At 43.3% G+C, this 72,089-nt stretch overlaps 1 protein-coding gene across 1 annotated transcript; it reads left to right on the forward strand.

Moving 5' to 3' along the window:
- The first annotated feature begins 7,851 nt into the window (after positions 1-7,851).
- Positions 7,852-55,737, forward strand: YY1 (YY1 transcription factor). The gene is made up of 5 exons (XM_032763486.2): positions 7,852-11,291; positions 29,535-29,697; positions 41,933-41,993; positions 51,162-51,320; positions 53,899-55,737. The coding sequence occupies exons 1-5, from the start codon at positions 10,598-10,600 to the stop codon at positions 54,079-54,081; spliced, it is 1,260 nt and encodes a 419-aa protein (XP_032619377.1). The 5' UTR covers positions 7,852-10,597; the 3' UTR covers positions 54,082-55,737.
- Positions 55,738-72,089: the final 16,352 nt, after the last annotated feature.

The following is a 72,089-nucleotide window of genomic DNA, read 5'->3' on the forward strand; positions in this document are numbered from 1 at the left end:
TTCAAATGCTGCCAACTAATAGACCACCAGAGGAAAACTAGGAACAGAGAAATGTGGTGTTAAGAGGCCAAAACTGCAAGGTGCGCTGAGCACCAGCTGCAAGCTACTTGGTGCCTGATCCAGCCAAGTACTGTATCTCTTTTCTAGGCCCATATCCTGGGCAGACTTATGCATGTGTCTAATTCTGTGTACTGTGAATGGTCACATGGATTTCAATGGGATGACTCAGTATGTAAAATTAAATACTGGTAAGTCTTTACAGATCTGTGATTTTTACATACTTAATTTTACATAGTGAGTCGTCCCATTGAAATCCATGTGACCACTCACAGTACACAAAGTTAAACATGTGCATAAGTCTGCACAGGATATGGGCCTAGAAGAGCACTTAGGATCCATTGCTGAGAGAGAACTCAGCCAGTTACATGCAAGAGAAATGGTAGGGAGAAGAGACTTGTCAAGAGGGAATTTAGTGTTGCTCTTGCCTGTAAAATGTGCACATGCATATCTGAAACTGATGCCCTGAAAGAATTTAGCAGTACCAGGGAAGAGGAGTGAAGAAAAAGGAAATAATGAGCAGTGTTTAGAAATGGCTCTGACAAACTAGGACTAAGAATAGGATTTAGTTTAGCAGATTTGAAGGAAGGAGGTGAATTATTTTAGAAAAATTGCCATTTCTGTAAATTTGACATGTTTATTAGAGCTGATCAAAAATTATAAAAAAAATTCATGAAAATTTTTGAAATAGCTTTCTGCAGGCTTCACAAAAATGATTTTTCATAAAAACATGGATAGAAAATGTTCTTTTTTTGTTTCCCTCTCTTCCTTCCTCACCCTTTTTCCTTTTCCTTCCATTTCCCCCTTGTATTTGATAGTTTGAGAAGACAGCCCCAGAATCACTGGTGAGAGAACATAGGGACAAAAAGTATCAGAGGGGTAGCCGTGTTAGTCTATAAGGTGCCACAGGACTCTTTGCTGCTTTTATAGGACAAAAAGTCACTTACGTTTGAACAAGTTGATTCCTCCATTCTGCCCATCACCCTGTGCACTTCCAACTAGCAAGTCAACTCCATATTATTTGTCTTGATTTGTGTTGAGGGTGTTATGGAGGAAACTATAAACTCAATCACCCTTTCATTTGAGAAGACCACAGGAACTGGGGGGAGGCATAGCAAAAATGTTTCCCTCTGTGAATTTTCCTCCTGAACTGTTCTGTTGGGGTCTCCTCTTAAACAAGGGATGTGCAGGAAGCCACGGGCATCCACTCACTGTACTGGCTCTGGAGGCCCTCTACCCTGATTATCATCTATTGGTGTTCCTCAGAACACCCTTAAAGGAGTGGGGGGTGGGGAAGTTCACTGAAGATAGGGTTGCAAAAAGGTAACCCTTCTGTGGGGGGCAGAGGCTCCCTTGATCCCTTCCAGCCCTGTTCTGTCCAATCTTCCCCAGTTCATAGCACACAAGGTGTTCTTTGAGTCAAACAAACATTCAGAAGAAAGCCATGTCCCTTCACATACCCCACCCCTGAAGATGGAAAGGCCATTCTGAGGCAGCTTGTCTTCATCCCTGGTCTCCTGTGAAAAGAAATCGGTGTTTCTCGCCTGATGACGTACTCTGAAACTATAGAGTAGCACAAGACACCAACACATAATACATGGGTTTGTGTCTTTCATGGTGTAGATCCATCATAAGGGTGTGTGATCTGTGACCCGGGAGAAGGGGCTACCCAATAGGTAATGTCTGAGACATCCACAGCCTGTCCACAGCTAATTCCTCCTCCTCAATAATTGAATACACCTTTTCTCTAGGTAATAGCTTCCTTCACAGGTATAGGATGGGATGCTCTGCTCCCCCAAAAGCTTGTGAGAGGATGGCGCTAAGTCTGACATCTGAGGCATCTGTGTGCAGTATGAACTCCCAGGAAAAATGGGGGCTGAACAGCACGGGTGCCTGGCATAGTCGTGTTTTCAGTTCGCTAAAACTTCCTCGCATTTCTCATCCCATTGGATCCTCTTACTGTTGCTCCCTTTCATTGGTCCAGAGGGGGGAGGGTGCTGCAATTGAGGTGAAACCAAGGATAAACCTCCAGTAATATTCTGCCATTTGCCTCTTCATCTGGGGAATGGGATATGCTGTGAGGATCTGTACCTTGCTGACCACTGGTTTCATAAGGCCACCTCCTCTACAGTATCCCAAATAGGTTATTTCCTCTACAGCTAATCTACGTTTTTCAGGGTTGGCCATAAATCCAACATCCTACGGGCTTTTAACACTGCCTTTAAGTGCTGCAGGTGGTCTTACCAGGTAGGACTGTAGATGATTATGTTGTAGATGGAGCATATTGATGGTGGGGGCTGAGGATCCTGTTCATAAGCCATTGGAAGGTTGTGGCAGTTCTGTGGAGGCTGAAAGGCATAGTCTTAAATTAGAAGTGCCCAAAAGGGGGACGAGAAAGTTTGCTTTTGGGAGGATGCGGAGAAGGAAATCTGCCAATAACCTTTTGTTAGTTCAGTAGTACTCAGATGTTCTGCTGGTCCTAGCCACTCATCTACCCTTGGCACTGGGTACGTATTGCATTTGGAGATGGCATTAACCTTTCTGAAGTCAATGCAGAACCAAACCATCTGGTTTGGGAACAAGAACTATGGGGCTCCTCTATTCACTTTTGGATTTCACATTTCCTGCCCCCATCTCCAGCATCCTCGCACTTCCTCTCAGACTGTATCCTTTGTGGCAACAATTTAAGGATATCCCTGAGAACATTCTCCCTGGGCAGGTGGAGAATACAGTCGTAAAATCCTCGATCAATGGGACGATCTGCCTCCTTCGTACAGGAGAGCCCCTCACTCCCTGGAACTGTTGCCAGTTCTTGGCTGCTGGGTCCTTAGGGTCCTAATTTAGGTCCTTTTGGAGAGAGAGTTACCAGCAGGGCCTCCCATGTCTTCCAAAGTTTGAGAAGATTCACATGATAGACCTTGTTTTTTCTCCTCTTATATCATAGTCCATAGGCCCTGCCCGTCTGACCACTTCAAAAGGACCCTACCATCGGGTCATTAACGTAGACTTGGCTGAGGGTAGTAATAGAAGGAGATGGTCACCTGGTTGAAAAGTCCATAGTCAAGCCCCTCAATTATAATTTTTTTCCTGTGTGTGTTGGGCCTTTCCTCAAATTCTCCCTGGTGAACACCCCTGAGTTGTTCCCTTAACTGTAAGCCATATTGGGTTGCACGGAAGGCCTCCCATGTCTTGTTCCTCTCAACCTTCTCGTAGCAAGTCCAGGATCCCCCATGGTTGGCAATCATAAAGCAACTCAAATGAAAAGAGCCCGGTAGAAGCTTGCAGGATCTCACTTTTGGCAAACGGGAGTGGTGGAAGTAGCTGGTTTCACTGCGTTGTACTGTAAATGACAAAACATCTCAACATTTCCTTCAGCATCTTATTAAAGTGTTCTAGTAGGCCATCAGTATGCTGGTGGTACACTGAGATTTTCAGGGACTTGACCTTAAGAAGGGAGCATAATTCACACATTAAATGAGAAGTGAAGTTAGTCCCTTGATCTGTTAATATTTTACTGGGAAATCCCACGTGTGAGAAAAGTGTCAAGAGTCATTTCTGTGGCTTTTACAGAGCAAAGAGGAACAGCTTCCAGGTACCTGGTTGTGTAGTCGACAATCACTAATATGTACTGATGCCATGATGCAGTTTTTTCTAGGGGTCCAACCATGTTCACTCCAAGCCTCTCGAAGTGTCTCAATCAAGGGCAGAAGGAACAAGGGTGCCTAGCTGAACCTTTGGGTAGGAACAACAGTATTCTCTCACCTCATGATGCATGCCTGGGCCAACAGAAGCGGCTAATACCCAAGACAATGTCGGGTTTCTTCCCAGGTGCTAGCGCATAGTATATCATGCACAAACTGAAACACAGTCTGGCAGTACCTGTGCAGCACTAGCAGCTAGGCACTCAAACCCTGGTTTGTTGATTCCTTTCAATTTGGTAGAAGCACTCTTTCTTGAGTGTGAAGTGTGGGTACTGCCCACTATTCTGAGCTCTGTTACTTCTTCATTTATGGAGGCCAGTTGTTCATATGCATGGCTCAGTGTAGAGTCATTCCTCTGTTCTTGCACAAAATTCCCAGCTATAGGAGGACTTCCAGGTCTCAACTGCTCGCCTCTTCTTTCCCTGTGGGGGTCAGTGGCCATGTTGCTCGGGATGTTCCTTCCTCGAGATTGTCAACATCCTCAAGACTTAACAAGCTCCAGAAAACTGGTTGTAACAATTGGCCCAGGTTCTCCTTGCTACCCAGGCTCCTGTATTAATGACTTGCCAGAAAAAAAGGCCATTTCTGATCTATGATTATGGGGTAGGCCAATTTTCCTGCTAGGACTACCATTATCACTGTGGTATGGGCTCTCATGCTCAGTTGTAAACGTTAGCTACAGTATATATTGACAACGCAATGGATACACTGCTGGTGGATCAGATTCTTAGGAATGATGTCACCTCCCTCCATGGCCCTCCCACTTTTTGAAGGTGGACAGGCCTGGCTCATTCACTTTTTGCCATGGGCCTCCCCACCCCACCCCTGGCCAGGCTGGCAGCTGGAGCCCAGCCAAGGAGCCTGGGCAGCATGGGGTCCCATGCTGTGGATCTCCACCTGCCTGAGGTGGGGAAGGCCAAGCGCAGCCCCCAGCCTGTGTCCCCACCCCCCAGGCTCCCTGCCCAGGGCAGGAGGAGGGTCCTTACTAGTCCTTGATAGATGGACTAGTAAGTGGTCAGATAGCAGGTGTTGTCAGAGATGCATGAAAAATGGAATTTAATTACATGACACCACTACAACATGAAATATTGAAAACCAAAACATTATTTGTGGATCAAGAAACTTGGAGATTTCTAGGTAGAGAAGGAGTGAGGCTGTCAAAAGAAGAAAAGAGGGAAGAAATTAGGTAGAGAAGTAAAGATGATAGCATGACAGTAAGGTACGGCTTAAACTGTGTTAAATTATTTTAAAATCAGGCTAGCTTTCAGCAGCAGTCTAACAACACTTTTGCCCATTTGTTGTTTTCTTGTTTCCTTTAACATGTCAATATTATGTTTTTGTTATAAATGGAATGCTTGTTTATTTATTAAACATTTCCAGGGCTAATAATACCTCCGAGCTGAGTTTATTTAACAATACCTACCTACCATTTATTTACAGCACTTTCCATCAATATAACTCAAAGCACTTTTCAAAGAAGGTAAGTATTGTATCCCCATTTTATAGATACGAAATCTGAGGCACAGAGAGGAACAGCTAGGCTGATCTCAGTGGTGGCGGATGACAGAACAAGGAGAAGTGGTCTCAAGTTGCAGTGGGAGAGGTCTAGGTTGGATATTAGTAAAATCTATTTCACTAGGAGGGTGATGAAGCACTGGAATGGGTTACCTAGGGAGGTGGTGGAATCTCCATCCTTAGAGGTTTTTAAGGCCCGGCTTGACAAAGCCCTGGCTGGGATGATTCAGTTGGGGTTGGTCCTGCTTTGAGCAGGGGATTGGACTAGATGATTTCCTAAGGTCTCTTTCAACCCTAATCTTCTATGATTTGCCCAAAGTCACCCAGCAGGCCAGTGGCAGAGCTGGGAATAGAATCCAGATCTTCTGAGTCCCATCCAGCCCAGTGCTCTGTCTACTAGGCCACGCCTAATTGTAAACACTTTGACCTCTCTATTTATTCAGCCCAGGGGATAGCTATTGCTTTGCAGATAGGAAGTATTTCAAGTTATTACAACAGGGAAAACAACAAATGTCTATTGTTTAATTTTATATTTAAATGCACACATGCTTACATGTTTGCAAAGATAAAGAAAACACCCCCATAAATGCAGAGTATTTGGAGTGACATTTTTTTCATCAGCAGCTATTCACACAATAAACTGTGTTTGGGCTGAAGTCCCTGGAACAGGAAAAGGGCTGGAATGCTGGGAGTAGAAGGTTCTAGAGTAATTTGGGGGGAAGGAGGAAGAATCAAAGAAAGTGAAATGACTACAGCAGGAAGCCTATGATTTTCAGCAATGTGTCCCTTTTTGAGGGCTGTTAAATTCAGTGACTAAAAAGGTTGTGTTTTCAGAAGAAAGCAAGCTAAAACAAACAAGTACTTAAAATATCCATGTCATAAACAGATAGCTAAGGGTTAATGTTTCTTTTACCTGTAAAGGGTTAACAAAGGGAACCAAACACCTGACCAGAGGACCAATCAGGAAACAAGATTTTTCAAATCTCAAGGGAGGGAAGTTTTGGGTGTGTGTTCTTTGTCTCGTCTCTGTTGCTCTCTAGTCTCTGAGGGGATCACTCTATCTCCAGGCTTTCTAATCTTCTGTTTCCAAGTTGTAAGTACAAAGGTAGAAAGACAATAGACTTATATTGTTTTTTTGTATTTACATGTGTGTAGTTGCTGGAATGTTTTAAATTGTATTTCTTTTTGGATAAGGCTGTTTGTTCAGTTTTTTTTGTTTTAAGCCAATAACCCTGTATATTGTCACCTTGATACAGAGACCATTTTTATGTCTTTTTCTTTCTTTTTATATAAAGCTTTCTTTTTAAAACTTGTTGGATTTTTTTTCTAGTTGGGGCTCAAGGAGATTGAGTCTGCAGCTCACCAGGGAGTTGGTGGGAGGAATTGAAACAGGGTGATCTTCCAGGGAGGAAGTAACGAGGAGACAAGGGGAGGGGGTTGTTTCCCTTTGTTGTGAGACTCAGGGCATCTGAGTCTTGGGGTCCCCCAGGGAAGGTTTTGGGGAGACCAGAGTGAGCCAGCCACTGGAATTCCTGGCTGGTGGCAGCGCTATCAGATCTAAGCTGGTAATTAAGCTTGGAGGTTTCATGCAGGCACCCACATTTTGGACGCTAAGGTTCAGAATTGGGACTTATGCTTTAGGACAATCCATTCATTCCTGGAGTCACTATCTGGGGACAAAATCCATCTGGCATAAGCCTTGCTAGGGGATGGGAAAATGCCCCATTTAACATGTCCATCCTCCCTCCCCAACCTGATTCTACTAATTATGGACCTTTAGTAGCAGGTAATTATACTGTACACGTAGTATTCACTCTACATAGCAATTGTACAGAACTAACAAACTGCAATATACTATTCATATTAAATGCTACATTTCAGCGAACCAAGTTATTGTGCGTTTTGCTTGATTACACAGGTTGCATTGCTTTAACTCTACAAATTCAGGAGATTGTCTTCAATATTGTTCAACTGTACAGGAGCAAGAATGGAGCAGTCTCATTGGCAAACAGTATTTTAACTGCATAATTTTAGTTTATGGTTGAATGAGATAGCTTATTGAAAAACACTGTGCTGTATACACATCTTCCTAGAAACAACTTTCCCCCCGCCCTCTTGAGCATGCAGACAGCCACACAGTTGTAACATTCAAGTAGACCTTCATTATCCAAACTGCCCCATATGGATTTGTGGTGCTTTTCAGATACAACTTAGATAATGTTTTCACCCCTCAGACAGTCCCTACTCCAAAGACTGTACCATCTAAGCAGGGCCAGCTTTAGGCCAATTCCACCAATTCCCCTGAATCGGGCCCTGCGCCTAAGAGGGCCCCGCGCCCAGTGAGAATCTCTTCCCTGGCTAGAGGCGCCTTTTTAATTTTTTACTCACCTGGAGGCGCTCTGGGTCTTCGGCAGCACTTCGGTGGTGGGTCCTTCACTTGTTCTGGATCTTCGGCGGCACTTCGGCGGCGGGTTCTTCAGTGCTGCTGAAGAGCTGGAGCGAGTGAAGGACCCACCGCTGAAGTGCCACCAAAGACTCGGAGCACTGCCCAGTGAGTACAAGCCCCACGTGGTTTTTTTTTTTCTTTTTGTCTTCCTTGTCGGGGCCCCGTTGAAACTGTTCGAATTGGGCTCCGCGCTTCCTAAAGCCGGCCCTGCATCTAAGGGCATGTCTACACTTACCTCTGGAGCAATCGATCCAGCAGGGGTCAATTTATCGCGCGATAAATCTACTGCCAAGTGCTCTCCTGTCGACTCCTGTACTCCACCGGAGTGAGAGGCAGAGTTGATGGGGGAGCGTCAACAGTCAACTTACTGCAGTGAAGACACCGTGGTAAGTAGTTCTAAGTACATTGACTTCAGCTACGTTATTCATGTAGCTGAAGTTGTGTAACTTAAAGCGATCCCCCACTAGTGTAGACCAGGCCTTAGGCCCTGATCCTGCATAGGGATCTTCTTCAGGAAGTGCTTCATTAGGACTTCATGTATGTACAAGACTCTGCACTGGCAGATCCCAATGCAGGATTGGGGCCTAAAGACCCAATTCCACAAGTCTTCTTTGTGTAGTAGTCCTACCAAAATCAAGGGGTTGCAGACCAGGTCAAACAGAGGAGGAAGGATCAGAGGGGAAAGTTAGAAAGATATTAGGAAATAAGGATATTTGTTGGTTGGAGTCTACATTTACTACATATTTTAATATCACATTGAAAAGCTGCAGCTGATTTTTCATAGTACTTGTTTTGATATGATTTCATCTTGTTTCGTTAAGGCTCTTTGATCACTTGAACTTCATGTCTGAAGTTTTTCATATCTGCTGAACTTGGCACAAGTATACTAGGCAGCCTACACAGGTTGATGGGGTGGTTATTATTTGTACTTAGGTGGAGCAGAATGGAGGGGGTATCACTATTTTTAAATTTGGCCTAGGGCAACAGAAAGGATTAAAAGGAAACAACCATCAGAATCATGCAGTAATCCTTACCTGTTACAAACAACAGAATATTAAACGAAATGTTTTGAAATCCATTTGCTGGTGGACAATGAAAATCAAATCAGTTTCACTTTTGATTAGTCAGTTTCATTTTAATGTTTTCAGTACTGGAAACTTAGTTTTAAAACAATTTTAGGGTGGAATTTCCAAATAAGTTGTTGAGTCATTTTTATAAGCTTTTATGTTTAAAAGGAACTCATGCTTACAAACTGGAAACTATGAACCAAATTTAAATTGACATTGTTTAATCTGTTTAATAGACTACAGGGTTTTCCCAACTATCCTCCTTGAGAGGATGACTTTAAATGCATCTCTCAGTTATTACTGTTCTACCAGCCGAAAGTTAAAAAACAAAACACTTCAGTTTCTATCACTGTACATTTACCTAAATAATAGCAAAGATAGGAGAGTAGTCAGGTCACTGTCTACTGGTGTTACTGACTGCTGTCGCCTGGACCTGCTCTGAGCAGAATGGCTAGACAGCAGTCGGTCTACACTAGTGCTCCCAGTCCACTCATTGATGAGCGAGACACTTCATGAGGTAGAGGGGGAACAGTCTAGCAGACAAAGCCTATCTGTTTTCCTTTAAATGGACAACAGCTAGTAAGTAGCAGTTTATTTTGCAGTTTGCGAGGGGTTCTTCACTTTTGATCCAAAACTGATTTTACACAAGTATAGGATTTCTCCTTCAGCAGCCAGCTGAATGAGAGCGACAGGGTAAAAGCAACTGACGGAGCTTGTACAGTACTGTAGATTTACAATAGTTTCCTTCTCTTGTCTTACTTGTTGCACAGATCCCAAAGCAACCACCTCCTGCTAAGGTGCATGTCTTCCGGTTAACACTTGTATGTTGTTTTGGCCAGGGCGAGTCATCCTGTTTAAAACAGCCATTCCCTGTAACATACTAAAACGGTATCGCCGCAAGTGCTTTTTCTTCACTATAAATCAGATGCAACTTCGTTAGAAGGTGTTAGAAACTCAGCATGAGGCTCGCTTTGGAGAGCGCTACTTGACCCCAGCATTAGCGATAATAAAGGGAAACATCCACAGCCGCCGGCCAGCTATGCCGAGCCAGAATTTCGGAGGGCAGGAGCGCGCGGACGGGAGGTGCGAACTCTCGGGTTCTTCAGAACAGGCTGGAACCACAGTGCGGCCGGGTTTCCAGGGACGCGGTGGCAGCGCCCCGCAGCAGCCCCACGGGGGCGACTCACCCCGGCTCAGCACTGAGGCGTGTTCCCCGGGGCGCTCGCAGCTCCGGCATGGCCCGTGACAGAGACCCGGGGGAGAAGCGGGGTCACGAGCCCAGCAACGGTCCTCCTAGACCGTTTCCCCTCCGCAGGGGCAAAAGAAAGGACTTTGAGCGAGCGATAGCTTCCTCCCCACTCACTGTGGGCGCGGGTCTTCCGCAAGAAGCCGGGATAGGCTGAAAGGCGCTACGGGGCGTGCCCTGCGGCCCAGCGATATGCTGCTTATGGTAATGGGCGGGGCCTCGGGCCCAGACGCTCTCCAGTAGGCTGTAAGGTTGAAGGGGCGTATCCCCGGTGCTAGACGCGGTATGATAGGCTGCTTAGCGTGAAGGGGTGACTCCTGGCGGCAGCAGCCTCTAGGGGCTGAGGTCCGTCTCGGCGGTAGCGGCGGAAGTCTCGCGAGGGAACGTAGCCGGGATTTGGCGGCTGGCTGCCTCCCTCTCGCTGGCTGCGAGGAGCTGCCTGGTGTTTGTGTGGAAGGGGGAGGAGGAGAAGGAAGGGAAGCGAGAGGAGCCCGAGCCCCGTCTCCTGCCCGCCGAGGGGAGCGGACCGGACCCCCCGGTCGCTCGTCCCCTTCCTCGCCCCGCCATGGCCTCGGGAGACACCCTGTACATCGCCACGGACGGCTCGGAGATGCCGGCCGAGATCGTGGAGCTACACGAGATCGAGGTGGAGACCATCCCGGTGGAGACCATCGAGACGACCGTGGTGGGCGGCGACGAGGACGAGGACGAGGAGGATGAGGATGAATGCTGCGAGGAGTGCGGCCCGCACCACCCGCCCCATCACTATCACCACCACCACCAGCCCATGATCGCGCTGCAGCCGCTCGTGTCGGACGGAGACCCTAGCGGAGCAGGCGGCGGCGCGGGTGGCGGCGGCGGGGGGCAGCTCCACCTGCACCATCACCAGGAGGTGATCCTGGTGCAGACCCGTGAGGAGGTGGTGGGGGGAGACGACTCGGACGGGCTGCGGGCCGACGACGGTTTCGAGGACCAGATCCTCATCCCGGTGCCGGCCCCCGCCGGGGAGGACGAGTATATCGAGCAGACCCTGGTCACCGTGGCCGCCGCCGGTAGCAAGAGTGGTGGGGGTGGCGGCTCGTCCTCGGCCGGAGGCCGCGTCAAGAAGGGCGGCAGCGGAAAGAAGAGCAGCAAGAAGAGTTACCTGAGCGGGGGAGGCGGCGGTGGGGCCGAAGGCGGCGGAGGCAGGAAATGGGAGCAGAAGCAGGTGCAGATCAAGACCCTGGAGGGAGAGTTCTCGGTCACCATGTGGGCCTCGGGTAAGTACGCACCGGGCCCCTCCCTCCCCGGGCCCTAGGCCCCGCCGGGCGCCCACCAGCTCTGCCGGGCCGGTTTTGTTTTGAAGGGAGGCCATGTTTTGATGTGTGTGATGGGCGCCGCCATGTTCATCGCCAGGGCAAGTATGGCGGCTCCCCCGAAAAGATGGCGGGGTCTGCGCTGCTGCTGCTCCTGCTCCTGCTCCTGCCCGGCTCCGGCGGGGGGAAGGAAAGATGGCGGCGGCCGCCAAGATGGCGGCGGGGGGGAGGGGGAGCGAGAGGGAGGCAGCGCGCTGCTGGCTCCTGGACTAGGCCGCAATGGCGTAGTTTCTGCAGCAGGGGGAGGCGGGGTGTGCGGGCGGACACGGTGCGGGGTGAACCCAGCCTCCTTTCCTCGCCCCCCATTGGCTCCATCTCCACCCCCCCGCTTCTCTTTCTCCCCGGCTCTGTCTCCTGCCATCGGCTCTCTCTCTTCCTACTCCCACTCCTCCGCGTCGGCTCGCCGCCTCTTCTCCCGTTGCCGCGCCGGCTCCCTCGCAGCCGCCTCCACCAGCGCCCCGTCCCGCTCTGCCTGCCGGTTCCCTCCCCTCCCCTCCCCTCTGGCCGCCGCACACCCGGGGCCCCATTGGGCTGCATTTTAATGCTGAACATGGGCCGCAGCCCCGGATGACGCGTGTACTTCAGCCCGTGACCGTTACATGAGGGGGGCGGAGGAGGATAAATGGCTACCGCCTGCCTCAGCTCTCATGCTGCAAGTTGGTCGGCAGGGCAGTGGTAGCGTTACGGCGCTGCCTGGCGAGGGGTGGATGCCTGTACCCCATTGAGGCACTTAAAACTTCTCTCGTTCTAAGTGAGCCCTGTGGGCGAGCCAGCCCTGCTGTGCCTCTGCACTGAGTCAAGCTCTTTGCAAGAGGGGCTGAGTGTGGGTGGATCCTCTGCCTGACATGAGGGTGGAGGCTAAGAGAGGAAAACACCTTTCTTAGATTTTTTGGGGGGCGGGGGAGGGTCGTCTTCTGTCTATATCTAGTGGGTGCTCAGCTACCGAAGTGTTAGTGGCCTTAGAAATACCCAGGATAGGAGCCTGGATCTCTGTCAGTGGCACTGCAGGAAGGGGGTGGATCTTATGTCAGAAAAGCCTTGGTCCCTGGCAGCATCTTGCATGGGGGAGGGTTTGGCTGTAGATCCTGTCTTACGCTTGGAGATGTTTCAGCTCTGCCTTTTCCCATTTGATAATAACTGTGTCAGAAGCTTTTTCAGTTCATCTCTGTATTAGGGGAAAATACAAAAAAAATTCACCTGTCAAAGATTCTTAGAAAATAAATGTAAAATCCAGCATGATACAAGATTTTAACCTTTTATGATAGGGAGAGTGGAAGGTTGTGTCTGCAGGGTTAGGAATCAACCTGATTTTGTTTCTGGCTTTGCTAATGTCTTCTTTTATTTCAAATATTGTTTTCTCCCCCTTACTTTTGAAGTGTTTTGTAGATTTCTGGAAGAGGGAGGCAACCTAATTTATTGTCCATCAATGCAGAATTCTTACTGTCTTCTCTGTAAGAATCACATTAACACCTGCCCTCCAGCAAAATATATTAGTAAATCAGTTATTTGCTAAAACTGTGTATATGTATATATGTGTACACTGTTCATGAAGAGCTGGCTGTTGTAATGTGATTGTTGTATGAGTCTCAAGGAAGAGATTGGAATTCCATCTTCCACTGATAACTTCTTCTAACCTTGAGTGTTGTAATAACTTGAACAAAATTTTATACTCTGAATTTTAACTCATAGAATGCAACGGTGGTCAAGCAGGTAGAAGAGACAGTGTGAACAAAACATACATCTTAACACACCTGCCACTGTAAGCTGTGTAGTGTAGCCAGAGCCTATTTCTAGTTGTGGTCAATTGAAGGTACTGTTAAGATAGCTGAAAACAAATGACTGGGGGACAACTGAGTAAACAGGCTGCAGGAGATTGTTAAAATCTGTTAGCAAGTGCTAGTGTGCATTTGAATTCTGCACTTCAGAGTGCCCAGTAGGTTGCTTGCTTAAAGCTTGTTATACATACAGATTAGTATTTGGTTTAAATGAAGTACAATAGATATAATGAATGAGTCTGATACCCTGATGTAAAACTGGTTTAAATGAGAGAAACTCCATTAATTTCAGTGGACTCTGTTCCTTATGCCAATAAGGAGAATCTGTCTCTGTTTGTAACAGTTTATCAGAGATTTTAAATTATACTGGCATAACTAACCGCTTCATGTATTTAGACTGTAATCTAATGGTGTTCGGTGCTTATTTTTTAATTATAGTAATAGTCTTCTTGCTAGAAATGAGGGCTACTTTCTTTATTACGGCTGATCTACACTAGGAATTTACTGGCATAGGTGCATCTCTCAGTTGTAGTATGAGTATTGGATATGAAAAATTCACACCCCTGGGAGACATAGCTGTGCTGGACAATGGAAGAATTCTTCCGTACACCTAGCTTCTGCCTCTTAGGGAGGTGTATTACACAGATGAGAGAGCCCCTCCTGTCAATGTAGACATTACCTATGCTGAAGTACTACAATAGTGCATTTGTGTACAGTGTAGTTGGCTGCAGCAACATGTCGTTACTGTTGTGAGGGCCATCGAGACTATTCAGTAGGCTAGTCCATCCCTTGTGTGACTTATAGTCCTGAGACTTAATTAAGTCTGTTTTCGGAAGTTCCAGATTATAAACAGAATGGATACCAGAATAACTCCACAAGAAGCGTACCCAAAAACTCCATCTCCCTTAACAGGGTAGAAGTGTGTTAGTAGTATACTGTTATCACAAAAGATAATGAAATAGGACATTTGACACTGCATATTTCAACTAAACAAGATTTAAATTAGTGGCTTTTAAGTGTTTTGCACCATTGCACAGTTTTAACTTAAATTGGGTCAGACTGTGGAACAGGTCCGTAATTACCTGGTAAGCTTCATCTCAGACATAGAAATTTAGTAAAAAGTTCATCAGAGAGAAAAATAAACAAGTGGTTTGTCAAGATATGGATTCTGTGTGGCTTGCATCTGGGGGTTTCAGAGAGGAACAAGGACACTTTGCCTTCAAACACTGTCAAGCAGTGGTCTCCAGCCTTTTTACGTACAAGATCACTTTTTGAATTAAAGTGCAACCCAAGATCTACCCTGCCCCTTCCCCGAGGTCCCGCCATACTCAAACACCCCTCCCCACATCAATTGCTCTCCCCCACCCACCACTCACTTTCACTGGGTTGGGGTTCGGGAGGGGGCGTGGACTCTGGCCAAGGGGTTCAGAGTGTGGGAGGAGGATCTGGGCTGAGCCTGGGAAAGGGGTGCAAGCTCCATGAGGGAGTTTTGGTGCAGGAGGGGGCTCTGGGCTGGGGCAGAGTGGTGGGGTGTGGGATCCAGGAGGGGGGTCAGGGCTGGGTTTGGGATATATGCTCTGGGAGGGAATTTGGGTTCAGGAGGGGGCTCTGGGCTGGGGCAGTGTGTTGGTGTGCAGGTGGGGGTATAAGGTGCTAGCTCCAGGAGGAGGGTCAGGGATTCAGGGTGCAGGAGGGGGTATGGGGTGCTGGCTTTGGGAGGGGGCCCAGCTGGGGCAAAGGTTTGAGGTGCAGGAGATGGTATGGGGGGTTGGGGTGCGAGCTCCTGCCAGGGGAAACTTACCTCAGGTGGCTCCCAGTCGCAGCACAGTGGGGCTAAGGCAAGCTCTTGACCCCATGATGCTCCCAGAAGCGGTCCATGTGCCCCAGGGGCAGTGCATATGGCTCCTTGTGCTGCCTCTCTCTTCAGGCACTGCCCCCTCAGCTCCCATTGGCTGCAGTTCCCTGTTCCCAGCCAATGGGAGCTGCGGGGGCAGTGCTTGCAGGCAGGAGCAGTGTGCAGAGAGCCCAGCCTATCATAGTTTCCCCCACCACCACCCTCGGGCTGCAGAGGCATGTTGACTGCCTCTGGAAGTAGCGTGGGGGCAGGGCGGGCAGGGCAGGCAGGGAGCCTGCCTTAGTGACAGCCCCACTATACTACTGGACTTATAGCAGCTAGAGACTGTGATCAACTGGGAGAGATTCCAGGATCGACCAGTCGGTCACAATTGACCGGTTGGTGACCACTGCTGTTGAGCAATATAAATGAACAGCACGTGCCATTTTCCAGTGCTGTTAAAGTGATTGATAAACCAGTGTTGTTAAATTTAGGGCTCAAATCTTTCCTGCAAATGAGCATTGCCTTACATCTTCTAAAATTATGCACGTATAGTAATCTATTAGATGTTATCCTTTGTACCTAGGAAGTTGAATGTTTAGTTTTGTTGTATAGTTAAGTCAGTTGCAGCAGCACTGTTGGTAACCATTTAGGCTCTTCATAAAAGTGCTCTGATGTCTCCTTTTGTATTCTGCTGTGTCAGAACTTGGCAAACACAAGGTTGGTTTTAAATAAAATGTTAGTTTGAAAACAGTAATGCTTTATGGCAGTTCTTGAAGCTAACTTCAGCTTTGCATCTGGGACTTGCTTCCTTTCATACGTGTGGAAGGACAATGGACAATGAGCTCTGATCTTTTAAATATTTCTTCAAATATTTGAAAATTACTATAAACTCTTCAAGCATATTCCTACACTGAGTAGCCTCTCTGCACTGTCCATAGTTTCTCCAACGTATCCGTTGGGTGCCATTCATGATCAGAGAAAATCGTTTGTGTGGTGAATGGTACTGTTTGTTTTAGTGAGGAAAAGGCCCTGATTCTCTTCTAAACCGGGAAAATTCTGCAATTTTTTGTGGCACGAGAATGCACACTTGTTTTTTATAACTAGATCTGTTGCTTTTTGTTATACCTGTTTTCTGTTGCTGGCTTCAGACCCCACTGTATTATTTCAAATATATACTGTAGTAGCACCCAGAGGCTGCAGTCTGGATTGGAGCCTCGTTATGGTAGGAGCTATGCAAACAGTTTGTTTTTTTCCTTTCTATAATGAGTCAAGTTGCCTCTCTCTCTTTCCCCCTCTGTGTTTCTTTGTTTCCCTGACACCTTACAACTTTTGTTTTCTGGCAATGTGTATTCTGCTTTCTCTCCACTCTAGTCCTATTCCTGTCTCATTCCAAAACTTAATCACTACCATACTGTTTATCTGATCACTCTCCTTCCATCAACCACCCATTCACACAGTCAACTAGAGGGCTTGGGAATTTTATCTGATGCCTTATAGCCAGAGGTTTAAACCTATGAGCCAAAGACTGATAAAGATAACCAGAGGCCCTGTCTCACCAAGCTATTGCATCTGGAGTCCTCCCTCCACTGGGTGGAAAGGAGAGGATGTCAGGATTTCTACTGTTGGGTGCTGTTTCTGGGCTGTGGTTGATTGCAGTCTTTCATACTAGCATCTTGCTAAAAGGTGCCTGATAAATTTGAAGTGGTAGCAAGGAGAAGGAATAACTAGATGCTTCCTGGTTGTAGGGAGAATGGGTTGGGGAAATGAGATTCTACGCCTACCTCCTCCCCAGCATCATAGCTACCTCTGCCTCCACTCTCCCAGCTTCGATTTGAGTCCTTGTCTTCAATGAATAGGGCCAGTGCTGGGTTCTGGATAGTAGCAGTAAAAACTTAACGAAACCCCAGTCAGATTGCACTCTTACTGAAGCTTGTCAAAGCTCTGAGCAGCACTGGAGTTGTTTACAGACTGGGGAAGACAGTACTGAAACTGTGGCTCCAGAAAGAGTTGTTGTTTTAAACACTAAGCTTAGAACACTAGGGCCTGGTATACACACACTGCATGGATTCAACTAAATTAGCCTCTAAATTGTAACTTACTTCTGTGAGGCCTCTTAAAACAGGATTGAGCAGCTAAAATTGATTTGGCTTAATTTGGTAATACCACCAAAGAGTTGCATTGATTCAGTTACATTTTGCAATTTCCGTGAGTAGACCAGTCCTAAGCCATCCCATTCAGCTGTTGAGCATTGTGTTCAAAAACACACTTTCAAGTGTCATATGCTCAGACAGGAGTTGACATAAAGATTACTCCTGGGGGAATTCTGTGCCTGTGCAGAATTCATGTGCCCCGCTCAGATTTTTTTTTTTTTTTCCCCACCTTCTGCAGCATATGGATTCTGCTGGAGAGGTGCTGCGGTTACATTTTTTGCCCACCAGGGGCTGCTGTGGTGCCAGAAGAGATGACAGCCAATGGGTGGAGCGGAACAGGGAAAAACAGAATTCCTCACAGCGGGGACAGAGCAGGGCACGTGAGGCTGCTGGGGACGGAGTGTCACAGACTGGGATTCAGAAGGTCTAGTGGGGGGGACAGACTGGAGTGTGGGCTCAGGAGCTAGGGGGGGGGACAGCATTGAGCCAGGAGTTGAATGGGAGGGGGCTGCAGAGACACATGGGGATGGGAGAGGGGAGGTTGCAGGGACACATGGGGATGAGGCAAATTATCTGCCTGACTGAATGAGAGAGGCTAGGGATTAGCCAGGGTCTGCATGGGTTAGGCTCCCCAACTCCCTACCAATCCACCACCACCACAACAAAAAAAAAAAAAACACCAAAACCCTGTTCCATACTTCTCCGACCCACACGCAACAGCCCTCCAGGTTCATTCCCAGGCTCCTTCCCTCTCCCTCAGCCTCTCCCTCTGCCCCTGACTCCCCGAAGCCTTTGCTTCTGAGGGAAGTAGGAAATATGTTCCTGTTCTGTAGTTTAATATAGAACTTTGAGTAATTTATTTAATGTGCCTCGTTAGGAATCTATTTGTCAAAAAAAACATTTCCTGATTGTTTTTTGGTGGGGAGGTGATCTGTATTGTTACATATCGAGTATCAGAGAGGTAGCCATGTTAGTCTTGATCTGGAAAAGCAGCAAAGAGTCCTGTGGCTCTTTATAGACTAACAGACGGACAAACTGGGTATTCACCCACGAAAGCTCATGTTCCAATATGTCTGTTAGTCTATAAGGTGCCACAGGACTCGTTCCTGCTTGTATTGTTACAGACATACTTGCTGACAGGTGTTTTGAAATAAATTATCAAACTAATTGAAACTGGCGTGGTTATACACCTCAACCTTGATATAACGCTGTCTTCAGGAGCCAAAAAGCCTAACTGCGTTATAGGGGAAACTGCGTTATATTGAACTTGCTTTGATCCACTGGAGTGCGCGGCCCATCCCCTGCGCACCCCCCCCCTACCACGTTATAGCCGAATTCATGTTATATTGGGTCACATTATATCAAGATAGAGGTGTATTGTGTGATTTTTTGACAAATAGAAATACCCTGGGAGTACCAGATGTAGTTAGTTCATAGCTCATAGGATGAAGGGACATATTATGATATCTAGTCTGACCGTCTGCGCAAGCAGGCCCGATCCCATACCATCCACTTCTTAACGAACCTAACTATGTCGAGTTATTTAGTCTTCAAATTGCGGTTTGAGACTCAAGCTGCAGAAGATTCCACCAGTGCAGAGGAAGACGAAAAACCTCCAGGGCCTCTGCCAATCTGCCCTGGAGGAAAATTCCTTCCCGACCCCAAATATGGCGATCAGCTAAACCCTGAGCATGTGAGGAAGACTCACCAGCCAGCACTAAGCAAAGAATTCTCTGCAGTAACTCAGATCCCATCCCATTAGTAGTCTGAGAGGGCCAAAATACATGAACTATAAAAATTGTAGTATTCTTGGTAATTTTATGGTTCCATTTCAGTGGGCTTCCTGAGTTTTATTATGAGACTTTATGCTGAAGTTAAAGGCTGGGTCATTTAAAGTTCAGTTTAAGATTATGCTCAGCCTCACATCACAGCATCTAGGAGGTTTTGACTCCTGACTTTTCTGGGTTGTTTTTCCCTCTCCAGCATCTAGTGCTGCCTGTCATTAGGAGTACAGGAATTGCCATACTCACCAGACCAGACATCTAATTCAGGAAGGTGCCTGATTCATAGTTTAGGAAGGTGCAAAAATCTCCAGGTAATGGACAACTATGGAATAAGATGCTTATTGGAGAACTTATTCCCAACTGAGGCAAGTAGTGATTGGCCTGTATCCTAAAGCAGAGGACAATAACCTTTTTTTAATCCTAATTCATAAAACAGTGGATGTTTTGGGGATCCTTAAGTATTAATCTGCTGTTGGATTTGTGACCCTTTCACAGACTAACTGTACACTATAAATATTTTCTTTCCTCTGTTTTAAATGTAATGTCTTTCAATTGTGAGGGTAAATCTCACACTTGTAACATTAATTATTTTAAATACCTATCAATTTGCTTCTCACTTGATTGTTTCTAAACTAGAGTCCTAGTCTTCCAGTTTGTAGTCAACTTGTTTTAGTTATTTTAATCATCTATTTAAAACTAAATATAATGCATAATTAACATATAGGAGAAAGGGTGTTTTTTGTTAAAGGTTCAGTTAAAGACTTGCGCCTTGCAATTAAAATGAGAGCACACACCTCATAAGTCCTCCAGCAAAACAAAAGATCAGACTTTTCTCTCCCCTTAGAAAGATTAGGAACGTGAACTTTTCAGAACTCCTGCATACATCATTAAGAATCAGATACAAACCCATCTTAAAAAATCCTTTGTAGATGGTTCCTTTTCATATTTATACCTTTAAGATTGCAGCATCCTGCACAGCACTGAAAGGTTAGGGTCCCATGGGCTGTATATGTTATGAGGAGTTGCTGTTTCTATGCTCAGGAAGAGGTTAAGCAACCCCATGAAAAACAGAAAAAATGTTTTGTTTTGTTTTTTGCCATTTTCCATTGAAAATTGGAATTTTTACTTGAGCCTCAAGTAGCTTTAAAAAGCTTGTGCCATCTCCATATGTGAGGTAGCAGTTACTAAAATTGGGTTGTAGTGGAGATGGGGAGCTAAGGCATGAATTGATTAGAATGACTTAAGTTAAAGTTGGTATTTTTTCAACTGCCATAGTTGGAAATGAGTCCACCACTGTATAGGTGGGCACCCATCTTTCCAGTGGTGGCTAGCATTCATTTCTAGCTCTGGCAGACAGAGAAAAAGTGCCTTCAGTCTGGTGTGGATTGTTTAGACAAAAGCAGTACTCTTTTGGTACCAATCCAGGACTTAGACCAGTGTGAGATTTCCTGTACTAAAGTCTAATTTTCAAACACTCATTAATAGATGGTGCATATGTGAATGGGGGGGAAGAACACATCTTGAGCATTTGCTTAGTAGCTGAAGTTGTGTTCTGCTTTGCTTAATGCTACTTTATTGGCTTAGTTTTTTAAAATAAAATCTTGGTGCTTTTGCTCTGTTACAAGGGGGGTGTGAGAGCATAGACATGCATGAAAACACTACTTTTGGTGCCTTACGCACGTGTTCTACTCTTTATTGCCACTCTTCCTCCATTTTTTGACCTCCCGTTTTTACTTTTTTGGACCAGGTGGCCTTCAAGATTAGCCCCAGGTGGAGTGTAACAAAATGCTGTCTGAAGGTGACAAATGTTTAAACTGTTGTTGCTTGGCTAGGGAGGAGCAGACTGGTCGCCTCAAACCATTGAGGTTTCTGGCTACTGCTGCAACGTGTGTATCTTGGAATAATTATAAGTGGTGGAAGAACTTCTGTGCAAGGTGGACTGCATACTACCTTGATCACTAATTGGTAGTCCACCTTAAGGGAGGATGAAGTCGCAGTACCAACCAGTTCCCAGATCCTTACACTGCATCTTTCTTCTCCCTTGCACTGGATGTTTGTTGACATGGAGAGGTAATCTAAGTGGCATTGTCATGTTTCATGGTGGCCTCACATAAATGTTGAAGTCAAACCATGACAAGATAAATATGTGCAGCACTTGATCAATTCATGCATCTCTAGTGATCTGATACATCAGGTTGGGTGACCTGGGCAGAGAAGTACCCTGTTCACAATATGTGCAATGCACGTTAAAACAACCAAACAGTCAATTAGGTAAACAGTAGATGAGGCAGAATGGAACTTGTAACAAGAAGTTTGGCACAAAAGTAGAGAATTTAATAAGCTAGCAACAATTCTTTTTTTCCAAACATAATAACTAAGAAGCCTTTTGCCAGAAGAGATCAGTGAACAGAGGCCACAGATGTGCTGTACCAGTCCTGCCACAGAAATCTGTTTCTATGCCTTTTAACCATTCTTGCCATTGTCCAGGACAGTGCAGAAAGTCAGCATGTTGCAGGAGATTGTGATTCTGATGGCAAGGCTTGAAGAGAACATTACTATTAGCAGAGGGTCCTATGTATTCCCCAGCCACTGAAATCATTCTTTATCACAGAATTTTATTCCAGAATTTTAACTTTTTAAAAACAAATATTCTAACCTTGTGATTATGTAGATAATATTGAAAAGGTAAATTGAGCGTAAGGGGATGGAATGTTGTCTTCCTGAGTTTACAGAAGGCCTGAAACAATAACTCTCAGTCAGGAGATTCAAAGACTGCAAAATTTGTGGCATCTTGGGGATTGGTAGGGGAGGGAGGGATGCAAAAATTTGGCTTTTTTGCTGCAGAATCTGGCATTTAATGAACCAAGCAACCAGTGACTTTCTGTCTTGTCCTCTTGGGAGTTTCCTGCAGCTCCCTTACGTTCTCCAGTTTTCCTAGAAGTGGAATTTATTTGAATTACAGTATTTTCTCCCTGCTCTGTAATTGATGGAGCCAGATAACAAGGCTCTGGAAAAAAACAGGTCATGGAAATGAAGGGTATCTAATGGAGAGCTAAACAAAAATACTGTCTGCGGAAGTTAAGGGTTCTTTTCATAGCACTTGGGAGTGTTTGCTGTAGAATTTTGTCCTGTTGCGCCACAGAGTACAGAGGACTCTAATTATCGAACCTAATAAACGTGACCATTTCTACTATTCCTTCCGAACTGGCTGGCTGCCACTTGAGAAGATATTTGGACAAGGTAATCTCTACCCTTTCACTTTCCAGATAAAATGCAACAACAGAATCCTTGTAATGTCACTATAATTTAAAGTCTGGCATACAGAGTGGAGTTGCACCAAAATCAGTGAAATACATTGCATGATAGGGGGTGTCTTCACAACACAGTTAGAATCATAGACTATCCGGGTCGGAAGGGACCTCAGGAGGTCATCTAGTCCAACCCCCTGCTCAAAGCAGGACTAGTTCCCCGCTAAATCATCCCAGCCAGGGTTTTGTCAAGTCTGCCCTTAAAAACCTCTTAAGGAAGAAGATACCACTACCTCCTTAGGTAACCCATTCCAGTGCTTCACCACCCTCCTAGAGAAGAAGTTTTTCCTAATGTCCAACCTAAACCTCCCCCACTGTAACTTGAGACCATTACTCCTTGTTCTGTCATCTGGTACTACTGAGAACAGTCTAGATCCATCCTCTTTGGAACCTCCTTTCTGGTAGCTGAAAGCAGCTATCGAATCCCCCCTGATTCTTCTCTTCTGCAGACTAAACAATCCCAGTTCCCTCGGCCTCTCCTCATAAGTCATGTGCTCTAGCCTCCTAATCATTTTTGTTGTCCTCCACTGGACTCTTTCCAATTTTTCCACATTCTTCTTGTAGTGTGGGGCCCAAAACTGGACACAGTACTCCAGATGAGGCCTCACCAGTGTCGATTAGAGGGGAATGATCAAGTCCCTTGTTCTGCTGGCAGTGCCCCTACTTATACAGCCCAAAATGCCATTAGCCTTCTTGGCAACAAGGGCACACTGTTGACTCATATCCAGCCTCTTGTCCACTGTAACCCCTAAGTCCTTTTCTGCAGAACTGCTTCCTAGCCCTTTGGTCCCTAGTTTGTAACAGTGAATGGGATTCTTCCGTCCTAAGTGCAGGACTCTGCACTTGTGCTTGTTGAACCTTGTCAGGTTTCTTTTGGCCCAATCCTCTAATTTGTCTAGGTCCCTCTGTACCCTCTCCCTACCCTCCAGCGTATCTACCACTCCTCTCGGTTTAGTGTCATCTGCAAACTTGCTGAGAATGCAGTCCTCGCCACCCTGCAGATCATTAATGAAGATATTGGACAAAACCAGCCCCAGGACTGACCCTTGGCGTACTCTGCTTGAAACTGGCTGCCAATTAGACATGGAGCCATTGATCACTATCTGTTGAGCCTGATGATCTAGCCGACGATCTAGCCAACTTTCTATCCACCTTATAGTCCATTCATCCAGCCCATACTTCTTTAACTTGCTGGCAAGGATACTGTGGGAGACCGTATCAAAAGCTTTGCTAAAGTCAAGGAATAACAGATCCACTGCTTTCCCCTCATCCACAGAGCCAGTTATGTCCTCATAGAAGGCAATTAGGTTAGTGAGGCATGACTTGCCCTTGGTGAATCCATGCTGACTGTTCCTGATCACTTTCTCTCCAGATGCTTCAGAATTGATTCCTTGAGGACCTGTTCCATGATTTTTTTCCAGGGACTGAGTTGAGGCTGACTGGCCTGTAGTTCCCCAGATCCTTCTCTTTCCCTTTTTTAAAGATGGGAACTACATTAGCCTTTTTTCCAGTCATCTGGGACCTCCGCCAATTGCCATGAGTTTTCAAAGATAATGGCCAATGGCTCTGCGCAAACATCCATCAATTCCTTTAATGCCCTCGAATGCAGCACATCCAGCCCCATGGACTTGTGCTCATCCAGTTTTTCTAAATAGTCCTGAACCACTTCTTTCTCCACAGAGGGCTGGTCACCTTCCCACACTGTGCTGCCCAGTGCAGCAATCTGGGAGCTGACCTTATTCGTGAAGACTGAGGCAAAAAAAGCATTGAGTACATTAGCTTTTTCCATATCCTCTGTCACTGGGTTGCCTCCCTCATTCAGTGACTTTCTTCTTGTTGCTAACACAGCTGAAGAAACCCTTCTTGTTACTCTTAATATCTCTTGCTAGCTGCAACTCCGAGTGTGATTTGGCCTTCCTGATTTCCTTCCTGCATGCCTGAGCAATATTTTTATACTCCTCCCTGGTCATTTTCCATCTTCCACTTCTTGTAAGCTTCTTTTTTGCGTTTAAGATCAGCAAAGGATTTCACTGTTAAGCGACTATCATTCTCTTGTTTTCATTTACTATTCTTTCTACACATCAGGGTGTCTTTTTTTCCTGCAACCTCAATAAGGATTCTTTAAAATACAGTTAGCTCTCCTGGACTTCTTTCCCCCTCATGTTGTTCTCCCAGGGGATCCTGCCCATCAGTTCCCTGAGAGATTCAAAGTCTGTTTTTCTGAAGTCCAGGATCTGTATTCTGTCTGTATTCAAGTTAGCTCGAGCGTAATTTGAGTTACTGTTGTGAACACTTTTCCTTCATGCTAGTGTCACTAGGAGTTTGTCGGTGCCCAGCTTAAGATGTGTATCACACATATCCGTTGTACTGGAAATGTCCAGAAGGAAGAACTTCAACTTCAGGTATGGAGCTTTATCCAAACATCCTCTCTAATGTGTCCTCCGCAGAGACTCAGAATTCCATTTTGGATTGTCTGCATTATGCTAAATGTCCTCTTGCAATGTCTCTTTTGAGTCTCTTAAAGGCAGTATCTCTGTATGCCCTCTGTCATTTTTTGTTTGTTTGTTTTTTTGTGTTTTAGCAGTCATGTCAGCTAGATGAGTATTGGAACTACACTCTCTCCTTAAAGAGCTGGTAGTGCATTTTTCATGCTGATAAAGTGGTTCTTGGGGGGGCAAACCTGGCATTCATCCATGAAGTCAATTCTAGAGTCCATAAATCACAGGAGACAGTACACTCTAGTTCTATCCCATGTTATCGTTGAAAAGGTGTGGCACACCTGGCTTATGGACACTGTGCTAAAGATATGTTTAGTCAAATCCAAAATCTTGAGAAAATCAAGATAATCAAGGCTCTCACATGGCTGTAAGGGACAAAAGTCTTGAAGCCTGAAATATCTAGGTGCATCAGCTAGTGTATGAGATACAAGGCATAGATTGTCTTCACCCATGCCAATTACTGTAGAGTTAGTTGCTAATCAGCATATGGATTAGCCTAGTCTGGGTATGAGGCTCATTAGTCTTTACTCACCTTTGTGGTACTAGGATTTCTGGGGGCATATCCCATAGTTCTTTAAGAAGCTCAATTTACTGCAGCAGTATGCATCTTTCCCAGTGAATTGTGGGAGATGTTGTATGTCTTTCTGGACATGGTCAGCGGGGTGGGTAGTGGGAAGGTCCCTTCTGGCCCTGTATATATCTGATTCTGTGAAGACAGTGGGGGACTATCAGCACTAAGGTAGTTCAGTCTGCATTCCTACTACAAATGTTGGGTTACCAGTCAGACTGAAAGCCTGACTTGGGCTTTTGCCTGCAGCCCTACATGAACCAGCTAGCAAAGGTTGAAAGAGGTGTGTGTGCGTGTGAGGAAAGGAGTGTGGTTAGAGGCAATCCCTGAGTAAGAACCATGGCTTACAGAGAGATACCCTAACATCAGTAACTGGCTCTTTGGAAATGTATGCTTCCTAAGAAGATATCTCCCAAACAGCTACCTGGTGGTCTTGTTCATTCACTTATAAAGTACTTTGTAATAGAGATGCAAGCCTGATCTGTTGCTGTCTTGGGGAGGATATTAAATACTGTAGTGTCACAGGAACTGCTTTATGCATAGTTGTTTTTATTTGTTTTTGGTTAAATGGGAAAATTTTCTCACTCTAGGGTACATGCTGATGAAATTCCATTGTAAAAACTATAGAAACTACTGTGCTGAAACACTTATTACCTACCTGCCAGAAGGAAAATTTTGGGTAAGATCCACAGATAGTGTTGGTTTTGTTTGTTTTTGTTAGCCTTGTAGCTAAAAGAAGGGATCACTATTTGCTAGGTACCAAAACAAAGTTTTCATGCTTTGTGGTAGGAACTCTTTTATAGTACTAGTGTTTTACTCAGTAATTTACTCATGTAGAACATGGTTTTCAGGATATTTGTGGAAATGATCTTGGTTGGCAGGCTCTTCAGAAGGAGAGGCATATCATTGAGGTAGTCTCTGACAGTTCTGAATTCTTACAGCTTTGGGGGAAGTGAGCATTATAGAATCTGTAGCTCTTGCTGCTAGGAGAAAGGATACTGTTTAGGAATATATGCATACAGTTTTCTTATTGACTAGTTCATCTGATGTGAGGCTGAAAATGGAAACTAACCTTTGTTTCTTGTAAATATCACCAAACTCCGATTGGAAGTTGGGAGAAGGTATAGGATTAGCTAAACAAGAGAGGCTATCAAAACTCATTGTGCTCCAAGGATTCAGGAGGTATAAAACTTAATTCAGAAATACAGAACTATAAACTTCCTGGAAGTTTAATGTTTCTAGCTGTCATAAATGTCAATTAATGCTGTTCATAAACTACTAACCATTTCGAAGAACATATTGTTAAACTTGAGGCTTCTGCATTTATAATACCTTCCTAAATTAGAGTGGTAGCTTCTCTTGTAGGTGCTGGAAAACAGATATGTTAAACATTTTGTACTTTCACTTTTAGTTAAATGTGTCTAATATTTTCAGCAGTTATTAGAGAAGGAAAGATGGAGAATCTGTAATATGAAGACTAGGAAGACTTTCTAGGTATTTTGTTCAATATGTATATTAGAGCTTTCTCTTTAACACACACTTTCATTTTGTTAGAAAAGTGTTTCATTTTTCACCATGAAACATTTAAGTGAACAGTATTTGAGCTGGTAGATCAGATTAAACTTCAAACTAGCAGTAACAATTCTAGAAATAGATTGGTGTAGCATAGTTTGAAAGCAGGTATTACAAATTGGTGAGTTGTCATTTTGGTATTTTTCAACACAGATAAAGGAGAGAAATTTCCTACAATGCAGGTCATTTGATAGTCTTTTCTTTCTTCTATACGTTACTGAACAATGGTGGTTTGTTACTTTCTGCATTTTGTTGTTCTTCTGTAACATGAATAACTAGCACATACTAACCCAGGCTAGTACCTTTTTTTTTCCTTTTTCTTGTTCACTGTTGTCCTCCTTCCCCACTCCTGCCCCATCTAGTACATTTTCTTTCTACTTCCTTTGCCTTGCCTTTTCTTAAAATGGGGGAGCTGTATCTGCCCTCTCTTATGCTGAGTCTTCGCTCTTTACTGTTGTGTTATCAACTCCCACTTTATATTTTTCTGGTGTGGCTCTGGGGCTCACTCATGGGACAAAAGTGGCTTGACAGAGCTACCCTAAATAAGCAAGGCAGTGGAAGTAGGATTATACTGGCAAGGAGATTATTTCTAACACTATATGTATGGGGCAGGTCTACACTACAGCAGGGATTGATGCTCTGAGATCAATCCACCAGTGGTCGATTTAGCGGGTCTAGTGAAGACCTACCAAATAGACTGCAGGTTGCTCTCCAGTCGACTCTTGTACTCTACCCCCAACAAGAAGAGTAAGGTAAGTCGACGGGAGATTTTCTCCCATCGACCTCTTGCCCCTTGAGCTGTAGACCCCGCAGTAACTCAACCTAAGGGATATAGACTCCAGCTACGTTATTCATGTGGTTGGAGTTGCGTAGCATAGGTCGACTTAACACAGTAGTGTAGACATAGCCACTGTGAGCTGTGGTAGAGGTACTGTGAACAGAGTAAAGCTGCTAACATCATACCTGATGTTTCATTACTCTGATCCTCGCTGTATTTTGGGAAGGCTCCTTGTGGATGGGAGAAAAAGAGATGGCTCTCTGAGTCTTTCTCCCAGCAGGGAAACACTCTGAGATGAATACTTCCCTAAGGCCCTCTCCACACTGAAGAGAGTTATTAGCTAGCTCCCCCTGCTGAATATGGGGCTTTAAAACATCAGTAGAGAGAAACTAGTATCTTCACCACTTCAGCAGGCTTGGGGGTGAGTGTTGAGCAGCATCACCAGGGACTCCTCCCTGCTCCCAGGCCTGGTGGAAACAGGGAATCCAAAGAAGGACCTGCAGAGTTGGTAGAGAGGAATACTCCCTAATCAGCTTTCTGATCAAAGGCCGGAATGATCCCTTCCTTTGTTTACACAGTGGGATAGGGAAGTGGGAACACAGTCTGATGTCCATGCTGGAAGAGGAAGCCCTTCAGCATGTGCAGGGGATTTTCATTGGCTGTCCTTTGCTCTCATGTTGTTTGATTAGGAAGGCAGCCAACAGAGTTCTCTCCACTGATTCATGCATTTTACTTGTTGGACCTATATGAAGGTGTGAAAACTGTTTATAGGGAAAAACAACAACAACCCAGAGTTGGCAGTTTGCCAAAGTAGACAGTTAAGATATCCTGTTTAGGCCATGTTTACACTACAGCGGCACAGCATAGACCAGCAGTTCTCAAACTTTGGGTTGGGACCCCAAAGTGGTTCGAGTCCCCATTTTAATGGGGTCGCCAATGCCAGCATTAGACCTGTTGGGACTCAGGGCTGAAGCCCAAGCTGCACCCTCACCCCAGGCAATGGGGCTCAGGCTCCACCCTTATGGTGCAATGAACTTTGAGAACCCATGGTGTAGGCGCTTCCTATATTGATGAAAGGGGTTTTTGCATAGCTGTATGTAATCTACCTCTCTGAGAGGCAGTAACTAGGTGGATGAACGAAGTCTTCTGTTGATCTAGCTGTGGTGATACGGTCAACCTAAACAGGTTACACATGGTGCAAAACTTTTCATAGCCTTGAGCAATGTAGCTAGGTTCACCTAAGTCTTAGGTGTATAGGCCTAAGCTAGAGAAATTTGGGTTTGCTGCACGGAAACTGGTCAGGAATAGGTAGGTAGATGTGTTTTTTGTCTTCCGTGATCATCTACATACCTATTGGCTCTGGCTACTAAAATCCTCCACCACATCTTCAGCATTTTGCCTTCAGAGGTGGTCTGTGGGGGTGCAATGTGCTTTTTACCCAGGTCCCCAGACATTTTGAGTGCTGTGGCATACCTGTTTCCTTTTTTTAAATACATATTTTGCACACTCCAAGATCCACCAGTTAAATGTATGCTTTATCTCTAGGATGTTCCTAGTGATACCCCATAACTTGCACTTAATTAGATCTAGTGTGTAAAAAAGAAAAAAGGAAAAAAAGTGTGTGCATATGTTCACCATGCCTCAGAAAATGTGTGTTGTGGTTTTTTTTATAACTTGTGGAACTGATTCCTGTTGACTCCTTAAAAGTAGCATAGGAGTCTAGAAGTGCACTGACATTGGTTGGAGAACATTAGAATTTTACTTTTTGCAATAGTTAATTTGCATTGAAATATTGGTCATGCAAGATGCCTAAAGATAGTATTCGTGGTGTTTGATTTAATATATGTAAACATCCAGGATAATTTTGTCTGTTTCAGATGATAAAAAAGACATTGACCATGAAACAGTGGTGGAAGAACAGATCATTGGTGAGAACTCTCCACCTGATTACTCAGAGTACATGACAGGAAAGAAACTTCCTCCTGGAGGAATACCTGGCATTGACCTTTCAGACCCCAAGCAGCTAGCTGAATTTGCTAGGTAAGTCACAAAAGAGCATCTGTTAAATCTAAAATGACTATCATTCTCTTGTTTTCTTAAATAAAACCTTCAAAAACGTGAACACTAGCTGTCAAATTACTTTGCCTGACTCCATTGTTTCCTATATTATTTCTCGTAAAGAGCCTGAGAAACAAACAGAGTAACAGGAACTTGGGTCAAGTATTCTCAATATTTTGTTTCCATTTCCCAAATGCTATAGTCTTTAAAATATTTAATTTTTATCAATGCCAGATAATTTTTTGTTTTACTCTTTAGTCTTTGTGGCGGAAAGGAATCGCATACCTTGAGAAGTTACATCTTTACACATGTCCTTACTATTGCTGTTTTGAAGGATTACCTGAGGCTAAAAATACATTTGAGTGAGAGGTGGCTACTTCCTTATTAGATTTGACAAATCAAACGTGCGACACTCAAAAGTTGTCCAGTACAATAAGAACAGGCCAGTAGTGTTGTTAATATTTTCATTCTTGACCACCTCAACCCCTATCAGTGTTTGTGGGTTCTACAACTTGCTCCACTACATCAAATTTAGTTTTCAACAGTTGAAAAACTGTACAAAACCAATCCATTGATCCTTTTTTTCTTAGTAATGGAAAATATCTTTTGTATTGTGTTTATCACAAAAAACCTTAACATGGGGGAGCGGGGGTGGAAGATTGCATAGTCAGTACTTAAGTTTAGGAAACATCAGTTCAGGTTGCCTGTGCGATCTTAATTTGGCCCATCCTGCATATGCATTATGATACAGCATCTAATTACATGATCACTCACTGGTTGAGTGTATAGGCGTCCTTAATTGTGGCATTTTCTAAACTTTGAGCATTTGAGTAATCTTGTTTTTAAAACTGAAATATTAGCCCATGTGGTATGGTGCCACATAATTTGTGCAGGGCTTGGGGAACATTAGATCCACAGCCCAGATTTCTACCAGTTGAGACAATAGTGAAATTAGTAGCAAGTAGTCAGCTGTTACCTCTGTATGGGCCAGCCACTAGAGGGGGAAGAGATGTACAGTAGAACCTCAGAGTTACAAACACCAGAGTCACGAACTGACCAGTCAACCACATACCTCATTTGGAACTGGAAGTACACAACCAGGCAGCAACAGAGACCAAAAAAAAAAAGCAAGTACAGTACTGTGTTAAACGTAACCTGCTAAAAAAAAAAAAAAAAATGGAAAGCAGCATTTTTATTCTGCACAGTAAAGCTTCAAAGTTGTATTAAGTCAATTTCAGTTGTAAACTTTTGAAATAACCATAAAGTTTCATACAGTTACTAGCAGTCTCCAGTTCCCAAGGTGTTTATAAGTCTGAGGTTCTGCTGTAACTTCTGCCAGTGGGGTTCACAGCTGTTTGCTAGACAGCAGGGGAATACTGGTTTCCATTCCAGGTTTTGGTGGGAAGTGTACGTAGATCCTTCTGTCTCTACTCCCTCTGCTCCTGTTCCCCTTCCATAGTCTACCTCTGCTATTGTCATCCCCTTATGCTGCTTCAGTGCTAGCAGAATAGCACAGAGAAAACAGTGTATAGTCTTTCTGCTGTTGTTTCTGGTATCAAAGTTCCTCCCCAGCTGCTGGGGAGACACAACTGTTGGGAAAAATGCTTGTCTCTATGGTGGGGCATGATCAAAATCTGAGGATGATGTATGTGCAGTTCAGCTGGCCTGTAGAAACTGTTTGGCAATAGAGTATGCTCAGTGCATATAAAATCTGACTGTAAGGCTGACAGCTTCTACCAGCTTTTACTGAAAATGTGCAAACTGCAATTTTCCACCCTCCCCCTGAAATTTTGATATGTTGGCCAAATTTGTGCAGACTTTCACAAGGATAGCAAAAGGTACATTGCTGATATGATTGGAGCATAGATTTGAAAGCATCTCAAATGGTGGTAAGAATTTTTTAATATGGGCAAAAATATATATTTTCCCTGTCCTGATGCTAGTGTCAGGAAGGAGTTAAAATTCAGCCAGTGCGTGCGCAAAAAAACCAAACCAATCTGCTGAAAATCCATAATTTCTGCCAATACATAATTTAGCTCATCGGTAAGAGAGAACAATGCTGATCACCCTTAAGGCTCCCCCTGATATCTGTAAGCATTCATTCTTACCCTTCCCCACCCTGCCTCTTCGCCCCGGAAGTAGTCACAGATAACTGATGTAACCAAAATGGGTCTATAAATATGTATTGTTCCTATTATCTTTTTTTAAAAGTGTTTTCTTTATAACAATGTTTGCCCCTATAAATACAAAATAAATGCAGATAAATTAATAAAATTTATATAACTGGCCACTATGGCACCATATTTTTAAAGCTGCTTGCCATTCTTCTCAATACTATAAATAAACCCTCTTCAATATAATCTGTGCTTGCCAAATTCTTAAAAAAAAATAATAAAAAAAAATTGCCTAACACTAGGAAATGTTTCAACTGTAGGATTTTTTAAATTTATTTTTTGAATTTTTTTTCCAGTAAGTCAGCCTGCAGCAGACATGAAAAAGTTCAGCCTGAACTTTAACTATAGGTGGTTCCACCTGTGTGGCTTATATTTCATAATTACTTATGAAGTGTTGGTGTATATAGTCGTCATAATAAACTAATTTCAAAAAATAAGATTACGTTACAAGAAAAACACTTGCTTTGATCTTAACTTATGTCAGTATTATCTAGAATTTTTGTCAAAGCAAGTTTAGTTCTATATGCTATCCTGCCTATACATACTGCTGTGGGTTGCATCCATCAGGTTAGTTATCTGGGTGTTCATTTGTTTTTTAAATGAATTTAAATGTTTGATTCTGTTGTGCTACTTTATAACTGAGTGTGATTACCTGCTACAGAATCTACTTAATACTCTTCTGGATTTTTTTTAATGTGAATTATTCTTGCAAATACTGGATGTTGCTATGTTGTGGCTTGTCTGACTACTCAAACTGTTCTCTTACTGATGAATTGTCTGTCAGGGTTATTTTTTTTGAGGTTTTTAGCTTTAACTGCCACATGGATTCTGTTGGGTCTTCACTAAAAAGAATGTACTGCATATGTTATCTTACAGAGAAAAGGAGACTTGTTATGAACTAACTTTTTGCTATCCTAGAATTTTTAGCAAGTAGCATTATAAATCAACAGGCAAATTATTTTTTTGAGCATACAATTGCTGTTCTTTGAAGTCAGTTATGTTTTTATATTTATTCCATCTGTTTTTATACTGGAGCCATTCTATGGTATCTGAACACCTTAGGAATGCTATCAAAATTGACAAGCCTCAAACTTGACTTACCAACCATTGTGTGTTCATCACAGTCAGGAAAACTCAATCATGTCACTGCCTGGTAGTATGATTGTGTTGTATATGACGAATAGGATGGACAAAACCTTCCTAAAACAGTGAACGCTTAGAGGTTTTCAGTCAGTAGAGAATCACTTTCAAGAAATCTCTTCTTTTTTTACCACCTTTGCTGTTGTAAAGTTAATTGGGCCAGTTTTAGAGAGAACTAATGACAATGTGTATAATTCAGTTTTATAAAACTATGAATGGATGGCACAGTAAAACAAGTCCTAGTCTTCTGATGCCCATGCATTGCTGTTTAGGGCCTCAGTCCTGTTTTGTGTTTGGGTCAATGGGGGGGCAGGGAAATCAACTTGAATGATGCAGGATCAAGCTCTAATTTTCCCTTGGTTAAAGTTTACTACTGATTCAGTTTTTACCTTGATTAAGATACCCGAGTGCAAGGAAGGGGAACTGTAGTACAAAACAGGGAGAGAATAAAAAGTGAGAGAATTGAAATTTGACAATTGATTAGGGCATATGAAGGGCTTGGCGGCTTGTTTTTGCTACAGTAGCAAATGGTCATATTTAGTGTGTGGTTTCTCAGTTGTAGTGACTTAAGGATTTCCTAAATTTTACTTATCTAGTAATATTTTGAAAGTGACAGTGAACTTGAAATCCAGTCAATTTAAAGAATTGACAAAGTAATTTATGGTACCAAATGTACCCTTGAATCCCACTGGCAGTTTTCGTGGTTTAAGAATCCAGTCATATTTTACTAGCTTTAAAAATGTTCTCTTCCTTGTTGGTGTGTACAAGATACGCACAAACTTAAAGGGTGAATGGGAAAACTGGATAGACAGTGTTATGCAGGGCTGCTGTGTTTGCCTCCATTCCTTATATTGATAGGAGGATGTGCTGTAGTGATTTGCAGAAATCACTGTACCAACTTCACTACTGAGACATCTTATTGATCCTCAAGAATGAAGTTCTGAGGCTAAGGTTCACTTCCAAACCCACAGGCAGCTGTGGGTCAGCTAGCACTATAGGTGCCCTTGAGTAACATAGCAGAATTCTTTTTCATGCTCCTCTGTAATACATTCTGCTACTCAAGCCTTTATGTTGGGATTGCAGTTACGTTTAGTGGTCAACTTCAGACAAGCTTCTAGTATTTAGGACATTCTCCTATCACTTTTTTTTTTTTAAAGATTCCATTTCACTTACGCTTTTAATATCTAATCTCTGTTGAGAGCATGTGTTGCTGTTACAGTGAGTAGCCAGATTGTCCCTTAAAATGCATTTCCCGTATAGCTTGTGGTGGTGGTGATTCCTTTGTCTCTGATGTATGGAGCTGGAATTTTGGACCCTTGGTTAAACCTTGCAGGAACAAGTACAGCTATGCCTGACAGTAGTTCATAAGTTCTAAAATTGCTGAAAATATTGTACACCTCCACCCCAATATAATGCGGTCCATGGGAGCCGAAAAATCTCACCGTGTTATAGGTGAGACCATGTTACATCAGGTTAGGGAGAAGAACCACTCCCCTCCCCAACCCAGCTCATCTCCGCTCTGCCTGCTCCCTGAGCGCGCTGCCGCCGCTCTGCTTTTCCCTCCCTTCCAGACTTGCAACGCCAATCAGCTGTTTGGCCCAGCAAGCCTGGAAGGGAGTGGGGAGAAGAAACAGAGTGGCGATGGGGCACTCAGGGGAGGATGTGGAGATGAGCTGGAGTGGGGAGCAGTTCCTCTGTGGCCCCCCTGCCCCAGCTCACCTCTGCCTCCTCCCATGAGCGCACCACAGCTCTGCTTCTCCCTCCCTCCCTCCCAGGCTTGCCACGTCAATCAGCTGTTTGGCATGTTGGCACGGTAAGCCTGGGAGGGATGAGAAGTGGCACTGCAGCGAACTCGTGGGAGGAGGCAGAGAGGAGGTGAGCTGGGGTGGGGAGCGCTGCAGCAAGTAATGCAGGTGCAGAGGAACTGCTTGTCGTAACATGAATTCGGCTATAATGAGGTAAAGCAGCGCCATCCCCCGGAGTGCTGCTTTACCGCATTATATCCAAATTCACGTTATATAGGACTGCATTATATGGGGGTAGAGGTGTATGTAACAAGTTGCATCAGAATAGTGTAATCTGTTGGGTAGCACTATCCAGTTAAGGCGTATTCTGACATGAATGGATGCATAAACTTGTCACTTCCAAATCTTTATACAGGGTTTATGAAGAGTGCTGGCATTATTTGTGTTAAACAGGACCAGAAAATGTAAATAACGATATACCTCAAACAGTATAACTGATGGCAGATTTTTCTCTCTTTGGTTTGCTTATTACAGGCTAACAATTCTGTTTGGGGGTTTAAAATGTGAATGATTTTTAAGCTCTTTACATTGTCTACTATTTAATAGATAAAATCTATAGGAGTGTATGTCTTTGCATGGGATGGTGAGAATCTCTTTAAATGAAAGACTAAAATGGAGCATTTTCTAAATTTTGCTGTTAAGCAAAACTTACACTGAAGTGTAACAATTCCATGATTGTCTGGTACTAGAACCTAGTGGAAGTAAATAAACAGTAGCTGTAATTCTGGCAGTTAGGAACAGTGGTGGCTTATTTTTCCCCTTTTCTTTAAAAATAAATAAATGTGCTTAAACATAAGTTTAAAAAGTTGGCCTCTGATTTTTTTTCTAAGCACTGTTAATGTGGCTGAACTGCTTAGAAACAGCAAAAGTACAAATAAAGAGGAAGTAAAATATGAAGAAAGAAAAAGGGGAAAGTATAACAGGTGGGAAGTTGCCACAACCCTGAGTCTTAGTCATAACGTTCTTCCTTGTTTAGCTTCTCCCTTTTGGCTCCTCTGTTCTTTCATTCACACTTCTTTCTCCACTTCTGCATGCCGTCCAAGCAGTAATCCTCTTCCTCTCCTGCATCCCCTTCACATCTCTCTAGTGCACTCTTTGAATGAGGGCCAGAATGGGAACTCTCCTTGCAATTGACCCCCACCTCCCAGAATTGATAGAGCAAAGGAGAGGAAACTATTTTAGCCATTGGTCATGTCAACCACTGCCACTTCTGCCACCAACTGAAGTGCTCTGGGCACTTCATCCGTGGAATGAGGGCAGGCCTACACTACAGAATTACTTTGCTATAATTACATTGATCCAGGGGTGTGACTTTTTCACACCTCTGAGTGACATACTTATAGCGACCTAAGCGCCAGTGTAGATGGCGCTATGTCAACGGGAGAGCTTCTCTTGACCACATAGCTACTGCTTCTTGTGGAGGTGGATTAACTACGCTAACAGGAGAATTCTCTCCCATTGGTGTAGAAAGCTTCATGAAAGCGCTACAGATGCAGTTTTAAGTGTAAACCTGCTCTTAGTCTCCTAGGTTAATAGCCTTAAAGACATCTGTGGTTGTTATGCTTGAGTGGGTTTTTTCTCACAAAAAAAGCTTGTTTCCTCACAAAAATGGCGGATTTGTTTGTTCTTTTCAAAATAAGGTACCTTGTTCTGCTCAACTGTGTGAGAACGTGGCCTTCACAGTGCAAAACAAGAATTGTTTTCTCTACTTGCAACAGAAATGATGATTGCATTTTCCAGAGCCTTGAATTGAAGGAGAAATTCTTATTCCATTTTATCGCAACTCTCTCTACCTTACTGTGACCCAACTATGCTAAAACGCTAACTAAAACACCAGGATTAAAAACTCTTTAAAAGATCATAGATTGTATTAGGGCAGCTTTGTACCACTCTTGTGGTGCAAAATTTAAAAATGACTTCATAAAGACCCAAATTTCCTATTTCTAACAAATATAAAGTTTAAATTCTTCTTGCAATAGCAATTGTCTACTAGGATTCCACTCTTGGTGAACATATACTCTAGGTACACAAGATCAGGTTCTTTTGGCCAGCAATGTCTGATGGGGCCACGTCTGTGGCCCAGATGTTCTAGCACCTCTTTTTAGGGCTTAAAGGGCAGAGCAGACCCAGCCTCAGTTCTTACCACCTGCAGCTGTGAGATGGAACTCCCTGCCTGCTTCTCTGAGCGCTGTGCTAATTTTAGTATTGATGGTTAGTCTTATTGTCCTGGTGCAATCTGTGCACGCACAGATTCCTTATTTTATGTATGTTCTGTTTCGTAGGCTAAACCACCACTTCAGGGACTCCAGAAGAATAGTAGAAGCAAAATCTTCATGGTTTAAAACCTGCCTTAATGTGACACTTGAGTGCCACTTAGTGATAGACAGTTTAGGTGTCCATTTAGTTTGAGGAAACATTCCTAAGTGGTGTACTGAATGTTGTTCATTTTCAAGTGGACTCAAAAGTTTGAGGATCTCACTTAAAATTGTTCCTCTTGAAGCACTCAAAGCAGGCTTTCTTGGACACAGCTAGACATCAGTTGCCTGGTCATTCCCTGTGCATGAGTTCCCTGGTAAGCCCAGAGTCTATACCAAACTCTTGAACTTCATCAACCAAGAGGCATGGTCATCTGCCTTCATTCCAGCTTCTGAGGGCTAGGAAGAAGCAGTGCTCCAGAAATGACCCAAGATATAGGTACCTTAACTCTTTCTTTTGCCTTGACCCATAAGTCTGATTGAGCAATCAAAGGGCAGTCAACAGCCTGAGAGGGGTCCCTTTGGCACCTTGGTACTGACTTTTAAGAGAATGCTGGTAATAACCACTAAAGCTATGGACTGCATCTCTTGGAACCAGTCCTTTATCACCCAAGGCTCCTGTTCAGATAACTTCACAAATGTGTTTCTGAGGGTCCAATGGATTGATACCTACTGGGTCAGTACCCCAGGCATATCAGGTACGGTGATTTTTTTTTCATCTGTATACCCAGTATCAGAGTCTCCTCTCCATGAGAGCTTGAAGTTGATGATGACTAATCCACATTGGCCAAGTACTTTTTTTGAAGTGGTGATATAAATGTACTCAAGATGGTGTTATCCATCAGCCAATCATTTTTGAGCCATACCCTACATATATGGCAGTAAAGCTTGACTGCTTTGTCCATTCATCAACACATCAAGACGACCTGCAAAATCCCATTGAGTTGCAAACTTGCTGGCAACTCATGGGTGTTAGTGTTGCCACCTTACAGACAGCTACCAGTTCCCTAGTGATTATACCTGCTTAATGCTGTGAATTATCTTAGGGCTCCAGTTGTCATTGTAACAAGTTGTACTCAGTGATCAATTCTGTCCTGCATATCATCAATGGTACAACCCAGACAACTCCAGTTTCCAGCATTCCAATCCTGGTTGGCATTGCTTCCCCAGTAATTAGGCATAAGGCAAGGCTCTGGCCCCATTACTGTGTGCAGCAACCATCAAGCCAGCTTACTTCATAATTTTGTCTCAAACCATAACAGAAACATTTGCTAAAGTGTTTTCTGAAATAGTTGATCCCATCAGACAACCTTTCTAAGGAACCTGTTGCCACTGTAGTGCAGGACTATATTTTTGGAGCAGTGGCACATTTCTTGGCAGTTAGACAGCTTAGATCTATATTTCCTAGGCGCTCAGGATTAGCTCTCTCAAGACCTTCAGAATAATCGTATGAACCAAAAGATCCTTACAATGGGATGTGTTGTCATCACAGGCCGTTTTACTTGCATCTTTATCATTGGGTCTTCCTGAGCTTCCTATCCTGCTCCCATGGAGCTCAAGAACTGTGCGCTATTTGGTTAAAGAATGCCCTCTTTATCATATTGATGGTGTGTAGATGCACTTAACAGAGTGGCTACATCTCATACCCATTCTAGAATCTAATTCATTGTTTGTGCCATCAGAAACCATATACCAGGAGAAGGAAAAGCATCGGCTAGCAAGTTCTTGGTATAGCAGGTCAAGAAGATATCTCTGGTACTGAATTAACCCACTGCCCTTTTAAAGAGCACAACAGAGCCCGGGCACTTCTGACAGGATGTCTTGGAAGCCATGTATTCTTTGTCTTCATCCCTATTGGGGCTCAATAGGGGCGACTCCTTCCATTCCTTTTGGGTTGTACAATGTGAGTCAGAAAGGGATCTGTAAGGGACAGCAGTATATGACTTAGGGCGCATGGGGGAAACATCCTTCCTGATTTTACGTGCACCACACACCCTCATGTGTCCCTCAATGCAGTATCCATACCCATATCAGCTCTGACTTGACTGGACACCCAGGGGAGTACAGCTGTATTCATGCAAGCCTGAGTAATCTGCCTCCTTGTGGATTAGTTCATACTGCCTCTTTGGGCAGCAGTATCTAACAAGTCAAATCAGCTAGTGCAGCCTTAGAGCCTCAAAGTATCAAGAGGAAGGTAATGAATGCTACAAGGGGAAGAATGAGGCAGTAAATTAACATTGTCTTTAGCTGATGACTTCAAGGCATTTCAGGACCTCATCAGGTCCATGGCAGAGACTCTAGATACACCTCTGAAAGTGATGCAGGAGAAATCTTTTTCAAACTCCTGCACATTTTACACACTTCCATTGCTGGCAGGCTCATCTTGCTTATAAATGAGGATAATCCCACAAAAGACTTGTGACATGCACTAGCTTCGATTTTGGCCACATCCAAGTGGGCTGACAAGAGATTCCGCATCCCTTCCAAAGAACTTGGAGTACTTTTATTCCCATTCATTATCAAAGTTGTTTCTGGAAGCTGCGGCCCAAGAGAGATCAAAGTGGCAGGTATCTCCCAAATCTATATCTAAGGGGAGAGATTTAAAAAGACTGGGCCTGTTTGGATGCAAGTATTCATTTATCAGCCTCCATATGCTGGTGGATAATTACCAAGTGCTTCTGTCCAAATAAAATTATTTGAATTGAGATTGACTGTTTGTGGATATGCTACCTCAATCACTGAGAAGAACTAAAGACCATCCCGATCTGAAGGATAGCTGATAACCTGCATCCAATTGTAGGCTGCAGTAAACAGTATAGCGGGATGTACTTCGTTTACATTGGTGGTCGTGAAAAGATCTTACTTTTTCCAATCATGAGGGATTTTCCAGGGAGGTCCAAACAAAAATTGACGACCTTTTGAAGATAACTTTTTTCTTCAGAGTGGTGAATTCCTCTGTTTCTTAAAGGAATCTATGGTGGCTACATTCTCCTGATCTCTTTTCCAGTACTAAGATGGAAGTAAGTGAGACAGGACTTCCTTCAGGCAATGTTTCTGTACCCCATACTGTTATCATTCTCAGACCTTGGAAGCTGCCCAGAAAGAAGAGGTTTCAGCCTTTCTCTGCTGCTGCATAGTCTGTTTTCTCTAGGAAGCAGGTTTGATGCCATTACTGAGAGCCTGGCAGAATCTTGAGATCTCTTCCCTTCTGTCTCTTCCTTCCCCTTCCATCCCCCACCTTGACAACTGTCTCCTTTTATTTTTGGTAAGCCTGGACTCAGATCAACTCAAGTCTTGGAAATAGTAAACAAGGGATATTCTATCCGATTCCATTCTCTTCCTGACCCTTTAGCCCCATTCCCCATCCTCTTTGAGGGACCATTTTCACAAGATACTGTTCAAACAAAAAGTGGACTCCCTTCTACAATTTGGAGGAGGGACTCAGAGTTATAGGTCAAGGAGTTATTTCCATTATCTTTCTCATCCCAAAGACAACAAAGGGCTAATGCAATCCTTGGATGCATTAGAAAGGGGAAATCTTGGGTCAGACCAGAGGGTTGTTTTTTTTTTTTTTTACCTCTGTATTTGGCACTGGTGCAACTGCTGCTAGAAATACTGTCCAGTTCTGGTATCCGTGATTAAAGAGGATGTTTATAGATTGGGGAGGATTCAGAGAAAAGCCACAAGAATGGTTAAAGGATTAGAAAACCTGCCATTATAGCGATTAGACTCAAGAAGCTCTCTTTATTTAGCTTAATAAAGAGAAGTGTAAGGGTGATAGATTAGTCTATAAACCTCTACTTGGAACAAATATTTAATATTGGCCTCTTCGATCTAGCAGAGAAAAGTATAGCATGAATCAATGACTGGAAGTCAATGCTAGACACATTCAGACTGGAAAGAAGGTGTAAATTTTTAATAGTCTAAAAAATTGTGTTGGAGTCTCCATCACTGGCAATTTTTTTTTAATCATGATTGGATGTATTTCTAAAAGTTAAGTGCTAGGAATGATTTTGGAGAATTTCTGTGGCCTGTTATCAGATGGTCAGGCTAGATAATCCCAGTGGTCCCTTCTGGATTTGGAATTCATAAGAGTTGAAACATTAAAGATTCCCAACTTCAGAATGGTGACTCTGACCTCTATAGTTCCCTCATTAGATCCCTCAAGACTTTTGTGGTTCTTGATCTGCAAGATGCCTATTTTCAGATATCCATTTATCCAGCCCACAAGAAACTTTTCAGATTCTTAGTGGAAGCATCTCTCTATCTGTACAGGTCCTGTGCTCTCTCCACAGTTCTGCACTTTCACTATAAAGATTGCACTACAGTACTTGTATTTTTCAGTTCACCTCACACTATTTTTCTTTTTTACAGTGCAAATATTTGTAATAAAAAAAAAGTAAGCATTGTACACTTTGTATTCACATTGTAATTGAAATCGGGATACTTGGAAATGTAGAAAAATATTAACAATATTTATAATACTTAACAATGCATTTAAAACTGCAATTAATTGCAACTATTTTAAATCTAGTTTTGTGTTAGTTGCTTGTTAACTGCGATTGACAGCCTTACTTTAAATGTACAGTGTGCTGTATCCGAAAGATGCTTATGTAAAGATCTTCAGATTTTAAAGTTTGTGTTGTATGAACTAAAGTGCTTTTTCAAAATGCAAAAATATACTGTTACTGTATCTTTATATATCTCTCCTCGCTACAACATTAAACTGCAAGTACAGTTGATGTGTATGTAACTTGCAGGATTTTTTTTAATATTAAAGCAAACAGTTTTAGGAAGGTTGCTTCTACATACTTACCAGTGTTTCTTCTTTTGTTTATGTAAGAATGAAGCCACGAAAAATTAAAGAAGATGATGCTCCAAGAACGATAGCATGTCCTCACAAAGTAAGTGAAACTCTCAGAACTTAAGGCATTTTAGTGGTCAGTCACTTGTGGAACTGAATTTTGTCTCACTTTTTTTCTGTTAGGGAAGGAATAAGCTGAATATTTGTATTAAAGATAAATATTGAGGCCTATTACTTTAAATACAGTCACCTCTTTAGATGCTTTCCAGATGCTAAAAGATTTCCTCAACTCTTCCTACAAATTTTGTTATGAAATTCGCAGAAGGAAACCTTGTTTGCCTGTAAAATGATCATTGGAGTATGGCAGGACCCTTTGTCCCAGCAATGTAATTTTCCGTCTGACTATATGAAATACCTCATTAATCCTCTAGGCTCAACCCGAACTGTATTCCTTTAAGTTTCTGTACTGCTGTGTCTCACACCTGGCTCATGATATTGATAACTTGAAGGATCATTGGAGAACGTCATTCAGTAAAGGTCAAGGATATGTCTATTCCAGCGCAGATACGTAGACTTATGCTAGAAATAGCTGTATAGACATTGTGTCACTGGCAGAGGCTCAGGCTAGGCACCTGAGATCAGGCTTCTCTTGGGGGAATTCTTTGCCAATGCACAGTACAGAAATTTTCAGAAATTAATGTTGTGCATGCAGAATTTCCTTTTTTTCCTCACAGAAATGGGCTGCAGAGATGTTGGCTGTCACTAGAGGCCACTGGACCTGGCACAAGGCTAGGGGGAAGAGGAGGGAACTGGAGGGTTCCTAATAGCTGCAGTTCTCAGCATGCCCTGAAGGAAGGACGTGACGGCATGCAAGTCTTGGACCCAGCATCAGGCTCTTTCTCCCTCTGGTCTTGAGGGTGGGAGTGGAAGTGAGAGTGTCTGGGCTTGAGGGAGGTGCAGCTGGGTTCTCGGAGGGAAGGGAGCAGAGGAACTGGGTTGTCATAGGGGTTTCTTGAATACTCGTGGGGGAATTTTTGCTGACAGGTGTTTTGAAATAAATTACCAAATAATTGGAACTGGCATGATTATATAGTATGGTTGTTCTTGACAAAATCTGCAGAATTTTAAAATACTGTGGGCATAATTTCCCCAGGAGTAGCTCAAGCCCACCCTGGCTCCAAGCTTGTCTGGCTAGTGTGAGCCTCTGCCAGTGCCACAATGTCCACACAGCTATTTCTATCACATTAGCTTGGGCCCCTCTAGCACAAGTCTCGGTCCAAGCTGTAAGGCTGGTGTAGGGGTCTAATGTAGATAGACCCCTAGACCAGTGGCTCAACCTTTCCAGACTACTGTACAGGAACTCCTCACTTAACATTGTAGGTATGTTCATGAAAAATGTGACTTCAAGCAAAACGATGTTAAGCGAATCCAATTTCCCTATAAGAATTAATATAAATGAGGGGGTTAGGTTCCAGGAAAAAAGTTTCACCAGATAAGAGTGAGTCTGTCGCTCTCTCTCTCAGTAAAATACACATACACACAGAGTAAGTTTTAAACAAACATTTTAATACTGGTACACAGTGATGATGATTGTGAAGCTTGGTTCAGATGGAGGAGTCAGAGGGTGGGATATTTCCCAAGGAATGCCTTACTGCTAAATGAACTAGCAATTGACTGAGCCCTCAAGGGTTAACTCTCACAATACTGCAAGGCAGCAGGAAAGGAGGGAGGGCAGACACACATGCCCGCTGTGTGTGAGAGGGGAAAAAATGCACATTTCTCCTTTAAGTAGCTGACCCCAGGCTTAAGTACACTGCCTTGTTAATTAAATCAGGTTCCTGAGACCTGAGACAGCAGCTACTGCCTAGAAGCTCCCTCCCTCATGTGTCCCCCTGCTCTATGAAAGATGTGGTAAGCAGGGTGCAGGAGCAGAGGGGAGGGGGAAGATATCCTGACATTAGCCCCCTTCTTCCCCTCCTCCCTCCCATACATCAAGCAGGAGTCTCTGGGAGCAGCTTCAAGGCAGAGGGAGGAGCAGTACATGGCAGTGAGGGGAGGGACAGCTGCTGCACAGGGAATTTTGGGGAGTAGGGAGCTGATGGGGGGGCTGCTGGTCCACCCTGGTTCCAACCACCCACCAGCTAGCTCAATAGGCTGCTCTTCCCGCAAGCAGCGGACAAAACAGGCGGTTGCCAAACAATGTTAGAAGGGAGCATTTCGCAACTTTAAACAAGCATGTTCCCTAATTGATCAGCAACTTAACATCGAAACAACGTTAACTGGGACAACTTTAAGTGAGGAGTTCCTGTACGACTTTCAAGAGTTTGATTTTTGTCTTGTATACTCCCCAAGTTTCCCCTCACTTAAAAACGTACAAAATGAGACACAAAAATACAAGTGTCACAGCACACTATTACTGAAAAATTGCTTGTTTTCTCATTTTAACATATAATATTAGTCAATTGGAATATTAATATTGTACTTGCATTTCAGTGTATAGTATACAAAACCATATAAACAAATCATTGTCTATGAAATTTTAGTTTCTACTGACTTACTAGTGCTTTTCATGTAGCCTGTTGTAAAACTAGGCAAATATCTAGATGAGTTGATGTACCCACAGACATACACGTACCCCTGGTTGAGAACCACTGCCCTCGACTATTTAAACATCAGATCTTTTCTGCGACCACTACTTACATAAAGGAGAGCACTCTGGTCCCTTTTCTTATGGTTAGCACTTCTGTAAAGTTGTCTTTTGGTAGCGACTGTACAGTATTGTTGCAATATCTTGTCCATGGTAATTTAAAATATTATTTGATGGCATGAGCCTGTTCTGAAAACTATCCAAAGTGTATTCCTGAGATCAAGGTGTACCCAGCCTTGATATGAAGTCGTCATAGGTTGTGGGGCTTGGTTTCAAGATAGCATGAGCAGATATTTAATAGTGCACATTGCAGATCAGTAACCTAGGTTTGTTCCTTACTAGCCTTGAGCCCAAACATCTACTCTGGGAACACTGAGCTCCTATTCAGGCTCTGTTTCAGAATGTAGGTTCATCTTTCCTTAAAGTTGTACTTGGAGACCCAGAGTTAAATTATTCTTCCTCTGAGGAGAGATGTTTGTTCTTCACAACTTTAAATCAATCCTGCTCTTACTTCTCTGATTTAATTATACTTTTGATAAGCCATTACATTGTCTACGTTTGGTGGGAGAAGAAAAGTAATACTTCCTTATTGCGTCTCTTCCACTCCCAAAAAGTTCCTTTATCAGTGTAGAGGTAACTTTTAGGACAACTTCGTTACTTCTGTGTAATCAAGAAATACCTCGAGACTTTCCTTCTCCTTTCCACTGAGTAGTTGGGATTTTAAAATCCATATAAATAGTTTTTTCATCCCACCCATTTATGAAGTTTAACTTTTGAATAAAGATATGGAAATCTTGAAGCCTGTTAATCAAAGGCATTGTGAAGCCTGTGGGGAAAACTTTTTTTATTTAGAAGTGGTGGCTCCTTGGTTTTTCAAAACTTAAGACATGTTCAGATACAGTTATTGCTAGTTTGGCAGAAGTACGTCCTAAAGAGGGAAGCCTGCAGAATTGCAGATTGGAAGATGGATCACTCAATCAGTTGCTGTTTTCAAACTTGTACTCTATACAGTTGTATGGTACTACCAGTTCTGAGTACTTTTCATGTACATGTCAAAATTCATATGGAATCTGAAACTCATTCATAAATTATGGTTTGTTAAAGTTTTCTGATATGCTTTGAGGGTCCTTTGAAAAATGAGTTCATCTCTATTCCCATCTTACATTTATTCAACAGGGAAGCCCTGGTAGCTCAGTTCATTTAGCTGGGTTGAATTTGTAAGAAGGGTGTCTGTCTTTACCATGAAATGCAGTCTTGATCCATTGCCCCATCCTTTATGCTGGATAGTGGAGGTAATTTTTTTGGTATGAGTGACTAAAAGTCATCTGGTTGGATCCCCTGTGTATGTAGGGCCCTATGAAATCAGTTTTATTATGGGTTTTTGGATTTATTGTAATTTCTTTTTTCCCGTTTTTAAAACAATTCCACCTTTATGGTCTTTTACATCAAAATTGTTTGATACATTTGCAACAATTAAGTAGCCTTACTGTAAATGTATTAAAAATATTCAGAATTGGATTGCAATGGGAAAAACTAATTTTACCACCCCCCAAAAAATATTTACAGTTAAACAAAACATCTGGCAGATATATAGTACACCTCTACCCCAATATAACGTGACCCGCTATAACATGAATTCGAATATAACGTGGTAAAGCAGCGCTCTGGGGAGGGGCGGGGCTGCACACTCCAGTGGATCAAAGCAAGTTCGGTATAACGCGGCTTCACCTATAATGCGGTAAGATTTTTTTGGCTCCCGAGGACAGCATTATATCAGGGTAGAAGGTACAAGCCAAAAGTAATATATTTTAAATAGCTTTTTAAAGTAGCATTTGGTAATATGACCAAACTGACATTGCTGAACAGTAACACAAGAAGTCCACAAAACTGTGTTGGGGAAGTGTCACCACTGTCTCTCTTTAAGCAGAGCAACTCACCAGTCTGAACACTTTTGTTTAGACAGCAGCTGCAGCAACCACTGCTGAGCCAGAGGCTGGTGTATAGACAGGTGCCCCCCTGTTCTCCCATGTGGCTCCCCCTGCTCAGTGGAGACTGGGTACACCGCGGGGGGGGGGGAAGAGACATGCCAACATCAGCTCCACCCCCGGGCCGGCTCTGCACAGTAGGCTTGACTCTTATCCTGCGGTCCAAGTGCTGGAGAGAGCAGAATTCTGCATTAATGTTTTGATTCTGTCCATGTTCTCGTTTAATGCAGATTTCATAGGGCTCTATGTATGGTAATTAGCCAAAGAGGCATTAGGGGACCTTTTCATAATCCAGTTGGCTTGTTATTTCTGATGTAATGGCTTATGTATGAAATATGAAGCCTCTAGATTATTAACATTGTAGCTAGTCATTGTCCTTTTGTATATTAGATTTGTAAAGAGGTGATATTTCAGAATGATTACAAGGAGTCTGGGCTTGCTCAGTGGTATAGAAGGTGAGGCTGCCTGGTAGTGTTGGGGGAGGGATTCAAGAGACGCTGGCTCTACTCCCAGGTCTGTTACTGGCCTGCTGGGTGATCTTGGGCACATCACTTCACCCCTCTGTGTCTTGGTTTCCCCATCTGTAAAATGGAGAGGATATTGACCACTTTTGGTAAATCCTTTGAGATCTAATGAAAAAGCTAGGTGGTAATATTTATAAGTAATCAACTTCTGTCCCTCATCTCTCTATTAGTTGGTGTTTAGTGGTATATAAAGTTGGCAAGGGGGTTGGAAAACACTCCATTAAAAAAGGATGCCTAGGGGATGGCAGAAGCAGCAGGCAAACAAAGAAGGAGTAGAACATAGTTGATCAGTAAGGAAGGGGATAGGAGAAATGTGTGGTGAAAGAGTTGGGAATTTTAAAGGTAGCATGAATTTTGAACAAATGATATCTGGGGCAACAGGATTCTGTAAAAATGGTCATAATTCTGTTTTCCAAATCTCACCAACCAGTAAAGATAGAATGGGAAGTTCGTAGATTAGGGGTGGAGAAAGGGAATAGCTCAATCAAGAACCGTTACGTCTAGGTAAAAGCAGCAGAGAATCCTGTGGCACCTTATAGACAAACTGTCGTTTTGGAGAGAGAGCTTTCGTGGGTGAATACTCACTTCGTCAGACGCAGGTAGTGGAAATTTCCAGGGGCAGGTATATATATGCTAGCAAGCAAGCTAGAGATAACGAGGTTAGTTCAATCAGGGAGGATGCAGGGCCCGTTCTCGAGCAGTAAAGGTGTGAAAGACCCAAGGAGAACGCAACTGGTTCTGTAATTGGCAAGCCCACAGTCTTGTTTGTCTGAGCTATGGTGTCCAACATCTGGCAAGATGAACTGACGCTCAGCAGTTTTCCTTTGAAGCTGGTCCTGAAGTTTTTTGTATGGCAGGAGCCCCTTAAGTCTGCTATAGTGTGGCCAGGGAGTTGAGGTTTTCTCCTACAGTTTGTAATTGCCCATTACCTGATATCTGGATTTGTGGTCCATTATCCTTTCCGTGTGAAACTGTCCATTGCCAATGTACATAGCAGAGGGCATTGCTGGCGATATGATGGGTAATATACATTGGTGAACGGCCGGTGAAATGAAACCGTAGATGTAATGGTGACTGGTTAGGTCTGTGATGGGTCGCTGGTGTAGAGTATGTGGCAGAGTGCACGGGTTTTTGCATGGATGGGTTCTGAGGTGATTACTATGTACGTGTCGTGTTGGTTGAGATACGTTCAGTGTTGTCTGTGGCAAGGATGGCGCCACCTCAAGACCTGTTGAAGTGGGATCATTGTCCAGGATGGTAGATCCTGAGATGCCGTTGGATGGGGTTTAAGCTGGGGTGCGTATGTGAATGCCAGTGAGCTGCGAGTTCTTTCTTGGTTTGTCTTGCAGTAGGGAGGCCAGGAAAGATGCTGAGATATCATGTTCCCAGGCCAGTGTCCGATGGCCTTACCGCGCTGGATTCAGCCTCTATCACTACCCAAGATCCACAACCCGGAAATTCTGACGCCCACTCATCTCGGGCATGGCACTCTCACTGAAGGACTGTCGGATTTTGACCCTGTTACTCAACGCTAGCCACCCAGCACTCCCACATCTCCGACACCACTGATTTCCTGAAGAAACACAATGCATGTCACCTCCGCAAAAACACCATCCAGCCACCATGGGATTAAGCTCTCTACGCAAACACCCACCACAGATGGAATAGCAAGCTGTCAGGACGTAGCCCTGAATGATGCACAGCACACTGCTGCTGAGCTCTGCTTATACTCTCATCACCACTCATTTCAAGTCTGATGAAACAATATAGTATTCCAGATCAGGGCACTGCTATGGGACCCGCATGCCCCACAAAGCCAATAATTTATGCTGACCTGGAACAACGCTTCCTCACTTCGTCCCTCACACCTCTCTACATGCGCACATTGATGACATATCATCATCTGGACCCATGGGAAGGAGACCTAGAAAAATTCCACCATGATTAACATACGTCCACCCACCATCAACCTCAGCCGGACAATCTACACGAGGTCCACTTTCTAGATACCAACGGTGCAGAAAGGGACTGTCCACATGAACAACAACTCTATTGAAACCTACCGACCGCTAATGCCTAGCATTCATGCCTCCACGCTTCCACCAGCACATCTACACGATCGCATTGTCTACACCAAGCACTAATACAACCGCATCTGCTCTAACCCCTCCAAACAGAACCAACACTACAAATCTCCACCAACAAGCAGTGCTCAAAATACAATAGCCCGCACGAGGAAAATAGGAACAGCATCAACAGAGCCAGACGTGTACCCAGAGCCTCCCTCCTGGCAAGACTAGACCAAGAAAGAAACCACACAGACCCACTGGCCAGCACATACAGCCCCCCAGCTAAAAACCCGCTCCAACGCGTCATCAGGATCATCAACCCATCCGGACAAGTAATCCACCTTAACAGTCGGGGTGGCAGCCAATCCTTGCCCACCAGAAACCTGAAATGTATCTCACCAGGCCAAAATGCACACCGTACAACAGTAACTCCACCTCAGGAACCAACCATGCTAATCAACCTCGATGCCAACGCGCCCACATACTACACAGCGACACCAAGTCTACAGGACCTAACTCAATCAGCCTACATCACTGGTTCATCCCTGCTACGTCACAATTATATACGCCATCATATGCCACAAGGCCCCCTGCTATTACTGGCCAAACTGTGAACAGTCACTGACGGAGGATCAATGGACACAAACAGAAATATCAGGAAGCACGATACTACAATAAATCCTTAGGGAGAACACTTCAACCTCCCTGGCCGACGATAAGCAACCTTACGTGGCCATCCGCACAAAAAAAACTTCAGGACCAAGACTCACACAGAGAAACTGCTGAGCTTCAGTCATCCTGTCAAATTTGACACCATCAGCCTGACTAAACAAAGACTGTGACTGGGCTGCCAATTAACAGAACAGTTTCTCCTCCCTTGGTGTTCACATCCCCTCGACGTGCCTAGGAACAGGCCGCATCCCCCGCGATTGAACTAACCTCGTTATCTCTAGCTTGCTTGCTAGCATATATATACCTGCCCCTGGAAATTTCCACTACCTGCGTCTGACGAAGTGAGTATTCACCCACGAAAGCTCTCTCTCCAAAACGACAGTTAGTCTATAAGGTGCCACAGGATTCTCTGCTGCTTTTACAGATCCAGACTAACACGGCTACCCCTCTGATATATGTCTAGGTAGGACTTCAGCCTAATTTTGTCTCTTTAGTCTCTCTGCAAATGCAGTATTCAAAATATAAGTGAATCTGCAGAGGCAGGATCTTCAAAAAGTGGGGGTGAGTTCCCATTACTTAAGGTTATACACTCTTGTTGCTCAGGAGTAAGAGCTGTATTCTGCCTTCCTGTGATGCAGCTACCATGTGGTGGTCTTCAGGTTTCAGGACCCAACAGCACCAGATCCACCTTCCCCCCCCCCTCCCTAGAAACAACACAGCTGGTACCTTTTGTAATCCTAGTCAATTTATCAGATTAATTCTGCTCTCAGTGCATTACGGAATAGATTTCTTCTGTAGCTGCTGTGCCTTGGAGACCCTCTTGCTGCTTTCTCTGTCAGGAACGGGGAAACAGACAAAGAAGGAAGAAAGAGGGACGGTAGGAGATGGACAGAGACAGACATCACTTGCACAAAGAATATGGGGCCCACCAAAGGTAGTGGTGGACTACCATAAATCTTGTTCAGTTTGTTCTCCTGTGCTTCTGTTAATAGGATGTAATCTTATGGGGAGGATGCAGTGTGTCTTAATAAAACTTGACTGCATGTAGTACACTAATGTTGTATGGGTGAGTAGAGGAGTTGGATTTTTTTCCCACCTCTTAAATTATTGATATTTACTGGCTGTCCGTAGTAAGAGTTTGTGATAATTTTATTGTAAAAGTGGTTTATTTTTAACCTCCTAAGTCAAAGTAAAATATACGTCAATGCGAGGGAGTATGTCTTTCCAGAGCCAGCTTCTATTTTAAGGTATTTTTCCAGGGAAAAGGGGACGGAGGGATGAGTAACTAAACTTTAATCTACTAAAATGCTAGAAATTTTATTATTGGAACTTGTTTATGTATTGACTAAGTTTTTTATTATTCTCTTTAAGGGCTGCACAAAAATGTTCAGGGACAACTCTGCTATGAGGAAGCATCTTCACACTCATGGTCCTCGAGTACACGTATGTGCAGAATGCGGCAAGGCCTTTGTGGAGAGTTCCAAGCTAAAGCGACATCAGCTAGTTCATACTGGAGAGAAGCCCTTTCAGGTATGGCCACTTTCGAGACATGCAGAGTATTCCAGTTGTGTGTGTGTTGTTTTTTGTTTTTAATTAAAAGGGGGAGGTGGGAAGACTGTGCTTACCTGGCTTCCCCACCAATTGAGGCAAGGAAGCACCTTGTCTCAAAATAAAATTGCATGTGGTGACTTGACATGCAAAATCAAGGCATGATCCAAAGTCTGATACTAATATCAGCCTTCCCATTGACTTTAGAGGGCTTTGGATCAGATCCTTAGAGAAGTTAGAACAAGTTCTCTGTTCACTAATTATTAATACTTAGACAAAATTATGATTGTTTATTTCCAGGTATATTTTGGAAGTGGAGTGCATTATAGCACACACATCAGCACATTTAAATTTAACTATTCTAGCCTACTTTAAGTTTTTGGAAAACTTGCAAGAAAATTAGACTTTGGATACCATATTTGAGAACTCTCATTGCTTCCTCTTTTTTTTCAACATGATGTATTTTACTAGTGTAAACAAGGCCTCAGGTTATGCTCATTAGGGTGTGTAAATGGATTGTCTTTCACTATTAAGAGTCGTACTGTGTAGCTTGGCAGATTAAGACTGCAAAGCTGTATCACAGTGTATTATGTGGATTTTTCTTTTGTTTAGAGGCAGTTTTTGTAACATATTTGTAAACAAACTGCCTGAATATCCGTGCTTAAAATTTACAGTGGGGATACTCTCCGTTGAGGGGGAAACTGTTTCATTCTCTCTCTCTTTTTTTTTTAATGTCCCCCATGTTGTCAGCAGACACTTCTTTTTTTTTTTTCTTGTGCTGTTTGATGCACCATTGGCTAATCAGAACGCTTAACTTTCAAGTTGAGTGTTAATCAACTTAAAATTAAAGCCATGAACTACCCACTGAATATCCTCTGATGCTACGGCAGTGTAGGAGGCGCTTGAGCTCCTGCCACCAGAGGTCCCCAGCCTTCTTCATATGGTAAATATCATTCAAAAATTACTGTAGACTCTGAATTATACAACATGCAGAAATAACTGGTGCACATCAGTTCAGTTAAGATACCTTATTTTAATTTGTTTAGTTCCTTCGAGAAAGTAATCTGTCACAAGACAAACTGATGTTCTAAAAATGAGATTCTTTAATACAGAAAACCTTCAAACCTACCACTTCTGGTTTTAAAAAAAAGCCCCTAAATATTGTTCCTAACCATTTTAAGAATTAAAAGTCCACAAGTCATTACCTGAATTATCCACCTCCTGAGTGATTCTCTAGCCCAGTGGTTAGAGTATTCACCTGGAAGATGGGATGTCCTTTCACTACTCAGTATTGCATGAGTTGTGCAGGAAGTCAGACTAGACTAGATTATCACAGTGGTTCCTTTTGGCCTTAATCTGTAGTTTTCATAGAACATAATGCTTGAATTCAGTAAATTGTGAGTGTTTTGTTTGTTTGTTTTTTTTCCCCTAGAAACAAATATTCCTGTGGGTGTGGAGTTCTTATTCATTTATCTGTTTTTATTTGTGGGAAGAAAAAAAAAACCCAAAAACACACTGATCCAGGCTCTTGTGGCTCTTTATGTACATTAAGAACAATTGTATAAAGCATGAGTTAGCTTCTCATCTCTCCCCTGCATGGCAACAACTCATAAAATATCTTATCTGAACAGTAGCCCATCTGACCCACAAATAACCCTTATTGTGCTGTGCTCTTCTCTTCCCAAAAACATGGGGGAAATTTTAGTCTTTGAGTCCCTCCAGTAGAATGGAGTCTAGCTGCTTTTTGGAGCAGGTGGGCAGGCGGGTACCAAATTCTAAAACTGAGGGGTGCTTCTTTAACTGAGAGTTAAAGAAATGCCCATGACAACCCAGTTCCTGTTTCTGCTCTGCCTCCCCGAGCCCAGCCAGGGAACCGGACACCCACAATCCCTCTCCTCTATCTCCCCTTCCTTCTTCCAGACTAGCCATGGGGACCACCCAGCCCAGACACCCTCTCTCTTCTCCCACCTCCCCCTACCCCCAGAGCCTGGGGATCCAGAAGGAAAAACCATCTGATGCTTAGTCCCAGGTTTGGAGTTTCCTGTGTGCTTATCTCTTTCCCTCAAGGCACGCTGGGAGCTGTAGCTGCCAGGAACGCTCTAGCTCTCTCTCCTTTCCCCAGCAGTGTCTATGTGTGAGCTGTGCTCTGCTGGGTCCAGTGGCGGCTAGCAGGCACTGTAGCCCATTTCTATGGAGGGGAGAAGGAAATTTTGCATGCACAACATTAATTTCTGCAAAATTCTGCACTGCACAGTGGTGCAACTATTTGAGAAATACAGTCATCAATTTTCTCTTTAGGCTTTCATTAAAAAGAAATAAACTTCATATGGTAAATGAGATGTAATGAATGCTATGTTGATATACTAAGGCCTGCAATTGTTTCTCAGGCAAAGTTCTCACTGGTTGTACTAGGAATTTTCAGGGGAAATGAACTGCAGGATCAGGACCTAATATTTGTAAAGGGAACCTAGTAACGCAAGCAAGAATCTTTTGCTGACTTACCAAGTATCTGTTGCTCCTGTTGAGAATGTTTTTAATCTGTGACCTTTCCTTTCAACAGTGCACGTTTGAAGGATGTGGAAAGCGATTTTCACTGGACTTCAATTTACGCACACATGTGCGAATTCACACTGGCGACAGGCCCTATGTGTGCCCGTTTGACGGCTGTAATAAGAAGTTCGCTCAATCAACTAACCTGAAATCTCACATCTTAACACATGCTAAGGCCAAAAACAACCAGTGAAAGTAAGCGAGAAGAAAGCTCTTGAACTCTCAAAGCATCTTACAGGAGTATGGGAATAAATATGCCTCCCCTTTGTATATTGTTTCTAGGAAAGAATTTTAAAAAAAAGAACCCTACCCACCTAAAGGACATGTTTTGATAAAGTAGTTAATAAATAAATAAAAACTTTAAGATGACGTTGCTAAGATGCTCTACCTTGCTCTGTAATCCAGTTTCAAGAACACGGTGTTTTGTAAAGTGTGCTCCCAACAGGAGGGGACAATTGATGAACTTGCATCAAAAAGAGACAATTCTTTATACAACAGTGCTAAAATTGGACTTCTTTTCACATTCTTATAAATATGAAGCTCACCTGTTGCTTACAATTTTTTTAATTTTGTATTTTCCAAGTGTGCATATTGTACACTTTTTGGGGATATGCTTAGTAATGCTATGTGTGATTTTTCTGGAGGTTGATAACTTTGCTTGCAGTAGATTTTCTTTAAAAGAATGGGCAGTTACATGCATACTTCAAAAGTATTTTCCTGTAAAGAAAAAAGTTATATAGGTTTTGTTTGCTATCTTAATTTTGGTTGTATTCTTTGATGTTAACACATTTTTGTATAATTGTATCGTATAGCTGTAATGAAATCATGTAGTATCAATATTAGATGTGATTTAATAGTGTTAATCAATTTAAACCCATTTTAGTCACTTTTTTTGGAAAAATACTGCCAGATGTTCAGTGTAATTTCTCTTTGCCTGTTCAGTTACGGAAAGTGGTGCTCAGTTGTAGAATGTATTGTACAGGCACTGACCTTTTATTAACACCTGATAATATGTACATCCCATGTAATAGAAAGGACAACAATAAAACAGTGGTCCTGAAGAAAGAGTATGGCAGAAGATGATCTGTAAGCACAGTCTAATTTTCTTTTTTTTGTCCAGAATAATTATAGTTCTTGAACCTCCCAGAAATTGGAAGCTTAAATAAAACTCAAGTTTCCTTTACTTTGCATTCAATTACAATGATTTTTGATTAAGTAATACATCTGTGGCAAAACATAATATACCGAAGGTGGTAATTTTAGTCAGAATTGGTGACAGTAATCCTGGGTTTGGGAGTGACTTGGACTCCTATTAACTGGAATAATGGAGTTGGAAACAGTATTTTCAGCACCCACAGCCAGCGAATCGGTGGAAAAACACAGTGTCTAAATTAATTGTGCTTTTCTCCTTAATCAGGGTAAGGAGTGGGTGGAGTGGAGGTGTGTGGGTGCCTGCTTCTTTACTTAGTCACAGTAAAGGTGGGTCACTGGGGTCAATGGTGACCCCAAAATATTGAGCGAACCCTTTGTTTGATTGGGCTAACCTTCAGCTTTGGACCAGGTGCAGTTTCCGGGATCCACGCTTCGAGCAAGGAACAAAGACCATGGAAATTTCCAATAAGTTTTAACGTACACAACATTCTCTTGATGGTCTAATCACAAGTGATTTCTAACACTTTGTTACAAATGTTGAGTAATAAATCTGTATGTACCGTAGTTTACAGTGAAAGAGTGACAAACACAGGAATATGCACACAAAATGCATAGGTATTGTTTTAAAAGAATGGCCAAAAAAAGGCTTAACGTTGTTCTAAACAGTGTCTGATAGTAAAATGTTTGTAGACATCAATCTCTGCATCTGTGTTACAAGAATATAATCCATCAAACTTTACAAGATTAAAATTAGGTACAAAACTTTTTTTCCAAGTTGTTTGACTTTGGTTTCAACTAGTAATGTTAAGTGCTTGCACAACACACAGGCCATTTTACAAATAGCAAGGAAGGATTTTCATCTACAACTAATTGAATTTTATTCCTAAAATAGACCCTGCATCTCTAGCTTTGGGGGCTTTTTAAGGGTAGAAGAGTGGAGTGGTTGGATAATTTAAAAATGTGCATTGGACTATCTAGAAGGAAATACTAGTTTTCATTTTGTTTTTGTTTTCCAACATGGCTACATTTTTGGGAGGCAGTGGCAAATATTTCATAGTTAACTTCTATTAGCAACTTTCTACAGGAAATGATCATTGTAGTTGCATAAATGTGGCATTTTGTTTTTGAAAGGGGAGAAGAACAACTTAGTCTAGTGTTATCTAAGCAAATTATATCTGTGTCTGAACATCTCCACTAAAGAAGGTACTGTATATACTCATTCATAAGCCAAATATTTTTGGTAAAAAAAAAAGTGATGCATCAAAGAGCAGAGGTCAGCTTATAAAACAGGTCTACACCAAAATTTGATAATTTTAAACTCTATGGAATCACTGAATTGCATATCTAATACAGGGATTGGCAACTTTTGGCACGCAGCCTGCCAGAGTAAGCATCCTGGCGGGCCGGGCCAGGCTGTTTACCTGCCATGTCTGCAGGTTTGGCTGATCATGGCTCCCACTGGCCGTAGTTCGCTGCTCCAGGCCAAGGGGGGCGGTGGGAAGCAGCGTGGGCCGAGGGATGTGCTGGCCACCCTTCCTGCAGCCCCCATTGGCCTGGAGCAGTGAACCACAGCCAGTGGGAGCCACAATCAGCCAAACCTATGAACGCGGCAGGTAAACAAACCAGCCTGGCAGCCATGTGCCAAAAGTTGCCGATCCCTGATCTAAAACGTAGTTTTGTTTACCTGGAGCCACCTGCAGGCATGGAGCCCCTCAGCTCCCTGTGGCTGCGGTTCACTGTTCCCAGGCAGTCGGAGCTGCAGCAAGTGGCACTTCCCACAGCTCCCATTAGCTGGGCATGGCAAACCGCAGCCACAGGGAGCTGCAGAAAGTCACACTTCCTGCACCTCCCATTGGCTGGGAATGGTGAACTGCAGTCACAGGGAGCTGAGGGGCTCCAAGTAAACAAAACATCACGACCTGCCAGCAGCTTACCCTGACAGACTGGGAGCCAGAGTTTTCCAACTCCTGAAATATGGGGTTGGGTTGTGAAAGTCATACAGTTTTTGCTATTTTTACCTATCCATTTTGGGGGGTTGGGTTATAAACAGATGGGCTAATGAATGAGTATAGATAGTATATTTCTCTCCCCATTCCTCCTTCCCCATTTTATGGAAAGTGGTATATATTTTGTTCAATGTGATTCTTTTTTTTTTGAGGTTGGCTTAGGATGAAGCATGTATTGCACTCCATCTTTAATGCCATTTGAGGCCAGGTTATTTAATTATATTTTGTATTGGTCTGTTTGTGATCTAGAAACATAAATCAGCATTGTCACCTACTGTATATACTGTGCATGAGAAAGCAGAGATCCATTGAGCAGCTTTGTCAGAATATTGGATCCCCTAGTAGATGCTGACTCTCATTACCAAAAAAGAGGCTTCTCACAGTTGTGCTTACATCGCTCTGGTGGTGAACGATTAAGAATTCCTGTAGTCAAATTGAATAAATCTTAACTTAATTATAGAAGCTATTAAAAAAATTCACTTCTTGGAATAGCTTTTAAAAATATAATTGGCACATCTTATTCTTAAAGCTCCTCACTTCACTGATTCAGCAGCTCCCATTGTGGACTCTGAGATATTGGAAGCAGGAAGAAGTCAACCTTGGGAAACCAACACTGTCCGCTACCACAAGAACCTGCATCATCCCACCAAGCCTGCAAGCAAGTTGAGGTAAGGGGAGGAAAACTTTTCTGGGGCCTCACACTGCAATTATTTGTAATTGCCAGGGAGTTTCAGGGAGGGCTTTAGTGTCTGTGCCCTATGCATCATGTTTCGTAACCTAGTTACTTTCACTCCCTGCATTCCAACTAATTGTCATAGTCAGCAGAGAGAAGGGGAGGAACTTTAGTTATGCTTGTGTGTGGGTTAGTACTCTGGTTCCCAAAGCTTGCATGTCTTTGGGCTCAAAATAGTTTAAAAAAAGCCCCAGCTAATTTGCAAACGCTTTCTACCATTTTCATTGTCTGCCTCAGGAACATCAGCAAATTCATATGGTATGGGGGAACCCCACTGTTAGTCACAGTAATTGCTCTGTTTGCCTCATGCTCAGAGGTACTTCACACTAGCATTCTTTCCCTTTAGAGAGCCCTTCTGTCTGAAAGAAAAGACAGGGCTTGTCTACACTTACCAGGGGATTAACAAGCAGTGATGGATGCATTGGCAGTCAATTTAGTGGGCCTAGTGAAGACCCCTAAATCAACTGCAGATTGCTCTCCTGTTATCTCCTGTTCTCCACCGGATTGAGAAGAGTAGGGAAGTCAATGGGAGAGTGTCTCCCGTCAACATTGCTTAGTGTGGATCCCGTGGTAAATAGATCTAAGTTACGTTGATTTGAGTTACGTGAATAGTGTAACTCAAATTGTGTAGCTTAGATCAAAATTCCCCTGTAGTGTAGACAAGGCCTGACAAATGTTTGTTTTCCATCCCACCCCCTTCAATCCTAACATGGTGAATATGGTTTTATAACAGAACAATGACAGAGTGCTATTTATTCCTCTCTGCCAGGGCCCCTCTTCAACCACCTAGTTTTGGCCTAGCTTATTCTGTCCTGTCCTCGTTGTGGCCCCTGAGGATGCTGTGCTCTATGCATTAGAGTGGTCATACAAGCAGCCTGTTGGTGATGCTGCTCTTTCCCAGTGGATGTTGGCCCCAGTCTGTCCTGGACTTTCTCCCCACCCCCACAGCAATCAAATCTTTAAGGGAGACAAGCATATCAGGGGCTTGAATCCAAGCTACCCCTTAGGAATTACTCTTACAAGGAGCTTAAATGTATGCGATCCTCTAGTGAAGCTATGTATGGTGTAAGACTTTTTGAAAGGTGACTCTGCCTAAAGTGGGGGCAAATCCAAATATCAAAAAACAGCTTTCAAATGACCAGCCATCTAGAAAAGGAAGCTACATCAGTCCCTGAAACTCTGGATTCTAGCTCAGGTTCAAGCGCTCCTGCAATTCCTGGAAAAACATTTTTTGATACTCTAATTCTGAATTTTTGTTGGTTTTTTTTTTTTTTAAGGAGAGCCAATCCCTCCCCCTTTTTTCCTTCCCAAGGGGATTAATCTCATGTCAAGTCCCTTACAAGGATTACCTTATATCTGACTTCATTTCAGCCCATTCTTAGATGGTCCCCAAGCACTCATATCTTGTTGGGATAGTTGTATTTGGCCTTCTTTTCAGCAACCTACTTCATTTGGAACCAGCTCTAGAAAGTATTTTGAGTTTCATTTTGACACGACTCATCAGTTCAGATTCTTGTACAGCATCTCAGGTGCACAGGGTGAATTTGCTGGTTCAGGATTCCCTACGATAGAAAAGAAAAGCTTTTACTTTACTTTTCTTCCTTTGGGTCACTCTCGGCAGATTTCCAAATGCCTTTGTAAATGGTATGTCTAGTGTGTGTTCGTTCTCTCTGCCCAAAATTCACCGATATCCAGCATTAGTCCTACTTGATTTCGGAACCCACTGCTTCATCAGCATAGCTTGTCAGTCCTCAGTGGAAAGGTTATTTTTTCTTCCTTCTGTGTTTCAGAGCTAGATGTGAGATTCCTTTTGTGATGGTTCTCTCACCAGGCCTAATACAGACTGTCAGCTATGCTCCCCCTGCTGCATCTGAAAAGTAAGGAGAGGTTTCACAGGTCTCTGTCTTCCATTCCTCCCAAGATTTTGGCTTCTTTGGTCCATCTTAAGTGTTCTAGTAGAAAGAAGGTCCTCGATGAGGATTTAAAGGGGCTAAAAGTAATCTTGAGTAACCAGAAACTGTTGGCACACACTGCCCCTAACTACTGGCATGATGGTAGCCTGCATGGAGACAGTTCCCTGGGTAATGCTTCATCTCAGCCTTTGCAGTATTTCCTGATTGGTTGTCTGCCAGGAGCAGTTGGTGGATCAGCAGCTGAACCTCCACCATCAGTTTGCTTTTCCTTCATCTGATGGAAATGTTTTCTTCATCTGCTCAAGGACAAACCTATGAATGATAAATGTCAGAATGTCTCCTGGTGGGCACAGGTGGGGGACCCCATATGGCTCAGGGTAAATGGACTCCTCAGACCTCCAACACAGCATCAGTTTTCTGGAAGAGAGGAGTAAATGCAGTATTCTCCCTGCTCCTAAGAATTCCTCTGAAACATGCATCTCTACACATGGAAAGCAACAACAAAGCCACCGTCTCTCTGAACTGCCAAAGTAAAATAGGGAACTGGCCTGAATATGAGGTGAGATCTTCTCCTGTCCTAAGATCAGTGCCCATCAATAGAGGCCTCATGCAGGGCCAATAAAACAGGAGGTCTGGCTAGGTCAATGGACACAGAAAGCAGGGGAGTGGGAACTAAATAAAAGTACTTTTGTATAGTTGATGAAGATGTGGTTCCTGCCTCAAGTGAATCTCTTTGCATAGCTAGCAACAGGAAAGTACCCACATATTACCAGAACTCCCATACTGGGAGGGAGGACATTTTCTTTCCTTTGAACAGGGCTTTCTGGCTTATGCCTCTTTCTATTCCCTCTGATTGCAAGGGGGCCAGAAAAGTTACCAAGCAGGGTAGTATTAAATACCCCCTGGAGGGCCATGTGCCCAAGGTTCCCAGACTTTAGATGCCCATTTGCCAGCTTTGGGTATGGCCAATGTTATGTAATCTTATTCACTAGGAGTCACTCAGAGAACCTAGTAGGCTTCTTGCTCAAAACAAGAAAGCTTCCAAGGAATTGCACTGGGCAAGGGATGGATTTGGAGTGGGATGGTTCTGGCATGTACAAAACAAGGCGAATCCCTTATGCTTCTCTAGCATGTCTTAGAATTCTTCCTAAATGGCTGACTCGTGTTTTTTTTTTTTCCATGTGTAAATATTGGCACTAGGAGTTGTGTCCTTATTCCATCAAAGTCCACTCTGCTGCTTCACCTGTATGCTTCCCAGCTTCTAGATTCAACTTCCTTTCAAAGATCCTGGCCAGGAGGGTGGCTGAACAACGGAGCCTCGGTTTGTTCTGAAAATCCTCACCAAGCCCCTTCTGAATCATTCAAAGAGAAGCATCCATAGGTGGAAGAGGTGATGATGGTTGGGGAAGATATGCAGTGATTTTTCTGATAAGAAAACCAGTCCATTTACTTTACTCCTAGCCTTCCCACAATCTAGATATGGTATAAAAGAGAATTCCATTTCAGTAGAACCAAATTTAGAAGTCTATGCCCTGGTTGTTAATGGGGCACCTATACAAGGGTGCAAAACTTGTACATCTTTTTCTAGGTGAATAAAATCAACTATCTCTTCTGAATTACAAATTATCCAGTAAGGACCCCACTAACATCTTGCAGTAGTTATGGTTCACTTGACCTGGGACACAGCTATCCCAGGCAGAGCAGCACAGAGCATGTTACTGAGAAATGTATCGTGGAAAGTAAGTTGGTGCATTATATCTCTTTGCTAAACTCTGCAAAATATAGATTTGGCCTTTGGACAAAGAGTCCCACAGTCTGGTCTATCACTGATAGGCTGAATCAAAGAACCTAACACTTTTTCAAAACTTTTTGTTTTGTTTGGAGTTAATGTTTTCTGTCCTTTTTGGAGGATGTTTCTTACTGCTTGTTACTTTCCCATTAGTACTGAAATGATGGAGTAGCAGGTGCCTCCACAGGAGCAAGGTAGTTACCTGTAAATTTTACCCTTTCAAAGTGGGTACCTGCTGCTTTGACAGAACATACTCTGTATTCATATAAAGGCTAAGCCTCAGTTTTTGAAAGGGCATGTAAATAACATTTCTTGTTTGGGACTGGATGGCCTGGTGGAGAGAACAGTCTGGTAGGCATTTTAGTTTACTTGAAAAGGTTTCTCTTCCTCCTGCTTAGAAAACTATTCCCAGAAGGATAAAGTTGTCCAACACAGTTGTTGGTCTTCTGTGTGTCCTCGGCTATGGGAGTGTGCCTGGGTTAAGTCTGCATTATGCCAAAAGGGGGGATGGCAGCCCACTTGAGAGGGGGCAAAAGACGACAAGAGGGATGTCTCATATATCTCCAAAACATGCTATGAAGGTGAATAGCCCATTGGTACTGGCCTGACTGAGCAGCAGTACCCATTTGGAGAAAATAAAATTTAAGGTAAGGAAGCTTATTTTTTTACCTTTCTCTCCCTTATGTGGTGTCTAATAATAGATATGAGAGTGCTATATAACTGAGGTATTGCACCCCATATATGGAGGGTAATATCGTGTATAACATCTGAGATGTTTTCTACATTTTCAAATATATTGATTTCCATTACCACACAGAATACAAAGTGCATAGTGCTCATTTTATATTTTTATTACAAATATTTGCACAGTAAAAAAAAAAAAAAAAAAAAGTATTTTTCAGTTCACCTAACACAAATAGTGCAGTGCAGGGGTGAGCAAACTACAGCCTGGCAGCCCTCCAGACATTTTAATCTGGCCCTCAAGCTTCTGCCGGGGAGCGGCGTCCAGGGCTTGCCCAGCTCCAGCTGGGGAGTGAGGCCGGGGGCTTGCTCCGTTCCACACTGCTCCTAGAAGCAGTGGCATGTCCCCCCACCTCCGGCTCCTACATGTAGGGGCAACCAAGGGGTTCTGCACTCTGCCGCTGCCCTGCAGCTCCCATTGTCTGGGAAATGCAGCCAATGGGAGCTGCAGGGGTGGTGCTGAAGACAGTGCAGTGAGCAGAGCCACCTGGCTGCACCTCTGCATAGAAGCCAGAGAGATGACATGACGCTGCTTCTGGGAGCTGCTTGAGGTAAGCGCTGTCTGGATCCTGCACCCTTGACCCCCTCTTGCACCCCAACCCCTTCCCTGTCCTGATCCCCTCCTGCTCTCTGAACCCCTCGGTCCCAGCCTGGAGCACCCTCCTGCACCTCCAACACCTTATCCTTAGCCCCACCCCAGAGCCCACACCTCCAGCTAGAGCCCTCACCCAACCCCCAATTTCATGAGCATTCATGGTCCCCCGTACAATTTCCATACCCATATGTGGCCCTTGGGCCAAAAAGTTTTCTCACCCCTGGTGTAGTGCAATCTCTTTATCATGAAAGTTGAACTTACAAACGTAGACTTATGTACAAAATAACTCCATTCAAAAAATAAAATAATGTAAAACTTTAGAGCCTACAAATCCACTCAGTCCTCTTACTTGTTCAGCCAATTGCTCAAACAAGTTTGTTTACATTTGCCAGAGATAATGCTGCTTGCTTCTTGTTTAGTGTCACTTGAAAATGACAACAAGTGTTTGCCAGCTACAACAGTGCCATGCATTGCAAGATATTTACATGCCAAATGTGCTAAAGATTCATATATCCCTTCCTGCTTCAACCGCCCTTCCAGAGGACATGCATCCATGCCGATGATGGGTTTGGCTCGATAACAATCCAAAGCAGTGTGGACTAACGCACATTCATTTTCGTCATCTGAGTCAGATGCTACCAGCAGATGGTTGATTTTTCTTTTTTGGTGGCTCAGTTTTGTAGTTTCCGCATTGGAGTGTTGCTCTTTTAAGACTTCTGAAAGCATGCTCCACACCTCATCCCTCTCAGATTTTGGAGGGAACTTTCAGATTCTTAAACCTTGAGTCAAGTGCTGTAGCTATCTTGAGAAATCTCACATTGGTACCTTCTTTGCTTTTTGTCAGATCTGAAGTGAAAGTGCTCTTAAAACAAACAATATGTGCTGGGTCATCATCTGAGAGTGCTATAACATGAAATATGTGGCAGAATGTGGGTTAAACAGAGCAAGAGACATACAACTTTCCCACAAGGAGTTCATTCACAAATTTAATTAATGCATTTTTTTTAACAAGGGTCATCAGAATGGAAGTATGTCCTCTAGAATGGTGGACAAAGCTTAAGGGGCATAGGAATATTTAGCATATTTGGCATGTAAATACCTTGCAGTGCTGGCTACAAAAGTGCCATGCAAACATTTGTTCTCATTTTCAGGTGACATTATAAATAAGCAGGCAGCATTATGTTCCATAAATGTAAACAAACTTGTTGGTCTTAGCGATTGGTTGAACAAGACGTAGGACAGAATGGACTTGTAGGCCCTAAAGTTTTGCATTGTTTTGTTTTTCGAGTGTAGTTATGTAACAAAAAAAATCTACATTTGTAAGCTGCACTTTCATGATAGAGATTGCACTAAACTTCTTGTATGAGGTGAATTTAAAAATATTTTCATTTTTACAGTGCAAATATTTAATTAAAAAATTGTGCACTGTACACTTTGTATTGTGTTGTAATTAAAATCAATATATTTGAAAATAGAATATCAATTGAAATTTAATATATTGTTTAACAGTGTGATTAATTGCAATTAGTTTTTTCAAGTTAATTGCATGAGTTGACTGACTGACTGACAGCCCTACATTCTAGCAAATTAAAAATATTTTCTCTTCCAAACCACAGAATGTCTAGGCAAGACACTTTTTTTTCAGCAGGCTAACGCCTGTTTCTTTTGGCATTTGTAGCTTTAGCACTGCAGTAAAAGCTTTGCAAAACCATAACTAGAAGGTACTAATTCGGCACAAAAATCTACTCTTACAATTTTAGTGTGTGTCAAATAGTCTGTCTAGGTATAAGGATAAATAGGAAGGAGGAAAAGGCAGTATTGTCTACTGGACATCACTGGGTTGGTACTCAGGAGACCTGGCTTCTATTCCCAGCTCTGCCACTGGCCTACTGGGTGACCTTGGGTAAATCACCTTTATGCCTCAGTTCCCTTAGCTGTGAAATGGGGATAATAATACTCTCCTTGTTTTAAAGTTTTGAGATCTATTGATGCAAAGAGTTGTACAAGAGCTAGATGGTGTTAGTTTAATGCAGGCTTGCAAATAACTTTTGTATGCCGTAGCTTTATATTTGTCTGAATCTGATAGCTCACACAAACCACTTCCCCTGCAAAGCTCAAGAGGATTGGTACCTTAGGACTTATCTATACATCAGGTTGGAAATGTAGATAGTTAAAGTGGTACATTCCCCCCAAGTGTTGTTGCAGTTATTCTAGTATAAAAAAATGCTTAATCTGTTTCTAATGCAGTATGGTTAAATCAACGCAGAAACTGTATAAACAAGCCTTTTAATGTATATTAGAACATCTAAAATGTGAGCCATCTTGTTTAACTTTTCTTCATGATTTTTTTTCTGTGACTTCCTTGTATCTCTTTTGCCATTAGTAATCAGCATTTATATAGGACTGTTGTGTCTCTGGCTCTAGTGACCCTGTGGCAGGTAGACTGGTCTTCTGACTCCCCTTAAAAGGCCACTGTGACAATGCCCACAGTCCACACAGCTTAACTTCTGATCAGGCCTTGTTTCCAGCTCTCTCTCTACATAATGGGGCTTAATTGCTCCTTCCATTTAGCCTGAAAGAAGGGTGTGTAGCACACTCATGGGATTTAACCAGGTCTGTGATTGTCTCTAGATCAAAGACCTACTTGATGACTGTCAACATTTTCCAGCATAAAATATAATAAACATATATGCCACTTTACCGAACTAAGATGTGGTCCCTGCCTAGAAGAGATGACATATTTTGCAATAAGGCACTGAAATATATTAATGTATCCATAACTAAGAGCAAAAGGTATGGAGCATCATAATTTGTGAGGCATCTACATCAAATGCTTAATTGTACATTGTTGTAAGCAGTATTCTTATGGCCGCATCAGTCTCAGGATATTAGAGAGACAAGCTGGGTGGGGTAATATCTTATTGGACCAACTTCTGTTGGTGAGAGAGACAAGCTTTTGAGCTTACACACAGCTCTTTCTCTGTAAGCTCAAAAGCTTGTCTCACAAACTTCTCTCTCTCTCTCATCAACAGAAGTTGGTCCAATAAGATTACCTCACCCACCTTGTGTGTCTCTTAATTTGACTGAGACTGAAGTCTTAGCTAATCTACTAACACATCACATCACCCGAATTTCCAGGTGCTGAAGACAGTGTGAACTGTGAATATTTCTTAAAATTCCATTCACAGATGATGCATTCTGTCCTAGGTTGTGATTAGCTCCTCACAGGTGCTAAAGAGGAGAGAGGGCACAAGAAGTCTCCCCATTTCCCTTTAAATGGTTGTAACTCTTGTACTCCCTAGTACTGGCCAGACAAGGAGGTTCTCGCACTGGGGGATGAATCCATAAATTGAGTCGTGATGGGATCTTCAGTCTTTTGCTGTAAGAGGCAGATGTTTTGGTTGGCTGGGCTGGCTCATCAGATAACTCCTCACACTGAAGAGCTCCTCCAGAATTTTCTCTGCCTCCAAAGGTGCAGCAGGCTTAAGAGTCAGGCCCTCTGTGCATAACATGGTTAATTTTATGATTTTTTTTTCTTCTGAGGTTTTTTTAACTCATCACTCCTCCTCTTTTGTGTGGGAGTTAGTTTTTTTTTTAAAAGGCTGTTAAAATTACCTAACAGAGCTCTGCGCAATTGTGAGGGCTTAAATCAAGTGATCCCCTCCAATTAGCCCTGATAATGCCTAAGAAAGTGTAAAAGAAGAGAAAGGGGAGGTCTGTACCCTGTGCTCAACACTCTTGGCCAAATGCATCAGAAGAGAAAAGTGTTCCTTTCACTCCCTCAACCTTGGTGCTACCACAGCTATAACGTAGGCCATAGCATAGCCAAAAGTAGCAGCCTGCCCCCTAGAACAGCATATTGGCAGCTGCTAGCAAATGAGGGAGCCAGTATGTCAAGCTGCTGAAAAGAGCAGGAGAATGGGGCACCATCCGTAGCCACTGATGCAGACCAGGCCCCCATTACTGAGTATTGCACCCCAGGAAGGTGCATGCTCCAATCAACAGAACCAGCTTGTGGTAAAACACCAGGGCCCCAGTCACCTGCCCTCCTCCTTCCATCTGCCAAAGCATCATGATGGGGCAATACGTGTGCTTTTTAGGACCCCTCTCTCTTCCTGCCAGCAGGTATGCTGTGGCTAGGACACCCCCTCAGTTTCTTAGGATCCGAAGCTGTTGGCAGCACAGAAAAATCAGTTTCCTGCCCCTTCCTCCTTTTGTAGCGAGGTCATGGAAGCCATTTTTGTGTCAAGTATCAGAGGGGTAGCCGTGTTAGTCTGGATCTGTAAAAGCAGCAAAGAATACTGTGGCACCTTATAGACTAACAGACGTTTTGGAGCGTGAGCTTTCATGGGTGAATACCCACTTCGTCAGATGCACTGCTAGAACAGGGCCTCATCCTCCCTGATTGAACTTACCTCATTATCTCTAGCTTGCTTGCATATATATACCTGCCCCTGGAAATTTCCACTACATGCATCTGACGAAGTGGGTATTCACCCACAAAAGCTCATGCTCCAAAACGTCTGTTAGTCTATAAGGTGCCACAGGATTCTCTGCTGCTTTTACAGATCCAGACTAACACGGCTACCCCTCTGATACTGGTGTCAAGAGCTCATGTGCTGCAGCCGGGAAGCCATTTTAGAACATGCTCCTGGCCTGTCTCTTCAGCAGCCATCGTAGAGCCCCCTGAGTGCAAAAGCATAGATGTTCCTCTTCTGACTCTTAGGCCTCCTCTCCTGCTTGTCATCCCTCTAAGAAGAGTAAAGGTCACAAATGGAGACATTCTCCTATAGCACAGGGCAGGAGTGTGCAGAAATAAAAATGACCCCTTTGGGGTCGAAGGAGCACACTCTTCCTCTGGGGCCCCATTGGGGCACTTGTGCTTCTCCCGCCTACCTACCCCTGCCATGGGGTGCTCTGTCCTCCCACCACCACCCCCTCAACTGATCCCTTCTTTGCCTGCTCCACACCCAGAGGCTCTGTTCACTGCCCCACTACTAGGAGGTTTGTCTATCATGTCAGCTGCTGATTGGTGGAGACAGAGAAAGGGAGGGGTGGGTGAGCTCCAGAAAACACTGGCTCCTGGAGGATGGTATCTGGCTGCTGAGCACTGCAGCTAGGAGGCCATGCTTAGGTGTGCACTGTGAGCAGACCTCTGGTATGAAAATTGGGGGACAGGTGTCCCCTCACCCCGGGCCAAAGGAGCTTTCAGTGCTGCACCTGGGCCTGAGGAGCTCACTCTCCCCCTGCAGCCCCAGGGCTGGAGGAGTTCTGTGCCCCTGTTGATTACTAGGGAAGGAGGGCTGTGCCCCAGCTTTTCTCCTCTGGTGCCTGCCTCTGCCACAGGGTTAGGGGACAGAAAGCTTTTACGTCCTCCTCTTAATGGGCATTGGCTTTATTAAAAAAAACATGTATGGATTAAAAAAAAAAAAAAAAATCACCTCAAGCATTTTCCCCAGGCTTGGCTCTCCTCAAACTCCTCCTGTAAAAATCTCACTAGAGACTAAGCCACTCCCATCTCCCTTGTATCCCATTGAGGCTTCCTGCCTTTGTATCTAGAAGAATGAGGTGTGTGTTTAACAAGTGTTAGCTAACATGTTTGGTAATCATACACCACTTAACACAGAGTGTAGAAAGTGTTTAACTAATTTGGTTAACGTGTTAGCTAAGGTTTGCTAAATGCACCACCCCTTTTTAGAATCTAGTGAGTCATCAGAACCCGCTTAACTTTTTCCCAGCGTAATCAATGATTGCTAGTGGGGGGCAAATACTGCCACCTGTCACAAGCCACTGTCCAGCCGTTTAACAAAAAGGCATTCTGTAAAGCAGTACAGGTTAAGGTGCTGAAGTTAAAGATCTAAAATGTCAAAATGTGTGAATTTCAGTTTCATGAAACTGCAGTCTTACTACATGCAGTTTATCAAGCATTTTATTATTGGAGGATTACATTTCAATATTCAGTGTCTCATAAACAATTTGCAATCCCACAGCCAGCCTTTCTCTCCACTTCCCTGTACGGATGTTAGCAATTGCTCAACTGAAAAAGTAATATTAAAGTCACAGTGCCCTTCAAAAACAGGACCCCGGCTTTCCAATGATGCCTGATCTCAAAAGCTGGAGAAATATACCCCTCTGGCTGACACCCTGAGAGATAGGGGTGATGAGGTCTAAACTCACGCACTGATCGTTGGAGCCATGGGCACATGAGACTCCAGTAATGAGTGAGTGCTGAGAGAATGTGGAGTTGGTCAACGCTACGCTTGGCTGATGCAGCAATTCATGGTGTCAGACGCCATCAGGTGGTTGAGGGACACCTCCATAGAACACATCACCGGATATTGGCAATATCAGGAGGAATGAGCTGGTGTGCCGATGAGAAGCGTAGTTGGGAAAACATAGTTATTTAAAAGCATAGTTGGGGAAGTAACTCAAATACTTTCCTGACAGACTATTTTTTCTCTAAATGGACAACCTATCCTAAATTCTCAGTTACTGAGGGACAATCTTCACTCATTGATATATTTTGCTTTCTGCCATGAACTCTGTCTACTCATGAAAAAAAGTTAATGTACTGGAATGCATGGATGCTAAATATCTAAACTGTATTCTTAAACTTATTCATCTCCTGATTATGCACTACATATATCTTATAACTTTAAAAACAAACTTTGTATTTGTGGATAATCTAAGCACTATACCCAGATGTACAGACACTCTTTTCTCAACTTATGTATTTTATAATTTTTTTTAACATTAGCTTTAATTAAATTTTAAATCTGTTTCTAATTATTTTGCTTCTTTTTTCCAGGTGCTAAATTAGCGCCATGTTATCAACCAGCTTTCCAAGGACTGTTGGCCACAGTCCAAGAAGCTTAATGCTAGAGCAATGTATGTTAGCAGACCACCGATTTTTTGCCCTCTGGATTCCCAACAAAAGGCCCAAAAAACTCACCAGACAGACTTCAAAATAAGTAACATCTACTTTGGTGAAAATAAAACATGCTGCTGGAGTGGGAATGTTTGGGTATAGCCATTTTACCAAGCTAACATTTTAATTCAGACAGGAGCAATTTATTTGACCATCCAGGAGACTGAGACCTGGTTGTGAAACTGCAAAACTGCTAATTCCCTGTCAGAACAAATACTGAGCACCAATCAGATGCCATTAGCTGGAGTTAACTTGTGCAAGTGTGCGACATCAGAGGCTGTGATATCTTGGTCCATTAAAAGGAATGCTGGAACATGGAAGCCAATCTACTCCATTCCCACAGACCTTTGACAGGCAACTTTGTTGGTATTTTGGCTTTCAGCAAGGGAATCAATGTGAAACTGGAAAAAAATTTTGCTCTCCTATGCTGCTCTCCCTTCCTTGATGACATTTGTACCTAATATTTAAAGTTAAGATTTTGTCATGGTAATTTTTAGTAGAAGTTTCTGACAGGTCATGGGCAATAAACACAAATTAATGGAAGCCATGACCTATCCATGACTTTTACTGAAAATAAAGGGGGGGAGAGGGGGGGAGTGGAGAGAGGGGAATGACACCTGGATCCCCATGGGGGGCGGGAATTGACAGCCCCAGCCCCACCACCATGGGGTGATGGGGGGACACAATCCTGGTTCCAGACCTGCTGAAGCCACATGGCAGGGGCACAGCCACATCTTGGGCTGCAACAGAGGCTGCTGACAGTTGAAGCCAAAGCCAGAAGTCCAGTAAAATCACAGAATCAGTGACTTCCCTGAACTCCATGACTAAATCGTATCCTTACTAATATTTACTGTTTTGTCTGCCAGATCTAGAGAGAGGCAGGCAGAGGCCCAGAGAGAGACTGGCAGAGGCTTTAAATTGTGAATGAGTACAGTATCCTCGCACTACTAAGTAGACTCAAGGAGAGATTCTCACCTCCACCAATCTCTTCATTCCATCTCACCAACAAGCCCAAAAATAGGATGAGGGTAGCAAATGGAATATGCCACTTCCTATCTTCTTAGTAAAGCCTGTTGAACAGCATGACTGTGGAGAGCCAGGGAAAGGAAGAAGTGATGATTGAGGACTGTTTAGGCTTATAATTTAACAATTTGACTGAAATGTCACATGTTAAGCTGATCTTGTATGGACACATGGAGCTTTATTTTTTATAAGAACTCTTTTTTTATATAATTCACTAAATGTTAAATATTCATTAATACTTGGTATGAAATTTGACTCATTCAGATAGCTTTGATGTGAATGGATTTGTTAGGAATAGACTCAGCTTTGAGAATACATTGTCTAGGTCCTAGAAGATATGGTCCCTATCCTTGGGAGTTTTCAGTATAAGAACCTGAACCTGCACGTGCTTATGGAGTCTACTGTGTGTAGTCCCATTAACCACTTTAGTAAATGCTGCATGGAGTAGTGTATGCAGAGTCAGGTCCTTTGATAATAAGCGCTTTGAGGACCATATCTTTTAGGGTCTAGAAGAGATCAACAAATAGTAATGCACTGAAACCTTGTAGTTCTGCTAGAGTCAAATTGTGAGGTGAGACTAGGCTAAAGTGATCAAATAAAATGTCAGACTAAGAATTGTTAATGGTAATGTTTCTCTGTTTTTGGAAGAAAATGTTTTACTTATAAACATGCCCAGTATGACAAGTTGTTTCTAATATGAAACCCTCACAACTCAAAAGTTCTTAGTGAGTTTCACCCATTTGGTTTTCCATGACAAGCAAGTTCAAAAATTGTACCCTTGAAGGACCAGGGGTCTTGAACTTTGTCTACCAGAGCCTTTTCAGTGACTTTATTATAAGCTTGAGACAGATAAAGTACACTCTTTTATTAAAACCTCTTGCTCTTAGTGGGGGTAACTCTGTTATTGGAACTGCATCCCCGTTCTTTTGTCTGCCACTGCCCTTCCTTTCCTCACTTTTTTTTCTATCCATTTTGATAGACCAAAAAGGCATAAGTTTAGATTAAGCTCTTCAAGGTAGAAATTTTGCTTTTCTGTCCATAAAGCAGCATGCACAGCTTTGGTGCTACATAAATAATTCAGAACTTGCAAAGCATTATATATCTTGGAAGTGCTGCTGTGACGAAGTGGGAATGTTCTTAATATTTTCTCTGAGTACTGGGTGGGTGCCTCAGTTTCCCCAACGCAGTTCTTAAGTGTCTGGATCGTGGGATAAGGGTGTGTGATTGTTGCAGAGTCTTAGAGGACCAGTGTGATGCTGTCTGAACAGAGAATGGCCAACACCCTGTCTCCTGGCAACTGATGCCCTGGGCACCTCCTCTG

The sequence above is a fragment of the Chelonoidis abingdonii genome, chromosome 4 (genome assembly GCF_003597395.2).
Source record: "Chelonoidis abingdonii isolate Lonesome George chromosome 4, CheloAbing_2.0, whole genome shotgun sequence".
Taxonomy (NCBI): Eukaryota; Metazoa; Chordata; order Testudines; family Testudinidae; genus Chelonoidis; species Chelonoidis abingdonii.

Excerpts from the sequence above, each read along its gene's own strand:
- YY1 (XM_032763486.2), top strand. The coding sequence starts at position 10,598 with ATGGCCTCGGGAGACACCCTGTACATCGCCACGGACGGCTCGGAGATG. Across the intron at positions 41,994-51,161 it reads CGATAGCATGTCCTCACAAA|GGCTGCACAAAAATGTTCAG; the intron begins GTAAGTGAAACT and ends ATTCTCTTTAAG. Across the intron at positions 51,321-53,898 it reads CTGGAGAGAAGCCCTTTCAG|TGCACGTTTGAAGGATGTGG; the intron begins GTATGGCCACTT and ends TCCTTTCAACAG.